Below are 72,089 nucleotides of genomic sequence, written 5' to 3'. Positions count from 1 at the left end.
GATCCTGATATTATCACTTAACAAAAATAGCAGGGCTTAGGGAAAGTTTGAGTGTCATGGTACCAAACTGTTAACACTCAGAACAATCTCCAATATTGAAAATATGACTAATCATAAACATGAGGGATGGAAAGAGAAGGATACTTAAAATGAAGCTAATCTACATGCAACATGTCAAATTATTTCATTACTAACTCACAATCTCTCTAGAATAAAAGATAAAACCATAACATCATAATGAAAATATTGTCCTATAAATTGGCATAATACACCACAATCTCTTCATAGAAAAAATGAGAACATACTAGCAAGATCCTAGAGATAGATCAAAATATTCATGTCATTTCGTGAGTGTATCTATAAAAGTTGAGTAGCAATAAAAACATTTAAAGATTTAGATTTATCTACTTGCTTCTAATAATGTTACGGATATGCATTGGACACTTATATCCTTTAATTACTTTCAAACTGAAGAGGTAGGTTTAAACATGTTCCATGACTAAAATCAATCTCAATACTACAATACTAGACTAGTATACGATATTCAACATTCATAATGACAGAAGTTTCAATTGTATTTAGCATCATTTAAAACTAAAAGGACTCGTATGAACACAATCAAATCACAATTAACATGAAAGTAATGTGAAATAGTCTAAAAATATACTATCCCATAATTATATTTAAAGTAAATACTCTTCTAGTTAAAATTAATAGCCTTTTGTGAACAACTAAAAAACAACCTCTAAAACAAGAGAAACCTCCTCCTCTTGAAGAACTATTTCTAACAAAAAGATTACCCAAACTAGAAATATCTCCTTGCACTTGATGGATCACCACTTAGAAAAATCATTAGAGATGGATGATTTTTAATGTCCACGAGGCTAAACATAGCCTAACCTTGACAAGCCATTCAAGGAGCCTTCATCAAAATGTTTTGACATTGACAACCTTGACCCTCTGACACGTGTCTAGATGCAATCAAAATTGGTACCCATAACGGTTTTGCATCTCTTGAGGTCCAACTAACTTCGTCAAAATATGTTTGGGACACATGAAAGCATGATGGAGTTTTTAGCAAGAGAAATTTCCTACTTCTTCTCCAAAACTCCATGGAGATGACAGGTCTAGCACTTGGAAGCCCACAACCAAAAAAGCAAAGACAATGGCTAAAGGTAAACTAAAATGTAATGTCACATGTATATCTCTAGCATACCATGCCAACACCATCGTACATGTTGTCTTTTCAGTAGTGCATTGAATTTCATGTCAATCTCAATCTTTTCAATAGGTTATTTGTAAATAATATTTCTATTTTTATTATTTTCAAATTTTCAATTTTTATGTAACTATGAAGTTAAATTTATTTTGTTCACTATTTTTTATCTCATTTATATATTTAATGTTTACATATTGTGAAAGTTTATTTTAATTTAAAATAACACTTCCAATTTTAACTTCAAATACTTTATCTTGAAATCACTTTTAAAAGGGTTTAGAATTTTGATTCTACTTTTTCACATTATGAACATGCAATTCTATTGTACTATAATATAATATAATTATATTGCATAATTTAAAAAAATAAAAATTGGTCAACTAAATTTTAGAAATTTTTTTTTATAATAAAAATGATTTTTGATTGAAACTATACACTTTAAATTACTTCTTAGAAGTATCATTAAAAATCTCAAAATATTTTTTTTTAGTGAACTTTAGATTTTAGATTTGATAATTTTTTAAAAAAATATTTCATTCTTATAATAAATAAATAAAAAACAGAAAGTAGAAACTAATAATAAGATTGATTAGAAATTTAAAAAGTGCACTAATGTATTCTTAAAACTTTAAAAAATAATATTATTACATTAGAATATTAATAATTAGATTGATGTCTTATTTTGAATATTCTAATATAATATTTTTAACAATATTTTATTATTCTAGTGTAATATTTTTAACAATGTTTTATTAATTTAATGTAACATTTTTTCCCTCAAAGTTTTAAACATATTAGTGTACTTTTTAAATTTCCAATTAATCCTATTATATGTTGTACTTGTATTTTTTGTGATTTTTTATAAGAATGAAATGTAAAAAGTATCAAATTTGAAATCTAAAATTCACTAAATAATAATTTTGAATTTTTAATGATGCTTATAATTTAAAGAAATATAACTCAAAAGATTTAAATTGTGATAAAGTAATATACAAGTATGATAGTTTCAATCAAAAACTAATTTTATTAAAAAAAATTATATTTCCAAAATTTACTTGACATAATGTGAAAACTATATCTTTTAATAGTGATTTTAATATAAATGAAGTTAAAATTGAAAATGTTGTTTTCAATTAAAATAAAATTTCAAAATAATAAACATTAAATATATTTAAATGAAATTAAAAATAGTTGACAAAATAAATCTAACTTCATACTTACATTAAAAATAAAAAATAGAAATATTATTTACAAATAAATGTGAAAATGCTACTCATACTCTCAGCACATGCACCGAATTTAATGCATTGCTGAAAAGAGAACACGTATGACAGTGTTAGCATGGTATGTTAGAGATATACATGTGACATGCGACATTACATTTTAGATTACCTTTTAGCCATTGTCGAAAGGAAAGGGCCCTATGATAAAATAACTTTGCCATGTGGAATAAAACTTTGACCCATACACAAATACAAAAAGAGTACTTTGAAAATGCAAGGTGGTTTGTATAGAAATATACAAAGATCGTGGTTCTACTTTGTTGTTGATATTGCAATGGAAGTATTTAATTATGTTTTAGATTAAGGTAAAAACAAGTTTTGAAGGGACCCAAAACCCTTTACAAAAAGCTATAGATAAAAAAAAAGTACCACCAGATTTTACAAGGACCTAAAACCTAGAGTTTTAAACAAAGAAACCATGTTTTACAGGGACCTAAAACCAAAATTTTAAACCAAATAAAAGCGACCAGGTTTTACAAGGACATGGAACCTAAATTTTTAAACAAGGTAGAAAACAAAAAGAAAAACCAATAAAACCACACAGACTAGCAACTAGCACACCAACACCCACAACCAACACCTACAATAGCTCTTTGATGATATTTGCCACCTCTTTACCTACTTCTACAGTACCCTAGATAATTTCAACCGAAGCTAAAGTAGGAGCCTGAAGAGCCTCAATGACCTTTTTCCTCATGCTCTACCTGGTTCTCTTACTAGGTCCTCTTGGACTCCCCATCCTAACATTACCTAGAGACATTATCTCTTCTTGACTAAACTAGTTGCTGCTACACACAGACTAGAAGTGACCTATTTCATTCTTTGCTCACTTTCCTTAATTAAGTAATGGAGCTCCTGCTCATATTCCTTGAGCTTTTCAAGGATGTTTCCAATTTGTAGTTTCATCTGAGCTCTCATGGTATGTTCATAGTCTAGCTCTTTCTTCCATGAAGGGAAGCCTCTGCTTTAAGCTTAGCAGTGTGAAGAAAGTATAATTTCACTTCATGAGACACCCTCTTGACAAGGTCGAACTTGAGTACTTATAACAAAGAAAATATACATCAAAAATAATTATTTCTTTTTTTGTTCACTAGCTATACATGTCATCTATAAAATATTTTCAAATTAGAACAAAAAAAGATGATTTGCACATACTTGTTTGACGGGAACTACATTCTATATTTTTTACAGTTAAAAAAGGGACTTCAAAATAAAATAAAATGAATAAATTCTTAGTCAAAAAAATTATAAAAATCATAGGCATGAAATTCATAAAATTCTACACATTTCATCAGTTTACATCATCTTCTTATTTTAAACACAAATACCAATTTTTTTGTCATTAATGTTGAACTGTCACATTCTGATATCACGTTTCTTTATAAAAGGTGACACAGGTTTGTGCTTTTACCCCCGGGCTGTCATCTACAACAACCCTAATCTCAGAATCAATGCAGTAGTAACTGTAGTGATCTGGATATCAATATTGATATCCTGCTTCTCTATCCTCTCCTCTTTTTCCTCTTTACTCGGGTTGTTGTCCTTAGTAGCAAGGTCTTTACCCTCATTTTCCTTACCAGTATCCTCCTTCATTTTCTCCTCACTGTGATTCCTCTTTGGTTCGGAAGAGTGAACACTCTATTTCTCTTCATCCCCCCCAAGGCTTCCAACCCAACATTAGAGTCATAAATTCTATCCTTTCTACCCTCCACATTATCTTTACCAATTGACACCCCTTTGCTCCCAAAATATCCATCGAGGTTGGAGCTAAGGTCCCCCATTTTTGTTTTGTCATCATCCTTAGAATTCTTAGATTCTGTGATTTCCACCACATTTTTCGTATTCCTCTCCCATTTGAAAACCTTTTTTATACTCTTGCTATCACTAGTGCCCTCCTCACTTTTAACCTTAATTCTCTTAGAATGAGGATCATTGGTAGACACTTTCCTCTTCTTCTCCTAGAACCAAAGAGGGCTTTATGACCTTGCTTTTACAGAAATTTTCTATAAGTAATATTAAACCTTCATGAAGCACAGGATGAGAATCTTTCTTCCTATGAACATAGAGGCTTTGAAGTAGATAATACTTCAAATAAAATAGAAGGGGGATCCTATCTTTATAGCTAAAGTGATTTAGGAAAACAAAGTGAAATTTATGGACTCTCTTTTCCCTACCATCAAGAATAAAATACTCATGGATACATGACAAAACATCCCTCCAAATAACCTTAATTTGTTTCAGGTCATAGAAGTCATCATTTTTCTTCAATTTTATCTCTTCAGCTTCCATCTTCAGGAATTTCTTAAAAGCTGCATTCAAGATACTAGTCTCCTTATTGAATTTTATCCCTTCCATGGGAAGCCCCATAAGCTTAGAAATAAACCCTTCAGTAAAGTTCATTGTGACCCCATGCAAAGTGACCCTTTCTTCAAACCAATTTTTGAAGAAGATCTTAGTAATGTGTGGCTTATACCCATGGAGTCTCTCAATGTAAGTCATAACTTTCCCCTTCTACAGAATCTCCCACATAGAAACATTTGCCTTCCACTCCCTACAATTTCTTGGTGCATGCTCTCTTGGTTCCCCTCCCATCTTGAGTTCTTCTTTTCCCCTACAATTCACCTAAGAAATGAAAAGTAGAGAAAAGAGTAAAGTTTTTATGATTACTGAGGAGCTTTTAACCTTACATACGTGTCAAATACAAATCATAATAGCACCAAAGTACTTCCTAGGGAAACTCATACTATCCTCCATAAACCCACTCAATAAATTTCCAATCTTAGGAAATCTTTCCTTCTCTAGCATGTTTCTTGTAATAATTATCTATCACCATCAGCTCCATTTCCTTGTATAGGTCAGCTTGCTAGCTCGACTTTCTTTCTCTATAGACAGCTTGGTTGGCAATCCAATCAGCAACTAAATTACCCTCCTGAAATATATGAGAAATAAAACATTATCAAATTTATTTATAAGATTTTTAATTTCCAATATACTTCCTTTAATAATCCAAGTAACTGGGCTATTATTGTTAATCATATTAATAATGTTGAGCGAATCTCCTTCCAACCGAAGATTTCGATAACCAGAATCCACTACCATCCTCATAGTATAAAAAGTAGTTGTAGCCTCTGCTTTATGGCTAGTAGATATCCCTATAGGAATAGCAATAGCATCAACAATTGTACTAGTATGGTCCCTTAAAAAACCTCCACAACCTACATTACCAAGTTTTCCTTTTGTAGCACCATCAAAATTACCTTTAATCTTTCCTATAGGTGGAGAATCTCATTTAACATTCAATCTCTCATCATCAATTTTGGCTATATAGCCTTTAGTCTTCATAAGATTATTAATTTGGATTTCACCACTCAATTTTCTATGAGATTTGAAGTTTTCCTTGATTGCTCTGATAATATTGTGACCGAGAACCCACTTGTGAATTTCTTTGTCTCTAAAGATTCTATTATTTCTTTCTTTCTAGATTCCCCACCAGGGATGGGGTAGAGAGATTTTCCAAAGAAAACTAATATCAACATCCTTTGAAGGATAGGTCCAACTCTAGAAACATTGATCAATATTATTATGATGAACCCAATCTAAGTTCCAATAGAGTAGGATATAACTCCAAACTTTTTGATCGAAGCTGCAATTTAAGAATAGGTGATTCCTATCTTTATATTCCATTTTGCATAGACAACATTTGTTGACCACATAAACCCCTCTTTTTTTTCAGATTGTCCAAAGTTAAGATTTTGTTTTGAAGCAAGATCTAGAAAAAATATTAATTTTAGGAGTAAGACCTTTAATCCAAGCTTTAGCCCATAAAGGTCTATTTCCCTTTTCCATAAATCTAAAAAATAGAAGAAACTTTAAAACAACCTCTTGGTTCAATCCCCCAAACCATTTTATCTTCAATATGAGGATAAAGGCTAAAGGTATTCAATATTAACTGGATACTGGCAAAAACCATATTACTTTCATTAGGATTTAACCATTCACTATTAATCTTATAGTTCTCCACTAAAATACCAAAACTTTGTTTACAACTATCAACAAGAGTTGTATCCTCAAAATCCTCAATCAAAGGATGATCTAGAAGCCACACATCATCCTAAAACCTAATCTAATGCCCATTTCCCACTTTCCAAATGCATCCCTTGATTAAAACATTTTTAGGTTCTTGAACAACACCCCAAATAGAAGAAGAAGGTTGGACATTAGGACAAGATAGAAAATCAGACAAAGTAGGAGCAGCAAAAAGATATTTATGTTTCCAAATAGAACTCCACCCCTTATTTTCATGATAAACTCTCCAACCCTTCTTAGCAAGTAAATCTTTATTCATACTCCTAACAGACTTGATACCCAACCCACCATCCAATTTAGGCTTACAAATTTTGTCCCAAGCAATTAAAACCATTCTCCTCTTCTCCTTAGATCTAGACCTAAGGAAAGTCCTTTGGATTTTATCAATAGTATCAACATATTTTGTTGGAATCCTAAAGAGACTCAAAGCATAAGTAGTGGTACATTGGAGGCAAGCTTTAAAACGAGTGACTTTACCAACTTGACTCAACAAATTACCTTTCCATCCTACCAATTTCTTTTTGATTTTCTTAACAAGATCCTCCTAAAAAGAATATGAAGGATTAGGTCCCAAAGGGAGACCTAGGTAAATACAAGGAAAAGAACCTATAAAAAAATCAAGGATATTAGGAATCTTACCCTATCTAGAAAGAAGAGTGTTAATAAAATATAAAGAACTCTCATTCCAATTAATCAATTGACCAGAAACAGAAGAATAGAGATAAGGGCCTTTTTGAGATTCCTCGCCTCCCTACCTATACTTTACCTAAAACAATAGTATCATCCACAAATTGCTCATGAGAAAAAATAAGAGGATGAGAAGAAGGTCTCAAGCCTTTAATTTCCCCTATAGAAACCAATTTCCCAATATATCTGCCTAGATAGTTAGCCATTATAGTGAAGAAGATTGGCAATAAAGGATCTCCGTGTCTTAACCCTGTTGTCGATTTAAAGAAAGCAGTGGAATACTCATTAACTAGAACAACAACCATAGTAGTAGAGATCATCTACATAATAAGCTTAATGACATTGAAACTAAAGCCAAAAGATAATAAGATCTTATGGAGAAAGGACCATTCTACTCTATCATAGGGCTTAGCAATTTCAACTTTCATAATAAACCCATGATTATTAGAGAAAGACAAAGAGTGGATATTATCATGCACATAAATAATAGAGTTAAGGATTTGCCTACCAGGAATAAAACCATTCTATTGCTTGGATATAAGGGAACGAAGCATATTCAACAATCTCAAAGTTAGGACTTTAGAAATGATTTTATAAATTGAATTGCAAAGACTAATAGGCCTAAACTGATCCTGGAATCAACACCAATCTTCATTGGAATTAGATAAAGGAAATTAGAATTAATTTCCTCCAACATCCTTTTAGCCCCAAAGAATTCTTTAACAACATCACACACATCTTTACCAACCAATTTCTACTCTTTCTAGAAAAAAAGAAAAAAAAAACATAGGAAAACCATTTGGCCTTGGTGACTTGTCCCCTCCTTACAAGCAAATAGCTTTATAAATTTCCTCTTCCTTAGGAATAGTACACAACATTCTATTCTAATCTTTTGAAACCAATGAAGGAATAAAATCCAACAACTTAGCCTGATTACTCAAATCAATTCCAAGTTCTAAGGACATCAAAGAAGAAAAATGGGAAACCATTTCCTCTGAAATTTCCTTTTCACTAGTTAACTTAGTTCGTCCTTTATTAAGACTAGAAATTTGAGTTTTGGCTCTATGTCTCAAAGTTCACAAATGATTTTTTTTGTATTTGTGTCACCTTCATCTAGCCATATAGATCTAGATCTCTGCCTCCAATAAATCTCTTCTTTGGTAACAATGTCATGATACTCCTCTATCTTCTCATTTTTTCCATCACCAAATCCAAAGAGTACCCTTCCAGCTATATTCTATCTTGGATAGCTTGTAGATCCTCTTTAATTTTTTATTTACTATAAAAAAAATGTTCCCAAAAAATCTTTTGTTCCATACTTTAACTATCTTTTAACATTTCTGAGTTTAGTAGGCACTCAAAATAAAGTCGTTCCTTCAATATTTATGTTCCACCATTCAGCCAACCAATCCTCAAATTGTGGATGTTGCATCCACATTTTCTCAAACCTAAATAGAAATTTCTTTCTATTTTGAATAGCCTTTGCTCTAAATATCAACAGAAAATGATATGAACCTATCTTCTGGATAACCTTAAGATTACACACAAAATATTTTGTCCAATCTAGTGATATTAGAACTCTATCTAGGTGAGCTTGGATATAGTCATTACCAACCCTTTTGTTACTCCATGTGAAATAAATCCCAAGAAAATCTAAATCCATTAATCCTTCCTTGTTTATAAAATCCAATCTTCAATCCAATACACTAGCATTTCCCCCTTTTTTTCATGCTCATAAAATAGAACATTGAAATCCCCCAAAAAATCCATCTACCATAATAGTCATTACTCTTAATGTTAGATAAAGTAGCCCAAAACCTTTTTCTAGCATTCTTGTTATTAGGTGCATACACATTCACATTATACCATTCATTGTGTAGGGAAATACTCTTTATCTTAACCACCATAAAATATTTATTGGCATTTAGTAGTGTACCTGAAAATAAGGATTACTTCCACAATATCATCATTTCTCATGAGGCTCCTTCAGAGCTACTAGCCATAATACAGTAATTATTAAAAGATTTAAGCTTTTCAGCTTTCTCTTTATCCATTTTGGTTTCCTGAAGCACTAGAATATCTGGTTTGTGCTCTCTAACAAAATTTCAAACAATATCTAACTTATCAATACTATTCGTCCCTCTAATATTCCAAGTAATAATATTCATCATAACTTTTTAGGGGTAAAATCAAGAATAGTTACTTGTTTCCCATCAGCAATATTCTATAAGCTTTCATTTTCTCTGGTTTTCTTAGACTTTTTCCTTCCAGGTTTCTCTGGAGTTCCAACATTTGGTTTAAATTTTGGAAAGCAAATTTCTAGTTTACTACTTCGAGTCTCAACTCCTTTAGATAAAGTGTTAGCTTTCTTCTCTATTTTCTTTCTTTGACTTTGTTTATGTTTGGATTCTTTCTTATCTAAAATCAAATCCATACGTTTGGATTCAAGGATATTATCAATGGATATAATCTATTGACAAAGGGGAGACAATTGAATATGAGATTCAACAACTTGTATATTCTCTAATGTCAGTATACTACTTCTTTCCTCAAGAGTTTCTCCTTCCTCTATCTCTTCTAATTCTTATATATCTTCGTATTCTAGCTCTTTTTTTTCAAAAATAACCATTTGATTCATTGGGTCCACATCCTTCTCTTTTTCCTGCAAACTTGAAGTCTCCTCTACTTCCACCTACATTCCAATATCTTGATTATCTAGGATATCTTTACCTTCAACACCTTGTCAAGCATAGCTTTAGGTTTCCATAACCTTTTTTGGATCTTAGTTTCTTTCATTTTTTCCCACATAGACCAACTTTGGTTGATTTGTGATTTTCAAACGACAATTTTTTGCCCAGTGGCCCTTTTTTTACAGAAAAAACAAGCATTTGGAAGATCTTCAAAGACTATCTCTTGCATCCTTTTACCAAGTTTAAATTTAATTCCACCATTTGGGGAAGGTTCTTCAAATGAGCGACTTTCACATAGATTCTGGCACATTAAAGTTTTGATCTTGAAGTCATCACATTGTCAATAGCTATGAGTTCACCAAACGATCCAGCTATCCCCTTGAAGATTTCTTCATGCCAAAATGCAAGGGGTAAACTAGGTAGTTTAACCCAAAATGGAGTAGTTAAGAAGAAGGCATTAAATAGATCCATATTGGGCTCCCTTTTTTTAATCGTTAGAGTACTATTACCAAACGAACAAGGTCCATTGCAAACCACCATATTTAAATCTTCCTTATAGGTAAAAATAAAGGAAAAGAAACTATTCATCATAAGTGCAATGTCTACTTGACCGCAGAGTGCCCATTTCCTTTTGATCATATTTCTCAATGCATCAATATCAAGAGTAGCCCCAAGAAATTTTCCAACTAGGGTAAAATCCATTATCGAGATCAAAAAATCAATAATCAAATCTGGAATAAAGATTTGAAACTCACCTTTTGCTCAGTAGGATTTTGATGTAACCAGAGGAAAAGAAGATTTTCCTCCAGGTCTTCTCCCAAACAAAGAAGACCACTTGCATTGAGTTACTTCCAACTTCTCTTTCTTCTATTCCTCTGCACTATAAACATTTGCATTCTCATCCACATTCTTCAAGAAATTCCTTTCTTGCAGTGGGTCCCTTTTGTGAATGTGACAGTCAGGCAAAGGAATAGAAAGAACATCCTTGACCCCACTTTTTATGGAATAGGAACTCGATAATTTGTCTTTGTCTTCGATGGATCCATCACAAACTATGTCCGACCCTAAAATTCTTGCCGAGATCCTCGCTATTTGACTCCCTGCCCTTCCACAATCAATCCTTGGCACTAAGTTTCTATCTAACACATTCCTGCCTACCAAAGCTCTGACCATTTCTAAAAAAAAAGTATGGTAGTATATGTTAGATCCATACATAATCTTCATTTAGATGGTATCTTTCATGATGCTATCTACTTAGTGAGAGCTATTGTAGTGACATGGATTCATTATTGATGATGGATGTTCTTAATGTTTTTGGATATCTTGGAGGAGCTCTTGGATCTTGTTTCTATAAAAGATTTCTTTCACATTTATAATTTCAAGATTATTAAATATGGTTATCTTAGTATCATTTGAGATTGACATATGAGTTAGCCATGGAGGACTTGACAATCTTTGGTTGAAGTGTTGGCTTATGACTTGCTGGTTTCGAAAAATGATTCTTATAAATCATAAGATAATTTTGTATTATTCAATAATTTTCTCTACATTACTATTTGGAATGTTAGACATGCTCCTCGGAGCATGATTCTACTCAATGGTGTATACAATCTTCTCATGAGGAGATGTGAGATTATGTTATTAGTGATTTTTGATTATGCGATTGGAGATTTGATTGTGGTTTTTTTGGTTCTCTTGATAATGGTTACATGTTGACCATTTTATTTGGTTTTCACTAGTGAAATTATTTGTTCAACATCGCAATCTTGCTAATCATCTGTGAGAAAAAAAAACCTATCACAAATGAAGATCAATAAACATAAATTCACACAACAAATTGAAAAATGTGTTGATCCACAAAAGATTATAATAAATGAGCACAAGAAATCCTTATAATAGGAAGGATGAATGCAACCCTAGACTAAACATTAGAGGGAATTAGAAAAGAGTTTTACAAGTGTCGACATCATAATGAATGACAACATGTGCTTAATAAAGTTTAAGCTAGTGAAAGATTAAAGCACCTAAGTTTATATTAAATGAATAAAGTAATGAAAAACCTAATTATATAAATTGTTAGATAATGTCCAAATTACTCCTTCACTCCTATTAATTTAGGGGCAATCTAAAGATATCACAATGAATGCATAATGCGAAAAATTAATGTGTTTGAGTAGGAAGGCCAAATTGTGAATTTCTCATAACCCACTTACATATCAATTGCACAATAAATTCACAGAAAAAAGCTCTATCTAATTTATAACAATTAATACTCTGAGTTAATTAACTAAAACTAAATAGTGAAAGATCAGATGTTGATCAGGAGGTGGCCAAGATAATTAAGGATTTGGGAAAACACAAGAAGAAAAGTATTGGGAAAGGTTCGATGGGTAAAAGTTTCAAGTCTGAGGTTAATTCAGCTAAGGATTATAATGAAGAGGATGAGGGGATGGATACTAAAGAGGAAACTCTTGTGAAAAAGGAGGGTACTAGCAAGGTTTAGGCTCGTAGGAAGGTGGAAAGCCTGTCAAAGAGGAGAAGGGGAATTGAAAGTGAAGCCGGTCGGGATTTTGGCAAGGGTTAGGAGACAACTCCCATCGCCTAGGATGTCAGGAATGAGGATTATGGCAAGGAGAAAACTACTATATCTTTCAGCTCCAAGGGAAGGAAAATGATCTGTAGGAACTTTGAGTCTCGGACCATGAAGATGGGAATTGTTAGAGAGACTATTCAACCTAAGGTCTTAGAGGGAGATGATGGTAAAATCCATTTGGAGGAACTGATTATTCCATAATTGGTGGTTCTTAGCAAAAATGCTAGCAAGGTGGGGATGAATCTCCTCAACAATGCCCACAACAATATGGTCAATAACTTCTAGCCAATCAAGTGGATTTTCCATGAAACTGAAGAGCTAAAGAACAAGGTTATGAAGCTAGAAGGTAAGGAAGGAGATGATGGGTCTGATAGAATTAATATTCTAGAAACCAAGGTTACTGAGATGGATAAGAGATTGGACAAGATGGAGTGCACGCTTCATAGTTTAGCTAACTAGAGCCTTAATATTATCAAAGGATTAAATGATAATATCAAAAAAATGTAAGAGATGATGGAAGTTGGTACAAATGGGAAAGTTGACATAGTCAATGAGAAAAATAGGGCTACTGAAGTAGATGTTGACCCCTTGGCTGAAAGCCTGAGCTATAAAGTGAGGTCAAACAAGAGGAAGAGGGACAGGGAGGATACTCTAGAGGAAAATTAGTTGATGACTGAAGCAATAGAGACCATGGAAAAGTTGGAGCTCAAGACAGCTAAGCTAGTCAAAGATACGGTGCCTTAATTTGTTCTCTTGGCTTTTCTATTTTTTATGCCTGGTTTTTTAGTTTAGTTGGGTTTGCCTGCTCCTTTAGAGGCTATTTTGTCTTAGGACTAGTTTGCGGCCTTCCTTGGCCTATTTTTTATTGTTGTTCTTCTTTATGTCTTGAACTTTATTTCAGTATTGTTTTGTTTACTATGGGATTTTAGGAACTCGTTACAACCTATTTTACTTAATCAAAAAGTAAATGGCGGAAGAAAAATAATAGAAGCCAAACAAAATTAGACAATAACACAAATATACTCAAGAAATGTCATGTCCCCTTTCTAGAGACACAATTCCTACAATAGATTTGCCTATCATTGACTCTCGTAGGCAAATGATTTTGGAGAGAGAGTCATATCATTGCCGGATGATTGCATTTTTCCCTTGGAGAGTATAATTAATCCTACATCCACTAAATGGGGCCTACATGTTCTAATGTTGAATTGATATTGCACTTTTAATTTTATAAAGTTATTTATTTAATTTTATAATAAAGTGCATTATAATAAGATATTACAAAAGACGTTTCTGGAAGCTTCTAGTGACTTCTCAAAAAGGTGAATAAATAGAGGACAGGAGGCACCCATTTGGGACAAGAGGATTTTGTGGATTCAACTACTTATCATATTGGAGCAATTTGTGGTCTTCGGTCTGCAAATTTCCATTAGGTCTTTGGGAACGAAAACTCCCTTGGATCTGCATAACTGAGGAAGTGAGGTATCTTTTGAAGGGTTGCTCATTGGAGATGGTATTCAACCATTTCATGAAGGAAAAATCTGAGAAGTTGTGAGAATTTGAGTTCTTGCAAGGGTTCAGAGTTCATCATCTTTATAGGATCAATTGGTCAAGTTCAGGAGAAATATGTGCATTTTCGGATGAGTTTGTGATCAGGTCTGAATTCATATTTTGTTCATAACTATTCACAACGTAGGAGTCTGAATTTTTGCTCAGGGAAGGGTTATATAATACCCTAAGGCGTCTTAGATTATACCAAATAAGGCACCCAATACACAACCAATTATTTGTTGATCAGGGTCGTACATGTTAGAGCCGTACTAGGCACAGGACACAAAATTGCTTCCATTGAACAAACTGTCTAGAAATTGCCTTCGATATTTTTGGGAGTCATTTAATGTACACTAGGCGATTCATCATATATCAGTTTGGGAACTGTTTGGAGGGCTGAGATATTATATATTAAAATCGTACCAGAGTCGTACAGGTACGACAGTACTGCCACCATTCAGGAATTTACACCAGCAGGGTCACAGACCAGTAGGAAAAGGAAAGCCCTGCGTCCAAGTTTGAAGGCCTATGAATCAGAAATAGAGAGGCTGTGTGGGAATTTTCAGGCCCTACGGTAATTGTATGGAGGTCCATGTTGCTCTTAAATGACAGACGTCTAGACACAAGAGGCAGCAAGTAGGATTGTGAGGGGCAGATACATACAACTGATCCTATCCTGGCCACTAAAGGAATTATCAGAAATTGAAGCATGGCATGTTGGAGTGGGTAGCAGCTGTTGGCGAATCTTCTTCAAATCTCAGGTTCTTGATATTGATTTATTGTTTTAGGATTAAGATCAGAACTGTGTATGCTCAAATGTTGTTACCTATAATTGCAATATTACAAAAATTTCTATTTGCACTAGAGTTTGTACGGATCAATCTCTGAATACTCATAACAGTAAAATTTTCCTAAATATTGTTGGTAACTATTGCTCATCTATTTACTTGGTGAATTGTTTCAAATATTATATCTTCATACATTTATGGTTGCATGCTAAGTGTTTGACGGATTGCCAAAAGTCACTTTGGATAACCTTTATAGTAAGGGTCATCTCAAGAAACCCCAACTTGGGGAAATACTTGCAACGATTGGATCTTCTATTTAGCCTAACAACAAGATTTCCCTTCCAGAATACAATAGATTTTGCTATTGCAATATTACATATATAGAGCCCAACTACTTTACTTAGCTTGCGAGAAAATAATGCTTTCTTTCTTTCTTAGGCTTTAAATCATATATAAAATCACTTCATGTTTTTGTCAAACTCACAAACTTAGAAATATTCTTTTAAAGAATAAAAACAAAGATGCTGCTAAATATCCAACTCAAGTTGCTTTAAAGCAACTTCTCTCCACCTTTCGAGCTTAACAACAAAAAACTAACACTCCTTAGTGAGGAAGTATTTCTACACAACACCCAACTTATCTTTGAAGAATACATACTTATTCTTCACCAAAGCTTTGTTAGTATGTCTATCATCTGTTAGCCAATAAGAAAGTACTAGAGCTTTTCGATTCAATTCTCCAGTTAATTTCTAATGAAGAAAACCTGCAACTGCACCTTCTATCCATCTTCAAGAGCAATAACAGAATACAAGATTGTCATAGCAGTTATACAAAAATAACTTCAGCCTCACAATCATCTGTTCGCCAAGAAAACAACTCTCATTGAATGTGCACACACAAAATTGTGCTAAAAACTGCATTGGGAAGACTTTGAAAAAATCACAACTGAAACTAGCAATTTCTATCCACAAGAATAATTGCCTCGGCTTCCCTTGTTGAAATTTTCTTTCTCCCTTCTGCCCCATTTTTTCTTGGACATCTCTTCCTTTCTCCTTATATTTCCAAGAAATTTCTTCCTTTTGATATCTAGGGAACTCTCTTCTCCTCAACATATCAAGGAAATCTCTTCCTCTCAAAATATTGAGGAAATATCTTCGTTCAAAAAATTTCTTCCTCAATATCTCCATGCAACACATTCCTTCTCATTGGATCGACAACATGCAAACCCTGTGCCAGAGAATGATTGTTGTAGCCACCTTGCAACCTACCTTTTCTCAATCACTAGTTGCTATAGCCATAAAAGAAATTACGGACAATTTTTTTGTTTGTAATTTGTGTCATAGATCTTGGCTTTGTATTAAGAGTTCATAGCTCTGATACCATGTTAATTTCTTAAAACCTAGTTATAGATCAATTGCACAATTAATTGACAGAATGAAGCTTTATCTGATTTATAACATTTAATACTCTAGGTTAATTTAACTCGAACTAAATAGCGGAAGCAAAATAACAGAAGCCAAACACAATTAGACAATCACACATAATATTGAGGAAACCCCAACTCGGGGAAAAACCTGCAACTATTGGATTTTCTATTCAACCTAACAACAAACTTTCCCTTCCAGAATACAATAGAGTTTGCTACTGCAATCTTCCATATATAGAGCCCAACTGCTTTACTTAGCTTGCATTAAAATAATGTTTTCTTGGTTTATTAGGCTTTAAATCATATATAAAATCACTTCCTATTTTTCTCAAACCCACAAACTTAGAAATATTATTTTAAAGAATAAAAACAAAGCTGTTGCTAAATATCCAACTCAAGTTGCTTTAAAACAACTTCTCTCCACCTTTCAAGCTAAATTAAACAATAAAAAACTAACACAAATGAGGTATCCATGTACAAAGCAATGGAAACTCTCTTTACTAAAGAAAAAGAGAAAAACCCTATCGAATAAAACCCATCTCAAAAAGAGAGAAAAATACATAAAAAGGTACATATAACTAAGCATGAAGGACTTTGGATATGGTCTCCCAAGTATTTAGTTGAGCACATCAATACAATAAATAGCCCCTCCAAAACTGTGCTCCAAACTTGATTTCTGGGAGTAAGAACTTTATTATGAGACCTCTCATCTCTGCCATCCCCACAAAGCTAGCCATTTCTCCTTAATTTTCCAAGATTTCCATGAAACAACATGCTCTGATGAGATCTAAGGCATCCAATACTTGATTATAATAACATTTCTTCTTAAGATGATTTCTCCTTGAAGTTGGTTAGGACATTTGTAGTTACCATCTTCATGAAAATATGAAAATTTGTTGAGCAATGAGATCACGGGTCCTCAACATCATTATAATAAGACATTGCTTGGATATTATTGTATGAGTCCACATTGGTGAGATTTTTGGTTTCTCTTATTTGGATCAAGATGTTAATAGGAATCTTGATATTGTTCTTGTAAGTCATTTACATTAGTTTTCTAGTTTGAAAAAGAGGGCTTTTTATTCCCATTCTACCTCTCTATTAAGACAATTATTGAAGCTTAGTTTCTAACTTGTCTTACCTTTGTTTTTTGACTATGGACTTTTTCCAAAACTAACTTTCGATGTTGTGCTAAAGATAAAAATATTAAATATTTTTATTGTTCTCTTGTATTTTTTGATTTTCATCTCCTCCTATTGAACATGTTTTATTTATATTTTTGATTGCTTTGCAATTATATCTAAACAATCCATTAATTTAATTCATCTTATAAAAACATTTTCCAAAATTTTTACACTCTCTATATATAGCAGCAGATAGACGCAGTGCTCATTAAATGTTGTCATCATTGGAGATTAGATCACAGGGCAGCAACAAATGCCACGGAACTCCCCTTTCCTCAATCGAAGACATTCAAAGGCGCCTAATTCCGCCAAGTCCTACTCAAAATACAAATAATAATAACAATGCCCCGTAAGTAAACTTTTTGCTCTATCGTTTACCCTCAATAACATGAAAATCTACTAACATTCTTGGAGCTTGATCATATTTTAGAATTCAGTCCACGGGAATATCTGCTGAAAAATATCTGGTATGCAATTATGTTTCCTTTAATATTTGAGATGCAACACGTAAAATTTCAGGGATAAATTTAGAATTTAAATAAATTTCGGTAAATTTACTTAAATCTCTTTCTCATTCGGTATATAGAAGCGGCTGTCTCTGAATGCCTGGTATATAATCGATTTCAGCAACAAATTAAGTAAAATCTCACCAAACTTGTTTTGGTTGTAAAATATCCAAGAATTGAATGACGAAACGCGCCAAATTTTGGTCTACATTTCAAACTTGTTAACATTGCACCAAATTCGGGTTTAAAATGATATGCTTCAGTTCAACCAGTAATAACGTCTTATGTTCTGAAAGCTGCTTTGAGATATGTATTCCAAATTCTATAAATTTAGTTACAAATTACAGAAAATGTTAAGCTTTGGAAAAAGTAAATCCGAAGCACTCAATGATGCATTACTAAAATTCTTAAGTGAAATTTAAAGGTCAGAAAAACATTTTAGAAAATCCGTCTGAAGTGTTGCGTATCGTAATTTGAGTAGCAGGTCTGCATTATTTACAGCAATTCTGCAGCGCTAGAGCTTTTACCAAATAGTCGTCTGAAGATTTCTTTAAATTGATAAATATAGCAAAATTATATCAAGGTACAGTAAACTTGAAGCTCGGGGAAGTTGCGATAAATTTATTTTAAAAGAACGATCAATGTGCTTGTGTGTGATTTTTTTCTTCATTTTTGTTAATTTCAAACTCATTCTTTCAAAAAAAAAAGTTTTGGCAGTTATCTCTGTTTTTATTGTTCGAACTTATATTTCTTTTGAGCAATTGAAGGCAGCAAGGACACAGCACCTATTGCGTTTCTTAAACGTTTGAAACTATTCTAGAAATTGTTAAGACAATCATTTCAAACAAAACAGAGTTAGTAGCTTTTCTTTTTTACAAAACTCGGTAACTTGTACCAAATTTTTTTACCAAGACTTACTAAATTGCGATTCTCAGCGGTAAGAATGTATGATTACGATTGATTTTCAGCTTATTTCGATTCAATTTCCGGAATCTTTACGCTGAGTTCTTCATCTTGGATACTTTTGACGCTTATTGAGGTGATTCACGAGCATCTTGTGGAATTTCTGAGCTACGTTCATTTATTTCGCTGCCGCGACGCTTTTGAAGTTTGAATACATTTTATAACCGTTGAAATTTGAGTCCATGCCATCGTTGCCGCCCACCTACCTCCAGCCACAATGGAAAAGGAATCAGCGGGAGATTTTGAGCAGGATGGAGCTTGGAAATAAGAAAGGAAAAGGAATCAGGGGCCAAGCATTAATGGGATAGGAATCCACCCTTCTCCCCACTCTTCCCTTACCCGCCCCCCACCGATAAAAGAAGTCCAATTCTGAAAAGGCTGCATGAGCAGAAAAGGAGGCTGTCCATCCCATACTTAATTTGTGTTTTGATCTCCTCGGTAGTTCTGAAAGTGGGAAGACAATTTGTGCTTTCTGTCATTTGTGTAATTTTATGTATACAAGACTTCATTTTCAGTTCATAAGAAAGACGGATTGTTCATTCTGAAGCTACTCTTTTCACTTGTTGATCACCATTGACCTGGGTTGATTTTCCTGTATAACGTTTGCCTGCAAAACTAGTTATCCTGTTCTGTGCTTAGTTCGTAGCTCGAGTGGACTGTTGTAGGTCTCTACAGTTGTATGTATGCGCAACTGTACTTCCGTTTTAACTTACAGCAACAGGAAAGCTGAGTGGGAGTCCGCTGATGTTGGGCTTAGTGATTGCACAAGTCCATGCTGATCTTCTTTTAGGCTGCGTGAGTTGCTTTCAATAATGCAGCCTCTCATCATCAAGCTGAGAGTGTAACGAGTGAAACTGACTAGTTTTGGCACTATTCCATCTGTATGTGATGCCATCAGCTTTGTATCAGAGTATAGGGTACCACTAGGGGAAAGAGAGTACTAGACTTTGGCTTAGGGTTGGAATTTATTAAACAAGTAGTTATTTTGAGTGTGTCTCCCCATAGCAAAAATGTTGCAGCAAGAAGGTCGCAGATGTGGAATAAAGTGAAATTTAGGATAGCATGATATAATCTTGAAGGAGAATAATAATGGCAGAGGTTGATCTAGTTAATTTGTTGCAAGTATAATAGATGAGGTAGTAGAGGTGATCAGGGGAGTGAAACAACGTTAGATGCCCTAGAGACAGAAAATAAGGATAAAAATTCATGAAAGAGCTAATAGTAAAAGTTAAGAGGAAGGAGTTGATGCAATGGGACAAGGTGGTGAAAACCTAGATGTGGGAGAGACAAAAAGGATAAGAGCTATCTCCAACATTGGGAAATGAATGAAAACTAAATTACCAAGCTTCTTGAAAAGTTTGGAATTTGATGGGTTGATAGATTGGCTAACAGGAATGGAGAAATATTTTGAGTATGATGCGGTGAAAGACCCTAGAAGAGTGAAGGTTTCCTAAACAAAGCTGGAAGGATATGTAGCACTTGGTGGAAGGAGGTACATGTTGAGAAAAAGTAGAATTGGGAGAATAAAATACCCAATGGGATAGGACGGTGAACAGGATGATGACTAAGTTTCTGCTAGGTGACTGCCAATTAGAGCACAAGGAATTGCAGAACCTGTGGCAAAGAGAACTGGTGTGAAGGCCTATATAGAATGTTTTTACAAGATTTGAGCTATGCTCTGGGTTGCTGGGCTAACCTGCTGATTCCTCTTGGTTATCAAAAAACAGATTTCCTTTAGGTCATCATAATGAATTAGACCATGAAAAGGTAACTGAATACATCAGCATGATAAAGTTTTGGACAGTTGAAGAGGCTTACCAATATGTTCTGAAGGCCAAAGAAAATATAGCTAGGAGCAATCAAAGGTAGAGCTGGATTCGGTAAAGGTAGAGGGCAATTGGCAAAGAAAATATAGCTGTCCTAAAGAAGCCGACCCTGTATAGAGCCAGAAACTAAGTTGCTAGATTCACACCTAGACTCCTCCAAGTCAGGTTCAATTCTGCACAAAAATTCTGGTCCTCGTCAAATTTGTTGCTAATTCTGCCAGTCACCAAAATTCGCTGTGAATTCTGACAGAAGGATGTGGGAGGAATTTGCAGTAAATATTGAGCGATTGGTTTTCAGCAGATGAATCTGAGCTGAATTTGCTCCAAAAACTTCTTTTTTGACCTTCTTTATTTATTTTTTCTAATTTGGTCTATTCAACCCTCCAATCCTGAATGTGACTGCTAAGAAGGCCAAAAAGGTTGTTTTATATGGCAGTTGTGTATGAAAAAGGAAACTTGTTGCCTTTATTGCCCAACTTTCTTGTTTGGTTGCCATTGCTGAAGGAGTGTTGACAGGTGATGGTTGCATGCTCTAAGCTTGTTTGTGAGCTATTACTATGTGGTTGTGGGTGTGGACAATTCCTCAAGGACATTGATATGGTGGTGTAGTTTGACAGTTTGTTCATGTCATTTGGACTAAAACGCTAATATCTATGGTGGTCTGGTTTGTTATGTTGCTTTAATATTAGCATAGTGGTGTATTAACTTATATGCTGCTGCATATACATACATACATACATGCATACATGCATGCATACATGCATGCATACATACATACATACATACATATATATTGTATAGACGAACCCAAGAAAAATTGGAACCCAACCCCAAAAAAACATTTAACAAATTTGAAACCCTATCTCAAACCCAAATTCAAACTGACAACTTAGGCCAGAAATGATTGAACTACAAGAAAACCTTATCTTATGAGAGGTAGAGGTAGACTTCGAAGAATCCAAGGTAAGGTTTTTTAGGGATTTTTTTACAGGCAGACAGTCAAAATACCAATTTTATGAATGTCCACAACATAGTCCAGAAGAATCAAATGTAATGTTCAAACAATTGGGGTTGAAAAGTGCAGCTTACAACAACTTCCTGTAAGGTGCCATAGCCATGGTGTTGCTTTAGAATGTGACAGCTTGATGAGAAAGCAATCCATGATGAGAGAAGTCGTCGTGTCTCTTGCCCAACTCCAATTCCCCTAGTGCCAAGGGCTCATCTCATCATCTCTCTCCCTCTTGATGAGAAAGCAATCCATGATGGGAGAGAAAACACCTACTCTTTGGAGAGGAATAGCTGAATGCACACTCTCACATTATTGACATCTAAAGAAAAATAAGTGGACAGTCTAATGATACTACTAGGAGCGGGAAAATAGTGATATACCTTTGGAAGTGAAGTGCCTGGGAGAATTTGAAGACATTGTAACCAAGGAGTTGCCAAAATGAAAAAAGTGCCATCTCTGAGAATTGTTGTTGGTAAAATTATAAAACAGCCGACGGGTAGATTAGCATGTAGTCGGTAATTGTTATGTAGCCGATGGAACCCTTCGGGAAGGTTCTTCAGAATGGTATATGTACAACTTTGGATCATCATTGTAATCATCATGGGAAGCACTATGTAATCTCTTCAGCATATATGTGAATAATAAAAGGAGTACTGCTGTGTTACATGTTCTTGTCTCTTGTCTGTATGCATTAAACTATTTACCCCATATATGCAACTTACCAAGTCCAGACATAGTAAGGATTGACAGATTGGGAGCTCTTTCTTGATTCTATGGGTGGTGGGGCATGGCCGTTCTTAGTTGGTGGAGCGATTTGTCTGGTTAATTCCGTTAACAAATGAGACCTCAGCCCACTAACTAGCTACGTGGAGGTTCCCCTTCGCGACCAGCTTCTTAGAGGGACTATGGCCTCCTAGGCCATGGAAGTTTGAGGCAATAATAGGTCTGTGATCCCCTTAGATGTTCTAGGCTGCACGCGCGCTACACTGATGCAACCAATGAGTTTCTCTCCTTGGCACGAAAGGTTTGGGAAATCTTGCCAAATTGCATCCTAATGGGGATAGACCATTGCAATTATTGATCTTCAATGAGGAATTCCTAGTAAGCATGAGTCATCAGCTTGCATTGACTACGTCCCTGCCCTTTGTACACACCGCCCATCGCTCCTACCAATTGAATGATCCAGTGAAGTGTTCGGATCGCGGCGACGATGGTGGTTCCTGTCGGCGACATCGTGAGAAGTTCATTGAACCTTATCATTTAGAGGAAGGAGAAGTCGTAACAAGGTTACCGTATGGGGTAAATAGTTTAATGCGTACAAACAAGAGACAAGAACATCTAACACAGCAGTACTCCTTTTATTTTTCACATATATGCCAAAGAGATTACATAGTGCTTCCCATGATGATTACAATGATGATCCAAAGTTGTACATATACCATTCCGAAGAACCTTCCCGAAGGGGCCCGTCGGCTACATAATGATTACCGACTACATGCTAATCTACCTGTCGGCTGTTTTATAATTTTACCAACAACAAGAATCATCCATCATCACATTTATTTAGTCTCAGGAGTGAGTTTACAAAATAGGGTTGCTTATAGATTGACCCCTGCAGAAAATAGAGGCAAACAAACAAGTACAGGAGGTACTGAAAATATGTCTGATTAGAGAAAGCCTATGCTTATGTGCGGTCTCAGTTGTGTTAGCACAAAATGAGGACTGAATGAAGGATGTGCAATAATCCACCTACCATCAGCAAAATTATTATCAGTTTTGGTTTCTTTTTCCTAGAATGGATGATTTCATGGGCTTGGGAATGCTATGTATTTTGGTAAAATTGATTTAAAAGGAAAATACCATTAAATTAGGGTAAGAGAGGGTGATGAATGGAAAACCACTTTTCAAAAAAAAAGAGGAATTTGCAAATGCACCTAGCATATTTATTTAGTTAATGAATGAACTGTTGGGATCATTCTTGGGAAAATTTGTAATTGTTTATCTTGGCGATAATATGAATTTCAGCAACAAGGAAGAACATTTGTTGCATTTTAGGCAAGTTTTGCTAAAGCCTAAGGATAAATTGCTGAATAACTGAAAACAATGTAGTTTTGTAAAGGAGATGATCTATCTAGGGCTTGTTATCTCACCAAGGAAGCTATAAGTAGATCCAAAAAGCTGTGAGCCATAGTGGAATGGCCTTCTCTAGGATTGCACTTGGGGTCTGATGTTTCCATGTTCTAGTTAGCTTCTACTGTAGGTTTATTTATAATTTCAGTAGGGTTTGTGCACCCATTGTCAAAACTATGTGGTAAAGTAGAAAAGAGTTCAAGTCATAAAAGAAATGGATAAGAGCTTTGAGTTGTTAAAGAAGAAAGACACCAAAGAATAAATGGTAGCCTTGCAAAATTGTAGAGAATAATTGATTAGTGGGACAGCCATAGAAATGGTTCTCAGCCAAGAGAACAGACCCACAGTTTATTGCAGCTTAAAGCTCAATGATTCCAAGAGTATGTGTTCTATTTATGATCAAAGTGTTTTCTGCTATAATGCAGGCACTAAAGAAATCGTGACACATATTATTTCCTCTCTAAGGAATTTGTTCTCTACATAGACTACCATGCTCTGCAACTTATTAATAGCCAAACTAGACTAAATCAATAGCATATGAAATTGGTTGGGTTTCTAGTCCTACAAGGTTATATGTTATACTTTGGTTCTGAAACATCATAGTGAGATTTCAAACTAAGTTGTAGATACTTTAAGGAAGCAGCATTATTGATAGAGATAAGGGATGGCGTAGTTGGTGTTGATGCCATGAAGGAGCCATACAAGGATGATTCAAAATTTTAAGATAAGTGGGCAGCTTGAACCAAGCATCCTAGCAAGGAATCTAGATAGAACACCGTGGGTGGATTCATTCATTAAAGATGAACTCTTATTTAAGGACCATAGCTATGCGTACCTTAATGGCTGATGAGAGAGAACCTAATAAGAGAGAAACTTTGTGGCAGATTGTGTAATGTCCCCAATTTCATAAGTTTCTTAATTAGGTTAATTAACTAATTGGTCCAAAAACTTAAATATCATAAGGATTTCTCTAATTAATTAATTAAATCATTCAGTAGAAAGGGGACCCAAATTAATAATATAGTGCTGGCCTATTGTAAATCTCTAGACACATCTTGGAGGCCTTTATAAGGAGATGGTTAGGCATCGTAAATCATCATGGAATGTATTTGACTCTTCTTGTGTTTCTAGAATTGAAGGCTAATGGTAGTTTGCATGGAGTTTCAAAGTTGCAAGATCCTCCCTATTCTGCATTTGTAGTTTTGGTGGGAGTAACTCCTCACCCTAGTCTGTCCTTGGAGATATCGCTCCAGAAATTTCACTTTGTGCTTCATCACCGGAGCTATCTCTATTGTGTGGAAATACATTTATAGTATCTAGTTCTTGTCTATTCAATGTTGTTGGTGTATACTCTATGTTGATGATCCTATTTTGTAATAATCTAATAACAGAGGGATTATCTATGATTGAAGTGGAACATTACTATCCAAAGCCAAAGGGTGCCAAGTGTAGTTGATTGAGGGTTGAAGGTGTTGAAGGTAATTTTCCCTTGGGTGCTTCCTTGGATACTTCCTTTGGTTATTATCCCTTGGGTTCTTCACTTAGGTACTTGCCCTCAGGTGCTTCCTTAGAGTACTTCCCTTAGGTATTTTTCCTCAAGTTCTTTCTCTCGAGTTCTTTCCCTTAGGTACTTGTCTCGAGTATTTGCTCTCATGTGCTTCCCTCAGGTATTTTCCCTCGATTACTTCCCTTAGGTGTTTTCCTCGGGTGCTTTCCCTCAATCACTTCCCTCGGGTAATTTGCCCTCGAGTATAGTGGTACATGATGTGTACTGGAAAATCCAGGTACTGTGCAATTAGGTCCATTACAGTGGTAGTAGAGTCAAATTCCTGTTAGAAATGGATTGGCTTGAGTCGCTGAAAAAAAAAAAAAAAAGGATTGGATTGATGGCGGATGAAAGACAAACATGTCCCTCAAGGACTACATAGACCCGAGGTTGAGGTTCTCATCCTCCAATGGTAATAGGACCTATAATATAAATCTTAGTCAGGTGAGAAACAATGAGGTAATTAGCGATGTGAGCCGTACTAATAAATTCATGCCTACATTGCAACCGCAAGATAATTCAGACAAGAACGAGTCAGCAATTGTCCCTTCAATTATAACACATCCAAATTTTCAAAAGGGTGAAGATTGCACAAATTTTGTTGAGCTAGCACCCGATGATCAACTTGATGGAAATGTAGGCTCTATTGATGACGCTTTAAATGATCATGTTGTACTAGTGGTTGATCAACTTCATGAAGATGCTATCAATGATCTCTTGTAGGAACAACTACAGTTTGTTGATTATGGAGTTTATTTGTTGGTGGAGCATGAGGCATGCATGATTCTAGGTGGTTTTTATACCATAATAATACTTTGTTTGTTAAGGTGTAGAATAATAAAATAGTTGTTTCCAAATGGTGTCTGTTAGCATCAATTGGTGGTCTTAACAAATTGTAATGGAAGGAAGCAAACTATAATCATGATTGTGGAAGGTGATGGAACCTCAAATTTTTGCAAAATTAAGGCCTCCATTTATATACTATCTTTTCACTCAATTTTACCAGCATATGTTGACAAAAGCTGGAGTCTGAAATCTCTTAGTGTGAATTTTATGATGCACTCTCGAGTAGATCTTGGAATATTTGGGTATCATCCAAAAGCGGCACAACCACAGAGTTATTATCCAAGGCCCTATCATTCGCCCATGATAGGTTTTATAAGGTCAGAAATGATTGATGGAATGGTAGTGTCATACAGATAGCTTTCAAACAGATCTCAAATTGGAGATATGCCACAGTATTTGTCAGAGGATCCTAAATTAGTAAAGCTGGAAGTTACCAATCAAATTTGTCATAGGACAAAACAAATTCCAAGAGTCTTATGCTTGTGAATGGCTATTGCGAATAGCAAGCAGCGGTAAAACAAAGTGAAAGATGCATATATTCTACCTATTATTATTTATTCAGAAATTATATGGAAAATCAAAGGAGGGTTTATGCACAACCTAGTATATAACGAAAGTTGGACACTATAATGATGTGCAAGAAAAGAATACATTTCAGTTACCTATGCATGATATTGGAATCACTGATGCAGATGGTCCTACACTCTGCTCGTCTCAGAAATTTCAAGATCCTGAATGCAATCAAAATAATAATATGCTGATTGTAGCATTCTGGTCAGTAACTATGTTGAGCCTGGGACCTTGCAGGATGGTATTAATTCTTATATGGTAAAACGTTAGTGCATAGATGAAGTGTTGTATATATCACAAGATTGAAATGTTACGAATGTTGAAGGCATTGTTCTCTATTGGCATCATACATGGGGATTTGAGGCCTGACAACTTACTTATTCGCCACAATAGTGATGAATTCTACAAAGAATGTAATCCAACAATGATGATAGGGTGCAGTAATGTTGATAGTGTTTCCAGGGACTCATCTGCAGCATGCGAAGAAATGCAATTAAGCAAGGATTTTGTATAGAAGTTGGTTTGTCAGCTAGAAAATGTGAAAATGCAAGACATGACTCACCAAGTATATCTGCAAGCAACAGTTGGCACAGTATAAAGGATTGCGGATTGATTCAGTCTCCTATTATCACCATTTGAGAAAAGATGTTGGAGACTTAATATAAATTGTCCTTGATAAATTATATAGGATTGTCAACATGCCAGAGTGGAGCAATCATCGTCATGAGAGATAATGAACAGACGTTTGAAATCTGGTGAATATACTGGAAAGAAATTCAATGCTATTTGTCACTTTTTGGCTATCAAGTTCGAGGAGCTTTATCATCGAATTTTAACTGCAACTGTGCATATGCCCTTGGTCATATTTCTTATCATCTCATAGGGGCAGGTTTGAAATGGTTACATGGCACACTAATCGTTCCATGAACCCTCTTGACTGTACAGGAGCCTCCCAAGAAAGGATTCCGTATTATCTGTTACTAACCTATGTTTGATAATAAGTATCTAACGTTATTGAGGTTTGATTGCAGGTACGAAATATGTTTCAGGCGTTGAATCAAATGCGATGAGAAGCAGCGGATTTCCTTAAAATGGAAGCCAAACACCTATGGATTTGGTCTCTCAGCGGAGAGAATGCCAGCTAAGAAGATTGAAGATATCTGAAACAGTGAAAGAAGAACCGTAATAAATCAGGAGATACTGAGGAGCGGGAGATTTTTGGGAACCACAGTGAACACAAGTTTTGGGAATAAAGACTGAACCGAGAGTGGTGATGTTGAAGGATATTTAAGCATAAAAAATGTGAGCCGTTTGACCATTCACGGCAAATGATGAAGTGTTTCTCTTTTCTGAGATCACCTTCAGCGGAGAGAGATGAAAACGTAATCACCAGCGCTTGGAACAGGTTTTCCAACTTTAGCAAGTATTGGTCATGGGAGTGACTCATCTATGGCTAATCAATCACTATGCAAAGGTGTGAATATCAGGATTATTATTGCATGGATGAGTCACTGCTTGAGGAACCCATTTTGTATGCTTAGTCATACAGTTATATAATTGATAGGAAGTTATTAAAAATCATATTCACTTATTTATTTATGTTAGTAATTGGGATTAGGTGCGGTGAAAGGATATGTCCATTCTTCACGCACCTTTTGGTGTTTTATAAATAGGAGATATAAGAATTAAAAGGGGGAGGAGATATTGATATTCATTCTTATTTTTAAATTTTTTTTATCTATCCTATGCACAATGATATGTTATATTATTTATTTGGCGGAGAAATGAGCAATTGAACAAAGCTTCTGGGTTTTGAATTATCGAGCAAATTTATATCCGAGTCCAAGATTGAAATTTGCAGTAGATTGATCATCCGTGAGGAGTGTCTCTACGTATAATTTTTATTTCTGGCACAGTCTGTAAGAAGTATTCATTTAATTTATTTGCATTAGAGTTTTAATTTTTTATTTAGTTATGTCCTTTATAAACGTTTTTTATTATTTTCTATAAATATTCTAATATTTGGATAAGTGGATTGGGTCGTTATTGCATTTTAAATTAGATGAACTTAAATATTGTGAAATACTTTATTGTTTCCGTATTTATGTCTTATTTGTCTCCACAGGAGTTAAGGTGCATTTTAGACTAATTTAAATTGCATTCATATAATTGATCCGTCGTGTCTGAATTATTAAATTTATTTATAGTTTAATATATTGAACTTTATAAAGTTGTACGTTTCAACTTATAATGTTGACTCCGATTGCCCGTTTAATTAGGCACTGGTCTTTAACTCCTGATTCATAATCCATATGCTGGCAATTGTTTCATTTCTTTCCATTGAAGAATTAATATATTCATTCATTGCAATCATCTATAATAATCACTTTTATTTAAAAACATTCGTACAATTATTTACTTTTATTTTTTCGTAATTTGTAAATCCTTCTATAATTCTTGCCATTTTGAAAGCTTTCATTGCATTCGCGTTCTAGTTGATCTGTTTTATGTGTCTTGGATCTAAGTGTTTCGTCCAAGGCCAAGTACACCCACCTCGGTTTTGCAGAGTCAGAAGTGCAGGGAACTCGGACTGTGTTGTTCAGTTCCGTCATGTTGGCCTTAACTGGTTGGATATCCCAGCGTCGAGCAGGCAAGGCTCGTAGGATTCCAATCTGCGGTTTTGGGAACCAACAGAAGGAAACTATAATGTTATGAAAAGCCATATCATTCTATCATATCTCCTTGTATGCTGTACTTTTTTGTCGATTCTCTTTGGTTAATATTGTATGTTGAATGGTTATAATTGTTGGAGTAATAGGACTGCTGCAAGTGTAATTGCATTGCCATGTGTTTGGTATATGTTTTTCAAATGCAACTATCAATATTTATATGGAGAATGAGCTGTGAATAGACATGTCTCTTCAGGGACATGTTTATTCATGATATTAATCATTATAATTTTATACATACATATATGTACATATACATATATATATACAAATTATATATTATCTCTTTCTCTAATATATAAATAATAATAAAATATATATGTATATATATATATATATATATATTTATGCACATCTCATATATATATATATATATATATATATATACACACACACATATACATATCTTCGCTAGAGTTTATTAGACTGAAGTTAGAAAACATTAACACAACCTCTTAGCTAGGGAGGATAAACACATAACCATATAATACCTCAATGTAATATAAGAAAATTGAATGTCAACTCATTTGACATTATGGTGTCAACTCATTTGACATTTGAATATCAACTCATTTGACATTTGATTTCTTGTATGTCGACTCATTCAAAATTTGTATGTCAACTCATTTGACATTTGAATGTCAACTCATTTGACATTCACTAAGTTCCTTTGAGTAATAGGCTCCTGAATGTCAAGCTGCAAGATATTCACCAAGTAATGTGAGTAATGGCCTCCTGAAGTCAACTTATTTGACATTCACCAAGTACTTTGTGTAATGGACTCCTAAACATCAATTTGCATACCATTCACCATGTATTCAAAGTGTTTATAAGGTATGTGCATTCACATTCTCATAATGCGTACCATATAAACATCCGCAATGCAAAGTATAATCTATCATGATCAGTATAGACATTATAAGATATCCATCATAATAGATTAAGTTATTGAAATATCATCGCCTTTCAATAACATCTGCAAATACAAGTGATAATCATTTGGAAGTCGTCACTTCCTAATGATATACATAGGGAGGCCCATATAGTTCTTAAGAACATTCAGGAATCACAATCTTCTTGACTGCTACAATTTATTGATTACTAGAGAATCCATCTTCAACATGGTCTACTCCCTTTTAATCAATATGTTTGAGATCACTGAAGGTTGAAGGAACCATCTCCTCTATATTCTACCTCTCTTTTAAGGTTGCATCTATTGAAATTTCAAGCTCCTTTTGAATTTGAATCTCCCTTTGAATTTTAAATCAATCTTCCTTTTCATACAATAATATTGTCAGACGAAAAGATCAAGGCACATCATTCTTATAATAATAATAATGATAATACCTTTAATAATTATTCTCAATAAGATGGATTATTCAATTTGTATACGATTCATTTCATTATATATATAGCTATAACATGTCATACTATAGTTATTCAAATAAAACATCTTGTATTCAAATAATAACATGTCATGCTACAAAAGTATAATAACTTATATTCAAATAATGCATAAACATTATATCACACCTTAACTCAATCCATGTTTCATGAACCACTGCATAATACTTCTTAGACTTCACCTTGGGTTTATCCGCTGCAATTGTGATGCCACCTTTTCAGTTGGCTGTTCTTAGTAGTCATTATTGGAATGTTTTGTATATATATGATTTTACTTCCCATTTGATTCCAAATCAGATGATTACAGACTGGATTGAGCATCCAACTCCTATTTTCTCCTCTATTTATTCATGGCGATTTGTTCCAAACACAAGTAAGGTATAAATTTATTTCAAGATCAAATCAAAGCGTCTACCTGTAGTACACATTTTCCTTTTGACATTTGTGCTTATAGAATATTCGACTTCTTATTTAATACTTCCGTTTTATTTCCTTTTGATACCATTTGATGGTGGTCATGTATCTATTATGCGAATGGGATTATTGCCTTAAAGATGGAGAAAATGGTAAATTTTGTTTCCCTCTATAGTTCATACCTTCTTCACTTTATCTTTAAAAACCCACTTTGCAGTTTTCTCCTAAAGCTTTACAGAGTCTCATCCTCCTAAGGCTTTGATTTATTCCATTCATCATCTTAATATATTTTTCCTCTACATTTGCAGCCAGCTCTGATACCATGTTGGAGTGACAAGATCGTTGCAAATGTAATTGCATTGCCATGTGTTCAGTATATGTTTTTCAAATGCAACTATCAATATTTATATGGAGAATGAGCTATGAATAGACATGTCTCTTTAGGGACATGTTTAATCATGATATTAATCATTATAATTATAATTATAATTATATATAAATGATATATTATCTCTTTCTCTAATATATAAATAATAATAAATATATATGTATATTTATGTACATCTCATATATATTAAATATATATACACATATCTTTGCTAGAGTTTATCAAACTGAAGCTACAAAATATTAATAATAATTGCATTATATTGGCAATACATCTCAAATTAGGCATCTAACATTTTGGTGTCATTACCTAAGTCCAAATGTGGAGGTCTGAAGAAGTGGGATAGGTAGGATGGTGACACAACGGGTCATCTCTTGGACCAACAAGTCTTGGTAATTGATAGTGATGTCAAGGATGTATAGAAGTGACCTGAGAAGACTACTTGACATACAATTTGGTTCGCACATAGGATGTGTCAGTCCATTAGTACATGCAGTGAGGGGCTTGAGAGAGAAATGTCTCCATTGGCATTGTATGTGCCAAATTAATGGTGAATGGTTTAGTGTATGATATTCTGGATAGCCTTCTAAGGTTGTTGGCTTGCACATTTGTGGAAGTCTAAGAACAATGTGAGGCAAGGGAAACATAACAACGCAACAAGGAAATACTGTAATTGTACAAAGAAAGGAACCCAAGGGAGAAAGAATCACACAACACAAGTTGGCACTACACTCCTCGCAAACAAAATTAATGCCCTTGCTGCCAAATAAAGTCAAAAGGCACATGAGGAAGGAAGCATAATTTGAGATGCAGAGATTTTAGTAAGGTCTTTGCAGACCCAACAACAAGCTGAGAGATGACAATGGATACAACAACTTATGGGAAGATCTTCTAGCCCTGTCAACAATCAGAGTACCATGAGTACGTACACTGATGGGGAGTCTCTACCAAGCATTCCCTATGTGCTGCAAGCATGCAACATAGATAGTTGAGAGAGAAATTCTATGTAGGCAAAAATAGAGCCATTGGAGCACTCCAAGGATGTATAAAAGAAAAGGATCTAGAGGGAGAGGTAGCTGATATGTTTCAAAGTACCCTACAGGGCATTAGGGATCTTACTATATCGGAAGAAACATGGATAGGGAGAACAAAACTATAAGAATTTGGCTTAGCCCAGAATTCACCCAAGACCAAAGAACTCAAACACAAGCACAACAGTAGACCAACGGAGAGAGAGTATGATCAGAATGACGATATATTCATTCAATATGCCATATATGCCATATTAAGAGTACACTAGGAGTGCCTATATATAAAGGCCTCAGGAGAGCTTCTAGAATGCATAGAAGTCAGCATCACGATAAGTCATACAACCAGGCACGTGTCCATTAGATATGGGTTATCCTCCATTAAGCACGGAATTAAGTGTGATGACGTGAGGATAAGCCTACAATGGTGTAGCACGCAAATTAGTGGTGTAGACAGCATGTCCTAAATTAGGAGTGCGAATAACTATGTTGTCAACATGACAACTCAGTGAGTGATGCAAACTCCAGTGTTGTAGACACCATGTGCATAATTAGAGTTGCGCACTTCTATGAGAGTACACAAACTCCTAAGTGTCTCACCTAAATAAATAATAAAATAATGCAAAATAATTAAATAATACATTCACCTAAGTAAACTTAACTGTAAATAGTGAATACTTATTTACACCAATAAAAACCCAAAACTCTCAGGAGTATTGAAATCATCAAGGCGGGTGCGACTGCAAAGGGAGAAGAGAAGATGACTCGTGCATGTCGAGAAGTACAAAGGAAGTACAAGGATGCGGAGGAGTTACTGACCCACCCAAGTCTAATAACACACAAGTTGCCCATAGTGGGGGAAAAATAATGAATAAACTAGACAAAAAAAAGCTATCCAAATTCAATAGCAATGGACCTGAGGACCCATCCTGCCATTGTAAAATGTACGTGACCATCTAGGAGGCAAGGGGATAAGACGACGAGGATTACTAGCTGAAATCTTTCCCAAGCACCTTAGCAAGTATGCAATTGACTGGTATAGAGACCTCCCAATATTTGAGAGAATGATTTGAAAAACCTAAAGCAAGCCTTTGAAACAAAATTCAGGCTGCTCCGTGATGACGATGAGGTGGTAGAAAAAATATACAATGCCTGATAAGGGAAGAATGAAATAGCTCAAACCTACCATTGTAGGCTAAAGAACTGATTGGTAAATTGGAAAACCAACCAGCCGATGGGGTGAAGAAGAGATGGTTTATAGGACTAACACCCTTCATCTAGAAGAAAATGAAGGTACTATCTCCATCCTTGTACAAGGAGGTGTGTAATCTGGCAATGGACATTGAAAGTGAAATAAAACATCAAGAGGGAAGAAGAGGGTTAGTAATAATGATGACGGGGGTGATGATGAGGGAAATCCTAGATGATCCAAGAATTCCAAAAGATGCCATGCGGATGATGAAGAAAATGAGAGCAGAGATGGAGACAAAGGAGAGTAAAGAAGTATAGTTTACTGAGTGCAAAATTGAAAGGCACACTAGGGCCAATTGTCCCAAGTAATCTTTTTGTGACCTCTTCCAAGTATTGGGACACTTCATTAAGGAGTGCATGTACAACCTAAAGGTGAGGAACAACCAAGTGCTCTTTACATAGGGGGAATAGGCAACCCCACCAACCTCACCACCAAGACCCCCAAACTCTAATGCCTCACTTGGGGGCTACCACAACAATTAAAAAGGCAACAATGAAAACATAAACACTTCAAAAAGTTGCATCCAGTATGATGCAAAGGGATGACTAATGATACAATACCCCAGGTGTAGTGAATGAGGTCACTTTGTTTAGGACTGTTAGAGTGAGCAAGGAGGTGGAAGTATTCTGAAATGGTGTGGTCCTGAAAACCATGAAGATTTTGATTTTCCTAACGTGTAATGTCCCCATTTTTAGCAGGTTCTTGCATTTGGCCAAGTCAGTTCACCATAGCGACCCTCGTGAGCTGACAGGGCATTTTGGGGGTCTTAGTTGTAGATTTACTATTTTTAGTAAGTCTATTTTTAGTAGTTTCTATTTTTGGCAGTGCAATGGGTGGCTTGGTAGTTGGTTGTCACCTACAGTTGATTAGGTTAATAATTGCATGAGCTCTTACTTATTTATTAATCATTAAGTTGGATTATTATAATAATGTTTATATTATAATAATAATGACTTTAAGAGATATTTCTAAAAAGCGTATTGGAAAGTTTCTAGTGTTGAGTTCTTTTGGGAAACTTCCGCAATTTCTGAAGTGGAGTTTTAAGGAAACCTTGGCCAACGAAAGCTTATAAATGAGAGCTCACTTCATTGGGAAAGACATGCTTGGAAAATATATTTGCTTTTTGTGCCTTTGTGGCTTTTTTCTGATTTCTAACTCGGGAGCCCTTGCTGAAGTATAAGGGTCTCGTCTGAGAAGTTCTTGGCAATTGTGCTGAAGTATACAATTGGCCAACATTCTCCTACTGTATTCCTGTAGCTAAGGAGAACGATCTTGATTATTATATCTTCTTGATCATCTGACTAAGGCTTTGAGAAATTCTAAGAATTCTGAGTTTGGTGTTTGCAAATTATGGTGAGATATATAATTTGCCTTCCTCTTCTATTGTGATTTTTGTGACTAAGAAGAGCTGCATATTGGTGCTTGCATTGGAATTTGGTGGACATATCAATTGAGAATTTTCATTTCAATTCTGAGATTGTCCTGGGAGGTGCGATTTGTGTAATCAGAGAATTCAGCAATCACACTAGCCATATGGAGTTTAAAGGCTGAGAATTTCAGTAAGGAATCTAGGTGCCAATATCTTTGTGTTTGCGGGTTTGCTGATAGAAGTAACCATCAATTTTGTGCCCTGCAATATTGATTTCTATTCCTGTGTTCTTCCCTTCTTGGCCATGGCTGGTCTATATACCTGCAATTTCCTTATTAGAGGGTGCACATTCATTGATTAGGGTCAGCATTCTATTAGCAGGGGCAAGAGTTGTAAAGGTGATGGTCGGCGGTTGGAAATTGTGAAGACCAATTCATTCTCGGGGTCAACGTATTGGAGGACTAGTTGAGAACACCTACATTGTGTGTGACAAATAAAAATCAGGTTCTAGTAATTATTAATTAGTTCCAGAATTTTATGCAATCAATTTGCTTTCAATGGCAACAATAAATTGCAAGTGGGTGCATATATCTTAGATTCTTAACATATGAGTGGCAATTGTTTCAAAATAAAGGGAAAAGAGATTCAATATTGTCTATTTAGTGAAAATTCAGTATTATTATTGAGAATTTCAGCATTTCCAATTCTGATAAAATTTAAACACATACTTTGATAACCGAATTGCTGACCAACTGTTTGACAAAATGTCAAACTCCTGATTTGTCAAGGTAATTGATGTGTTATGGTTTAATTGTTGATTGTAACCGGCTAGGGGTTTTTACAGTGGTATTAGAGCGGTTTCCTGCCATCCCGTGGAGTAGGAAAGTTATTTCATTTTCAAATCTATTGGCCGAGTGACTAGCACTTTGATTTCTCTAGCTATGGACAAACATAGGACTGACAGTTTTAGAAGTTGGTGGAGTAACGAGGAAGTTAGCGTAAAAATGAATTCTTTGTAGGAGAGTATGGAGAGGGCAGCGAGGTATATGTTTTCCGCCTTTAGAAGACCAACATTGAGGTTGCAGGGAAGGAAGCTTGAGTTTTCCTCGATAGGTGTCTATGATGTAGATGTACCTATATTTAGTATGACACTTGGAAGTCTTATCCGTAGTGTTGATGATGGACTTGTTTCATAGGGACATGTGGATGTGTTGGTGCCCGTAATGGATAGCAGCACTGAGCTTCAAGAGGTTGAGGCTCCCAAAGTAGTCACTATGATTAGTTTAGAGGCAGTTGATGATGTAGTTGTCACTGACTTTTTAGACTCACCGGAGGAGGGAGTAGTTATTGGTGACTTATATGTTAGCTACTGTAGTGTTGCTCCAGTACAGGAGGTAGTTGCTTCCTTAGGTGGGACCGAGGCATGTATGGAGTCACCCAACTATGATGTTGGTGATATAGGTGTTACAATGAAGTCAGGAGATGTGGATGCAAATGGTATGGATACATCTGATGATATACTTAATGATGCTATGAGTTGCACCGTATGATATCCCTTATCAAATATTGGGTGATGACTTCTAGGAGGTTTTGGATAAGTCCCAGGATCGATGTTTACACGATCCTATGATTGAGGTGGAAGCTGAGACATGTGAGGAGATTGATATTGTGAGGGCTTCCATTTCTTTGGATGAGGAGTTGGTTGAGGTACCTGGTAGCTGTATCTCGGATGTGGAGTTGTGCGAGGATGATGGCACACGTATGAGTGATCTTGTGGTGAGAAGTGTTGGTTCAGTTTCCTATCATAGTGTAGTTAGTGAGAAAGAGAGATTGCATAGGAGTCAGGGGTTACAGAGGCATCATGTGACCAGTCAGCTGAAGGTTAGTGATAGTGACATTTCTTCAATTCTTGGGCACTATGATGTTGTCCGTCAGATGCTAGTTACATCTAGTTGGGGTGCTCCTATCTCTGATAATCGTAGTGATATTACTCTTTCTCTAGTAGAGGTTCATGTGCTTCGAGAGGCTGTCAAGACCTTGAAGCATAATTACTCGCAGCTAGTTGTTGACCAGGATGACCTTCTAGAGTGGGGTAGCACCTATCATGAGACATTGTTAGAGAAAGAGGAGGTGGTGGAGCTCACCCAAGAGCTTGGGGTGATTGTGGACTCTCTTCAGTGTACTTAGTGGGCTCTTCAAGAGTCATCGTCATGATTGGATGAGGTGACTGTGGAGTTGGAGCATGTTCAGACCTCACCAGCCCCAAATCCAGTTCAGTTGCCTATTGTGGTTGGTGGTGAGTTTGCTTCTATGGTTGGGGATGATGGATGTGATGATGTGGCCAACACATCCGTCCAAGATATGGGTGCAGTAGGTACGGATGAGGTGAGTATCAGTAGAGTTGGGCTCTCATGCTGATTTGCTTCCTTTTGCTAGAAGCGAATCTATTCCTTCATCTCATACAGTTGATAGCATTGGATAGTTGGCAGTGCCACATTTTCAGAGGGATCAACTATGGGTTGCGGGGGAGTAGGTTGATGCTTCCACATATAAATTCTATTGTATTGAGCCATTCATGGAGTATTTTCTTGAGAGCTCGGATTTGCAGGAGGATATATACAGGGATTCTGAGGGTAGTCTCATTCGGGGCTCTCATGCTATACGATGTTTACTAGGGAAGATTGTAGAGACCTTGGCTACAATGCTTGTTTACCGCATAGGTTAATTGAGTAACGCACACGGACAATGAACACGAACAGAAACAACAGTACTCCTTTTATTCGCATATGCCAAGAGATTCCATACAGAGCATTCGATAAGATAAGATAAGATGATTTACAACGATCCCAGACAGGGTATAAATACTTTCCGCTGAACCTTCTCGAAGGGGTTTGTCGGCTGCATAACAATCCTAATCTATCTGTCGGCTACAAATCTTTACCGACGACATGAACACGTCAGCTACAAAATCTTTACCGATGACACCACCCTGTCAGCTACACAATATTTACAGAGATTAATTGATTGGATTGCCCACGATCCTAGTTGACCAATAGTTCAACGTTAGAGATTGGAGCCATCTTCTGATTCCTAGATTGATACTGATTAACCCTTGACAGAGATTGGGAGTTTTTATCGACATTACGCTGTGAGGAGTGCTCATCTCTTTTAGTTTGGCCCATAGGTAGAGGATTTGGTTTCACTTTGGTGTAGGTTGGCTCCAGTTTCATACCATCCTTTATAGATAGGATTGATAGCTACAAATTTGACCCCGTGCAGTCTCTACACACCCAGGACACTTTGGCAGAGGTTGGAGTTGGTGGTAGTGTTTGAGGTACCAATGGTTGTTACCATCTCCACAATGCAGTTGGGTGTGAGTATCAGTTTGATGAGGACTCAGGCATTGACAGAGTTGGTATTTTAGTTGCGTTGAGTTTCGATGGGTTGTTGCCTTCATCAGCACCTCGGGTTAGTTTTTAAATGATTCTGATGTTGATGTTGATTATTTGGGTGTTGGTGCTATAGGAGTTGCTTGTACACAGTAGGGATGGTACGCAGTTCTACCTTTGGGATATAAGTGTATTATGTGTTCATTTTGCTCCAGGATTGCTTGGGACAAGCAATCTTAGGGAGGGAAAGCAATCTTGGGGAGGGAGGACTGTAATGTTCCCATTTTTTGCAGGTTCCTACAATTGGCCAATTTAGTTCACCATAGCGACTCTCGTGAGCTGATAGGGAATTTTGGGGGTCTCAGTTGTGGATTTACTATTTTTAAGTCTATTTTTAGTAGTTTCTATTTTTGGCAGTGCAGTGGGTGGCTTGGCAATTGGTCGTCACCTGCGGTTAATCAGGTTGATAATTGCATGAGCTCTTATTTATTTATTAATCATTAAGTTGCATTATTATAATTATGTTTAAATTATTATAATAATGACTTTAAGAGATATTTCTAAAAAGCATATTGAAAAGTTTCTAGTGTTGAGTTCTTTTGGGAAACTTCGACAATTTCTGAAGTGGAGTTTTAAGGAAACTTTGGCCAAAAAAAGCTTATAAATGAGAGCTCATTTCATTGGGAAAGACACTTGGAAAATATATTTGCTTTTTGTGCCTTTGTGGCGTTTTCTAATTTCTGACTTCGGAGCTCTTGCTGAAGTATAAGGGTCTCATCCGAAAAGTTCTTGGCGATTGTGCTAAAGCATACAATTGGCCAACATTCTCCTATTGTATTCCTATAGCTAAGGAGAATGATCTTTATTATTATATCTTCTTGATCATCTGGCTGAGGCTTTGAGAAATTCTGAGAATTTTGTGTTTGGTGTTTGCAAATTATGGTGAGATATATAATTTGCCTTCCTCTTCTACTGTGATTTCTCTGATAAGAAGAGCTGCATATTGGTGCTTGCATTGCAATTTGGTGGACATATCAATTGCAAATTTCCATTTCAATTCTGAGATTGTCCTGGGAGGTGTAATTTGTGTAATCAGAGAATTCAACAATCACACTAGCCACGTGGAGTTTAAAGGCTGAGAATTTCAGGAAGGAATTTGGGTGCCAATATCTTTGTGTCTACGGGTTCACTGATAGAAATTACCATCAATTTTTTGCCCTACAATATTGATTACTATTCCTACGTTCTTCCCTTCTTCGTTGTGGCTGGTCTATATACCTGCGATTTCCTTATTAGAGGGTGCACGTTCATTGATCAGGGTCGGCATTCAATTAGCAGGGGTGGGAGTTGTAAAGGTGATGGTTGGCGGTTGGAATTGTGAAGACCAATTCATTCTCAGGGTCAACATATTGGAAGACTAGCTGAGAACACCTACATTGTTTGTGACAAATAAAAATCAAGTTCTAGTAATTATTAATTAGTTGCAGAATTTTATGTAATTAATTTGTTTTCAATGGCAGCAATAAATTGCGAGTGGGTGCATATATCTTAACATATGAGTGGCAATTGTTTCAAAATAAAGGGAAGAAGTAATTCGATATTGTCTATTCAGTCAAAATTCAGTATTATTATTGAAAACTTCAGTATTTGCAGTTGTGATAAAATTTAAACACATACTTTGATAACTGAATTGCTAACCAACTATTTGACAAAATGTGGAACTCCTGATTTCTCAAGGTAATTGATGTGTTAAGGTTTAATTGTTGAACTAAACCGACTAGAGGTTTTACATAAGGGGAAGATCGTAAACATGATAGAAGTAACATACCTTGAAGAGGAAGTCCTTGAAATCATGAGACTCCAGGTTAAGAAAGCTACATAGCCTGATCCGTGTATAGAGAAGGAAAGACTGAAGGAAGCCATGGTTGAGATGGAGTTTGGAATTAAGAATGGAGGTAGCGCATTGCTAGTACCCCGATACTATTGACACAAGAAACCAACATCATATGAGAGATGTCATAGACAACCATCCCAGTATGAGTGGAAGACCTAGCGGAGACACTACTAAATTGAAGAAGGCAATTGCTAACATTGGTGATAAACAGGGTAGTTAGGAGGTTGGCGAGCAGAGGTTAGAAGAAATATGAAAATGAACCTAGAAAAGATACTTCTGCAAGTGGCGCCACAAAACCTATATTGTTGGCAGTAAGTGTGGGACCCCAATAGTAGTGGAAATGGAAATTATGGGTAATAACCTCACCAACACAATTCTGGATGGATGCTCTAGAGTAAATGTGCTTCCAGAGGGAAACACGGAAGGATCTTGGCAAACCCATGCTTTGGCAACCAACCTTCCACTTGGTAGGCACAGACCAACATGGTATATAACCAATTGGGTCACTCATGACCTAGAAAGTAATTATTGGGACCTAACAATTCTTCTTAGACTTCGTGGTCACCTCTTTAGAGAAGAAAGGTTGTGATGCCCCCCTCGGGAGAGGATGACTTGGCACATCAAAGGCAAACCAAAATTAGAAGAATACTATCTCCATCAAGAGTAAAGGGAGGAAATATGTCATTGACCCCCCGAAATGAAGCAGTGAACCATAAATTGGCATCAAATTCCGAATCTGATGAGACACTGAGGAAGAAGGGATGGAGCCCAATGACGAAGGAGTATTGAGGCTGGGGAATTGCTCAACAGATGAAGCCAGTTCCCTCAATGGGTTATTCCATTGGTAAATGGAGGATTACAACTTTTTTTTAGCTTAATTGTTACATGTTGGAAATCTTGGAAGTTGGGGAAACGAAGGACACTTACTCATGCGAGTACAACCAGTACAAGGAAGGAGTGAGAAGGGTGGATGACATTCCTACCCATTGGTTCAAAATGCACACAGAAATCAAATACGAAGAACCAAGTGTAGAAAATAAATTCAAAGACGACAAACCATAAAAGATGGCAAGGAAAATAAAGAAAGGGTACTTTAAAATTTTCAAAGGAAATATGCAAAATTCGAATAGGAAGGGCCAAGGATCAGACAAGAAAAGGAAACTACAATGTATGAGGACTTCGAAAAATAAAATATTTAAAAATAATTATACAGCTTAAAGTTGAGGTCAAAATAAAAAGAACAAGTAGAAAAAATAGAGAGGAAACAAGTCCTAATTGAGTAGCTAATGAAGAAAGGAATAATAAAGGAATACAGACCATACTGGTAGACTGTATTGGTGGAATAAAAATTGACTGGTGGACCATACAGACTGTACAAATTGTAGTGGTGAAATATAGGCCATACTAGTGGGCCATACAAACCACACTGGTAGAACTTACAAACCATAGGGAGGATTGTCCGTACAAGTTGTACGACTGTTGGGAGTCACATGGAAGTTGAGAGTGGAAGTGGCTTGGTAGTTGGTAGTCACATATCTGTTTGCAATGGCAATGACTTGGTAGTTGGTAGTCCCATGGTAGTTGCCAGTGGCAGTGACTTGGCAGTTGGTAGTCCCATGGCAGTGACTTGGTATTTGGTAGTCCCATGGTAGTGACTTTGTATTTGGCAGTCATATGGCAGTTTGCAGTGACTTGGTATTTGGTAGTCACATGGTAGTTGGTAGTGGACAACCACATGGCAGTTGGTAGTAGCAGTCACATGAAAATTAAAAATGGTAGTCAAGTGACAATTAGAAATGGTAGTCACGAGGTAGTTGGTTGGGCAGCCACATGGCACCTGGTAGTGGCATGGCAATTAGTAGTTACACTCACATTGTAGCAGGGAGTAAGATGGCATTTTTTAGAGACATGTATGCGGTACGAAAGATGGTTGACTATGGAGTCAGTAGTAGAGATGGTAGTAGAGTTGGCAATGGAGTTGGCAGTATAGTTGGAAGTATAGTTGGTAGTACCATTCCAATTAGCAATACCTTGGTAGTTGGCAACACTATAGTAGTTGGCAGTATAGTTGGTAGTACCGTGACACTTGGTATTGCCATGGAAATTGGTAGTACCTTGGCAGTTAGCATTACTATAGCAGTTAGCAGTATAGTTGGAAGTACCATGGAAGTTGGCAACACTATGGCAGTTGGCAGCACCATGGCACTTGGTAAGTTGGTAATACCTTGGAAGTTGGCAACATTATGACAATTGGCAATACAATGGCAGTTGGCAATGGGGAGATGGCAATTGGCAATTGGCAATTGGCATTGAGATGGTAGGGATGTTAGGAAGTGATCGTGAAGGGGGAGATATGGACAAATGACGACAAATTTCTATCAAAATTCTAGATGAAGGTGCAAGATATACTACCACCCTCTCCCACCTTGATGATGGGACACAAGGATGAGGAGGCTATCCAAACCCAACCAAAGACTATGGAGATTAAGGGTTGGTGTTGGTATATGGAGGAATAACAGGAAGTGGGAACCATTAGTGGAGAAAGTCCCATCCCTCCATTCACAGTTTTAGCACATAGATTCTTGGTAGATTTGTAGGCTACAACAACTGCCACACAAGACTTGGATGACTCAAAAGTTTGATGTGGAGTATATGCTCGTTGTCTAGAAGGAGACTATCCTACAAACTAGAGGGAAAGAGTTGGAGAAGTCAACATAGATGGAGGAGTAGAAGTTGGGGACTTTTGAGAAGGATCTCATGAACGCTTTGAGGTTGTCGAAGGCTGCACACGAGAAGTAGATAGAAGTTGATAGAGACTTGAAGATTTTGCATCACCAACTTGCACATCCCACCACTTTCTTGACTCGAGGGATGTCTTCTCATCCTGTCCTAATAGAGTTTTTGATGTTTTGTTTTCTATCATCTAGGAGACAACTTCTTTTTTGGGGGGGTGGGGGGGTGATGTAGGCTGCTATTATGCCACAATAATACTTTGTTAGTTAAGGTGTAGAGTAATTAAATAATTGTTTCCAAACGGTGTTAGTTAGCGTTAGTTGGTGGACTTAATCAATTGTCAATTCTATTTGTATCCGCAAGGGAAGGAAGTAAACTATCATTGTGATTGTGGAGGGAAACTATGTTTTTATGAAAAACCCATATTATTCTCTCATATCTCTTTGTATGTTGCACTCTCTTGGTTAATTTTCTTTGGTTAACACTATATATTGAATGGTTATCATTGCATTATATTGGCAATACATCTTACATTAGGCACCTAAAAAGATTACAATCTCTCCTTGTGAGGGGCGTCCTCCTGGAAACTACAAGATCTACCTGAGTTATGAGATTCCAAAAGAGATTCATAGCATGCAAGCTTCAAATTTGAGCATTGATGTGTTTGATGATTGGCTTCAGTGGGATCCTGACTCCAGGCATGCTAACGTGTATATCACAGTGACACAGTGGAAACTTGTTGGAGATTTTCTGGTGGTGTTCATAATAATGGTGCAACATCAAGATTTTAATGGATACTGGCACCAACATTCATGTTTGGTTTGGGAATGTGGAGCTTTGCAGCCAGTAAACTATTTGATGATGGATTGCTTAAGGGCAAGCAATCTTTGCGCCATGAGGATTTGTAATGTCCCAAATTTTTCAGAAGTGTCTTAATTAGGTTAACTAATTAAATGGTCCATAAATTTAAATAGCACAAACACTTATTTAATTAATTAATTTATTAAATAAAAAAGGGAACCCAAATTAATAAAATAAAAACTTACAAAAACAATCTCGACCTGCTGTAAATCTCTAGACACTTCTTGGAGGTCTTTATAAGGACATGGTTGGGCATTGTAAATCGTCATGGAATGTATTTGACTCTTCTTGTGTTTCTAGAAGCTGAAGGCTAAAGGTAGTTTGTATGCAATTTCAGAGGTGCAAGACCCTCCCCATTCTATATTTGTAGTTTCGACTTGAGTAACTCCTCACCCAAGTCTTCCATTGGAGATATGGCTTTAGATATTTCACTTTGTACTTCATTGTCAGATCTATCTCTACTGTGTGGCAATATAATTATAAATATATAGTTCTTGGCTATTCAATGTTGTTGGTGTAACTGTGTATCGATGATTCATTCCTATATTTTAATAATCTTATGACAGCATAATTATCTACAATTGGATTAGAACATTACCGTCCAAAGATAAAGGGTGTCAAGTGCAGTTGATTGAGGGTTGAAGGTGTTGAAGGTACTTTTCCCTTGGGTGCTTCCCTTGGGTTCTTCCCTCGATTAATCTCCCTTGGGTACTTTCCTCTAGGTGCTTCCCTCAAATACTTCCTTTGAGTTCTTCCCTTAGGTATTTTACCTCAAGTTCTTTCCCTTGAGTGCTTCCCTTGGGTATTTTCCCTCGAGTGTCTTCTCTCGGATGTCGGCCTTAGGTATTTCCCTTTGATATTTTCCATCGGGTACTTCCCTTAGGTGTTTCCCTTAGGTTCTTCCTTCAGATATTCCCTCGGGTACTTTGCCCTCAAGTACAATGGTATGTGACGTGTTGTGAAAAATTCAGGTATTGTGCAATTAGGTCCATTATAAATTGGTTTGCCATTTTGGACCTAGAAAGACTTTAGCACAACTCAAAGAGATTATTGGCCAAAGGAGGGATTCAAGATTGGGACTATATCATCTATTACCATATTGGAGAGATTGTGAGATGACATTAGCATGGATTTTCCTTTTAAGTTACCAAGGACATAGTGAAATAAGGACTTATTCTTTGTGGTTGTTGATAGATTTTTGAAAATAGTCCATTTGTAGCTTGCAAAAAGACAAATGATGGTACACATGTTGAAAATTAATCCTCATATAGGTTGTGATATTGCTATCAGGATTCAACTATGTAGTTTTTGAGTCAAACTCATTGACCCATATTTCATGAGCAGTGGTTTACATAAACCCATCTCTCATGAAAATGAATGGAATGCTTAGCACACATTGGATCTAGGTGATGCTCATAGAGGTGAAGTACTAGGACTTCCAAGGAGGTCACCCATCCTAGTACTATAGCTTGAGTGCACTTAACTACAAAGTTTTCTCCATGGTTAAACCCACTCTCCTTGCAACTACTGGAGGTCAATTTTGGTGACCTCTTGGGAAGTCTTGATGCTTCACCTCTGTGAGCATCACCTAGATCCAAAGTATGCTAAGCGTTCCATTAGTTGTCATGAGAGATGGGTTTGTGTAAACCACTACTCATGAAATATGGGTCAATGGGTTTGATTCAAAAACTATACAGTTGAATCCTGATAGGAATATCGCAATTTGACTTGCTGTGGAAAATATCTCCTACTTTTCACATATGTTGGTAGGCCGCTAGACTACATGGTTTACCAAAAAGTAAGTTTGAGGGACGTTTAAGGAGAACTTGTTTGAAGATATGAGGTATGCATTTAAAAATCAATTCTGTATATCGCCTTCAATTGGATGGTAGATCAAAGTTGTAAATTATAGCTTCAGAAATTCGTCAAGTGCTTAATTGGTGACAAACCTATACAATAGGATTTGGCGTTGCCACAAGCAGGATTTGCCTATAATGACTTTGTAAATAGGAGCATGAGTAAGACTCCATTCCAAGATGAGTACAGCCTAAGTGGTGTTTCAGTATTTAAGGTGACTTGGAAACACCCAGGGTCATAAGTGCTGAAAGCAAAGAGATTGTATGCAAGATTTTCATCAACAAATAAAGGAAGGAGTAGCCAACAGTATAAACAGAGCGTGAATTCAGAAAGGACAAAGGACTTTCGAAGTGGGAGATATGGTATTTGCACATCTATGGAAGGAGCGTTTCTAAGTCAGATGAACAAGAAGCTAAGAAGAGGAAAATTGGATCTTTTACAATTATGCAGAGATTTTCATCAAATGCCTTTGAGTTGGATTTACCTACAGGCTTCGACATCCCTATCCTTACCTTTTATAATTTCTATGCTTTGTACACTTACTATGAGGGAAAGACATTGCAGCAGCAAGAGAAAGAGGAAACACCGCTTAAAAGATGGGAGAACAATAGAGATTAAAAGTATTCTAGGTTCCAGAGCAAGCAGGAAAGTTAGAGGCAGAGAATACAATTAATATTTTCATATTTATAAGAAAGGCTAGCAGAGGATACTACTTAGTTGAGATCAGTAGAGATTGAGTAGTCTGGGTTCAACTTGCGGCAACAAGTAGTTTTGGTAATGAACAAGCAGACAAAATATTTTTAAATGGGTAATTAGATTGAAGAGCATCCTTTGGAATTCTTGACGTATGCTGATTTATTCCCCTACCTGTGACTATTTTGAAATTTAAGAGCTGTATGTTAAGTCATTTGAATTTAAATCTCTACAACTGTTTGTTTCAGAGGGCAGCCCAGCTACCTCCAGCCGCATTAATGGGTAGGAGATTTTGAGCTGGATGGAGTTTGAAACTAGGGGCCAAGGATTATTGAAGAGTTATTTGGGGTGCCCATACCTTTTAGGTGGATTTTGAATGAGATCTAGAGAGATACAGGTGGAGAAGAAGCCACAAGGAAAAGGGTTAGGACGAAAACAAAAGGTTCAGTTTTGAGGTGGTGGGAGATACCAGAAAGAGGAACAGGCAGAGACAAAGGACGAGCAGAAAGGAACAAAGAGAGTCAAGGAGTTAGAACTGTAAGTCTGCATGAGTCAGAGAAGGAAGGCTGCCAATCCCATAGTTGATCTGTGTTTTGATCTTCTGTGCATGGCTGTCAACTAAAAGAAAATGGGAGTGGTCTTTTATTTAATTCTATATAATGTATGTAAACAAGACTTCATTCTTAGTTATTGAGAAGGAATGATCACTTATTCTGAGCTGCTCTTTTTCATGTGTTGATGCCTGTTTGACTTGAATTGATTTTCTCTCTCTGCAAAGTTGGGTACCCTGTTCTGTGCTTCAGTGGTTGCTCAAGGGGACTGTTAGAAGCCTATACATATGTATGTATGTGTGTGCACATTTTCATTTTAACCTTTTGCAACATAAAATCGAAGTGGGGGGGTGGGTCCATTGAGGTTGGCATAAGGACTGCACAACTCCCTGTGAGCAGAGATATTTGACTTTCTCTTTGAGCTGTGTGAATTGCTTTCAACAATGACCTCCCATCACTAAACTGTGATTCTAAAATGTGTATTTGACTTGTCATGGTGCTGCTTTGTGTGTGTGGGGCACCATCAGAAGGCTTTCACAAAATTCTTTTTATAAGAGTGATTCATTTTCTCAAAATTGGCCTATGTTTCTATTTGGCGCAGTAAGTACCTATTATGTAAGTTTTTTCCCAAATTCTCAGAATAGTGTATTCAAATTGTCCCAAATTATTAAAAATTATAGTAAAAATTAATCCATGTTTCTGCAAATCGCAAAATATATGCTGATCCTCAACTCAATTTCGGCCCAAAATTTGTCTAGAATCTCATCTAATTTTGTATATTTTTTATTAGATGTCCTAAGGCACGGAGCTCTGAACAAAGGATATTCCTTTGGTCAGGTTTTTTATTAAATGTCCTATGGAATAGAGGTCTGGACAAAGGATATGTCTGTGGTCAGATTAAATTAATTACCAACTTGTGACTGATCTTGTATATTTAATATGTATCATATCTCCAGGGAATATAAATAAGGTTTATCATTTAAGTTCATTTCCTCCCACAGTGTAATTTTATAATGTTGATCAATTAAAATGTTTTGTAAGTAAAAATTGAAATGACAGATCTTGTTTTTATATATAAGTTTTTTTCAGATTGAGAATATGCGCTCCAAGTCCACAATTGGCAAGGATCAAGAGGGGACTCAATGACATTGATTCTGAAGAAGTTAAAACAACAGTACTTCTTGAAGATTATTTGGATTCTTCTCTGTTATCAATAGCAGTCTCAAAATATGCAGCAAGTGAGTCTATTTTGGGGAAAAGTAAAATTGTTCAGTCCTTTGAATGGCCAATTGATCAGCTTGAGCCAATGAATTCTATCAAGATAGTTGGTATGATCCTTTAACTTGTCTTATAGATTTTCTTGGATGTTTTATGGATTAAAGATGCCGGGTCTTATTAAGAACTTCTTTATCTGCCTTTATGTATTGGTTCAACTTCCTATATTTTTGGGCTTTCCTTGGTAATTCATCAGCAGGGTAAAGTGGTATCTGATAAGCAGGGAGATACAGAAGCTGTTTAACTACAAAATTAGCTACAAATGAAGCACTCACTAATCAATTATCACAGGCTTTCAAATATTTGTTTTCCTTGTTTAGATTTAGAAGCTTAATAAAGTGATACATGCCTTCTAAGAAGAGTGGAAAGAGTAAGAATTGTTGGGGACACATTATTACACAAAACTCCCCATAAACCTAATTACACAAAACAATTACATAATTACATAATGAGAGCTGGCTACAACAGGTAGACTCATTAGCTATCAATGTACAAATGAAGAACAATTAATACCAGTACCTTCTTGAAATTACACAAACTTATCTCTGGCCAAAGGTTTGGGAAAGTTCTCTGCAAGTTGTTCATTGGTTGGTGTGTAATCTAGTCCAATTCCCTGATGGAGGACATGCTCATGAATGAAGCAATGATTCACTTCAATATCCTTTGTGCAAGCATGAAACACTAGATTATTGGGTCCCTTCTACACACCTTGGTTATCACAGTACACAATCATGGGACTAGTTGTAGCGTCCTACCCCAGTTGGCTACCATTTTTCAGCTCTGAAGTGTAGTTGACCAGCATTATGTCAAAGAGTTTGATGGCACGCTGTGCTCTGAGTTCTGTGATTTGATTAAAATTTCAAAGTGTATGCAAGTGTATTTTACAAGCAGTAAATTCAATATTCATAATTTCCCATTTAATAAATATTTCATAGTTAAGAAAAATTACATTCTGACCTCAATTTTTGATAGTATGAACAGAGAAGAGTCAATTTCCATATATTGTACAACAAAAATCTTGTGCATCAAAATAGACAGTAAGCTCTAAAATTCTGACCTGTATGATAACAAGGTTGATTGACATTCATTTGAAGCCTCAGTAATAAAGATGCTAAGATTCGTTGATTTTTGACAGTCAACATCCTCACCAAACTAGGTCTCAATCTCCAGCAGTGATGCATCCTAGAATAATGTGGTATCAAATCCCAAACTCAAGGAAAGATTCACTTTATAAAGACATTATCTCAAAGAAATAAATCACTCATCCCAGAGCCAAATACACTAAGTTTGACATTCCTGTAAGATACAGAGTTGATATCATAGATGTCGCACCAGTTCAAACATCAAATTTGACATCCAACATATGAAGTCATTTACCACACAATCCAAAGCCAGAAATTAACATCTTTGTGCCAAGGAAAATTAATATCCATCTCTCAATGACTCATGCCATGGACAATTAGCTATGAACATAAATCTCGATTGGCTGGAGAATGCAACATCTTCTTAATGACTCCAATTGACTTTTCCAATACTGATGTAGGAGCATCCATGGTTAATGGTAATCAACATCAACCAAAAAGGAAGTATTTTAATTTTAATTTTCTTAATATTTAGTAAACTATGTAGCTGGAGAATTATTTGTAACATTTAGGCCAAAATATTCTACTTCACCACATTTGGACCTTGGACCTTGGATTCAGGTCTGCATCCGTTTTGGGTCCAAATTCGTGAGTGTATTCGCCCCGATCTGGGAAGGGTCTGTCTTTTACCCTGTGAGTTTGGATGGATCCGCAGGGCCATGGATATGCTAGGATTCTAGGGCAAAATACAAACCTTGCTCGGATCCCACGCGGACCCAGAAGGATCTGGATCCAACACGGATCCACGAGGTTCCATGGGAAAAAAGTACATAAAGTGGGTCCAACCTTCATTAAAAATGAGTTTTATAATATTTGTTTCCTCCTAACCATAAAACAACCCTTTTATTCAACCTTCAAATACATTTTTCTCACATTTGCTTTCTCTTTGTTGCAAGTTTGAAGTGAAGTGCTTGGATTCAAAGGAGATCAATTGTTGAGCTGCAAATACCTTGCAAGAAGTGATTAAGGTATGCATTTCAACCATTTTCTTTAGTTCTTTCATAGATTATTAATTTATTTGTAGTTTTTCAAAACTTATAATTTTTTTCAAGTTTTTGTAAAGTGTTGAAGCATGGTGTTTTTTCAATTTTTTTTCTTAGTTTGCAACAATCATATAATGAGTAGTCAAGGCTCAGTGGGTGTGTGACGTAGGCAAAAAGGATGAATAACTAGGGCCAAAGGCTCACCCAACTATCCAAACCACCCTACAAGAGTTAACACAATGGAAGAAAACACAGAACAACAACCAAAGGAGGAAGAAGAATGAAATACTTTTATTGATTCATCAAAATATCTTCATACATGCCTAGCTGTAAGGCCTTCTGGGTTACGACCAATTACAAATACATTCACATTTAAAGATCCAACTGCAAATTCACACTCTCGGTTGTGCTCTCTAATCTTCTTCCCAAAAACTTACCTAACTCTAAGCCTAAACATTCTATATATACTTGCCAAAATGGCTTACAGATTATTCTAGAACATTACATAAGAGGAAGGCCGACCCAACAACGGTCTAGATGCATCCCAAGAAAATATCTTAACATAAATGTCGCTAACAAAATAAATCCCGCAAGTCAGCTTGCAGAAATCATGTCCAAATGCTGACACTCGACATACATTGGGTAACTTAGTGAATGAAGAGTTACTTGGTGTACAGTGGGTAACTTGGCGAATGAAGAGTCACTTGGCGTACACTGGGTAACTCGACGAATGAAGAGTCACTTGGCGTACACTAGGTAACTTGGCAAATGAAGAGTCACTTGGCGTACATTGGGTAACTCGGCGAATGAAGAGTCACTTGGTGTACACTGGGTAACTTGGCGAATGAAGAGTCACTTGGCATACACTGGGTAACTTGGCGAATGAAGTCACTTGGCATACATTGGAGCTCCAGTAACTCGGCATCCACATGCAAAATGAACAAAAATGAGCAGGATAATAAGGCAACCCAGGATGCTCCTACATCAGTGTGGAGGGATCACAAAAATTCAAAATTAATAAGCAATCTCCTTTATGGAGACAACAAGAATTATACAATGTCTTGGGGGTGGGGCATACATATGGAACTGTAATTATTGCCATGTGCAATGTAGAAGCTCCTATTCCTAAGTGAAACTACATTTCCTTGGTCTTGGGGGTTAAGGAATTAACATGTGTGAGGGCAGTGGGGCAGATATGAAGGGATTGCTAGCTGCACAAATAGTAACTTAGCAAAAGAGAAAAAAGATGCAGATAAAGAACTTGCAAAAGGAAAAAAAAGTTCTTATAGAAAACAAAAATGTAAACCAACACTACCACCCAATCAACCAAGCATTAGAACACATCCTTTCTTTCCTATACCATCTTCAGATAATTAAGTTGTAGAACAAACTCCACTCACTACTTGTGAGAGAGGCCAATTAGATAGGTAGATGGTGTAGGAAATAAATGCAGCACCTTCTTGTTACCAAGGCCTTGGCTATGAAAAGGTGTGCACCACCTAATTACATGATGAGAGAAAAAATCTTGAGGCCCAAATTATACCAATAAAAGATTCTTGGGCTCATATGTGTGTGTCTATTGTTTTGGATGGATGGAAAGATTGTAAAAACCAACCATTAATCAATTTTATTGTTGTATGCCCCAAGGGGAAAATTGTTCTTGAAGGCGGTTGACTGTGAAGGGCAAGTCAAAGATGCAATTTTTTTTTTCCCGCTTTCTCATTGATGCCATAGAGTCAGTGGGTGCTGATAATGTTGTCCAAGTTATCATGGACAATGCAAAAGTATGCAGGGCTGCAGGGTTATTGATAAAGTCTAGAAATGATCATATCTTTTGGACACTGTGCATAGTCCACTCTCTCACTTTGTTGATGAAAGCAATTGGCATTGAGATAGACTAGGTTAAACAGATATATGAGGAAAGTCAAAAGACTCAAATGTTTGTGACAAATCACCACATGTCACAAGTGATTTTTAGGATTTTCTCAAACTTAGACTTATTGAAGATAAATTTGTAAATTTAAAATTTAATTTATATATTATTTGGATTACATAATATTTTTTTTTGTGTTGTTTATATTAGCACATTTTAGATGTGTTACAAACTTATGTTTAACATGTTCTTAGGTGGCCCAAACTCGCTTTGCCTCTCACACAATCATCTTGAGATGACTTGTGAGGGTAAAGGATGCATTGGCACAGATGCTCATTAGCCCCCAATGGGCATTTGGAAGACTTCCTATACAGCAAGGGCCCAAAAAGTGAAAGTGATGATACTAGATGATGATTGGTGGGGTCGTGTAAATTATGTGCTAGAATTCACCAATCCAGTCATGTCATTATGCTTCTCTTTGCGGACACTGATGAGACATGCCTTGGGGATATTTACGATTCCACAGACAACATATTGGACAAGATTAAAATGGTAAGTTAGACATTCCTCTACCATTGTTTATTCGAGAGGTATATAGATTCTAAAATTTAAATTGACATAATCATTAATGATACTCATATCCCAGGTCATACAAAGAAGGGATAATGATCCTTAGGACACCTTTTACAAAAAAGGTGGAAAAAATTGTTTATCATCAATGTAACAAGACGACCACCCTACTTGCATATTCTCTATCCCTCAGGTATTGTAGTGCTTATCAAATTTTGTGCTCTTGATATTTGATAACGTTCAATTGTATTACGTTATCCCCTAGGTACTATAGTGCAAAAGTACTTCCAAGTAGAGAGACACCATTTAAAGATGCAGAGGTTGCAAATGGCTATATGAGGGCATTAGCTAAAATCTTCCAAGATCCATAAATTGGAGTAAATGTGAGGAATGAATTTGCTGTCTTCATCTCAAGAAATTACCACCACCTTATTGCTATAGTGGACCAAAGAAGGATGGATTCCATTAGATAGCAGTACCTTCATGGGAAAGACTATATGCGCCTCCAACCTCTTGCTATAAAGATCCTAGCCCAAGTAAGTTTGTAAAGTTTAACATGTTTTTTGAAATCATATTCGCCTCAAATTTTGGATTTCTTTTCCTTTTTATCTCCACAATTCTAACGAAGAGTATTAATAAGAATTGAAAAGACCTCACCAAAGTTGTGCTTCATGAGGGGTCGATTCTACTCATCTTAAAGAATTGTCAATATAACAAGGTGGAGTCTTTGCTTGGACCCAAAAAGGAAAAGATTACAAGTGATGAACCTCAAGGTGACAGTTTGAAGAAGAGTAAATCCTCTCAAGAAAAATCTAAGGAGGATTTTGAAATTGGGGTCTTTGATAGTGATGATAATGTCACAGAGAATGATGAGGAAGACTCAATGGGTTATTCTACTCAGGGAAAAGCTAGGAGCAAAACTAAAGAGAAGAAAGAGGGTAAAGAGAAAACTGAGGAAGTTTCAACCAAAAAAGAGGCCATTGAGGATATGGACACACAGGATTTGGGAGATGAGGAGACCAAAACTATGGAGAAGAATGATTAGAGTGGGCCTAAAGAAGAGGTGGTTCCTATCCTTAAAAAATTCAGTACTGAGAAAGAAATTGACAAGGATATGGATGTTGTTGATGAAGAGCTGAATAAGATTGATGAAGATAAAGGATTGGAGATTGAAAAGAAACAAGGAGAGGATAATGTTGAGATTATTTAGGACAATATTAACATTGTGGATAAGCAAAAAGGAGAGGAAAATAATGAGGCTAATCAGGAAAACCCTAACCTTGTGGACTACAAGGATTTTTCTTCCCACCCTTAGTAGGATAATGATGATCCCTTCCCTGGTGCTATTACCCCCAACATTGAAGTTGATAATTAGAAGGAGCCTTCTATTCAGCTGGATTCAAACAACCTCAAGAATGACAAAAACAACACGTTGGGAGTTCTTCAAATTGCCAAAGCAAGATATATCTATTCATTCTGAATAGATAAATGGATGATTAATGAGATCAAAGGGTTTTATGAAAAGATTAAGAGGACTGAGGACAAGGTGGAAAATGATTTCAATAGTGTTGAATCGAAGAGTACTGAACCTCTGGACAAAAACAAAGATGTTGCTAAAGATGATCACGAGAAGATTAATATTGATAATAAAGTCAAAGAAATTGTGAATGTCGGAATGTAGCATTTAGTAGATCGAATGGAGCAAAATGAGACCTTACTCAGGACTATTCTCCTCCATAATCATGAGGGCCTCAAGGCTTCGATGAGTAATCTTAAAAGTTTATATGCCATGATGGAAAATATGAATAGTAAGATTAAGATCATCAATGTGGATCACGAAGGGGATTCTGTTGCCGGTCAAAGTGTTGGACCCGGGAAAAGAACAAGAGCTAGCTTTAAGAAGAAAGCTATAAAAGAAAAAAGGAGCTAGATATTAAGGAGCTAAATGACATCAAGATGGAATTTCAGAGGATGGATGAGCTCAAGATGGAAACTGCAGAGACCTTGAAGAAAATGGTCTAGGTTTTTGTTCTCTATTTTGTTCTATTTTGATGATCGATTCTGCTGGTTTTTAGTGCTTGTTATGCAGTCTCTTGTCTCTTTTGGTGACTTTGTTTTGGTTCTATTCTGTTTTGGTCTTGTTTGTCTTTTATGCCTATTGAAAATCTTTATGTAATGCTAGTGTAAATAGTTTCGGGGTCCCTTCAAAACCTGTTTTTGAATTAATTGAAAACTTCCTTGAATTTATTTTGGTTGTTGTATTCTTTTAATTTCTCTCTAGGTTGCAAGCTCTTCTGATGATGTAGATATGGCACTTGCATCTCATCAAGACCCCTCCGATGCGGATTTTCTAGAAAATCCATTTGATGTTTGAAATTGAAAACTTTAGTCATGACTCTTTTATGAGTGAATAATGTTACAAACTTTAAAGTCTAATTATCTATACTATATTTTTATTTTTCATAATTTCATTATGTAATTCAGTAATTCAATGTGAATGTATTGGCTTTCTTTATAATTGTGGAAATAGATCAATGATCAACTATACTAGATTAATAGATTCATACTATGAAATGATTTAGTTTTATAATTATGTATATTTCTCTTATTTTTAGTAAATATGATACACACACACATGAATCCTTACATATCATATTGGGGAATTTGATTTCACAAATCCACGGACCCAATTCTCGTGCCCGAATCCGAATCAGGAAATTAGAAAATATTCATTTATTAATTTGTCACCTATTAATGTTGCAACATTTCTGATGTGGGACTTTGAAATTCAAAAATACCCATCTTGGTGTGGGTTTCTGAGAATTATTGCTTTATGACAACTCATTAGATGCTCCTTATTTGTGGCAATTGAGAATCTGCATGCCCAAGTTGTGTTGAACATCCTTTTACAATTTAAGGCCCTATTTGTGAGGAGTGAGTCTAATTGGAACTTTATTTTTATTTTTATCAATTTCTTGCAGAAAAAAATGTCCAAACAGCTCTTGACCAAATGCAAATTAGCACCCAGCAGTCATGGCATGATTCATTGGGAATTTGTAACCAATTCAAAGTGAAAACAAGTTACAGAAATTCACCATTTCAACAACTAGTGATCAAACCCTTGAGAACTCATAACTTCATAAAAAACAATGCATTAAGAGATGATTCAATCCTTTCTGAGCATTGTATTTATAATATTTTAAGGAAAAGCTTCTTCATGACGCCAATCAGCTAAGGCTTATTGCTTACACCTTTCACTTAAGAGACTTCCTCATCAAACTTTTCAAAGTTATAATTTTGAATTTGGAAGCATATTCAACTTTTAAATATAATAACTCCTTTACGACCCAAAGGCTAGAGTCTTCTTGTGCACACTTCTCACTAAAGAGCCTTCTTCAACACATCATTCAATTAGAACAATAATCTCATAAAGTTATTTAATTAAGTCAAACTTAGTAAACAACCTCCATCATGCATCTTATATGAAATACTGAGATAGTATGAACTCTAGGCAATACTACTGAGCACTGCTAAAGGTAGAAACCACTCTCCTAACTTACTATAAATAGTAATTTGAACAGAGACCCTCAAATTCAAGTGTCAGTTCATGAGGTTTGCAATGATGAGCTAACATATCCATCCTCTTAAAACTTGCTAAATTGAGGACATCACAGTCCTCCCTCGCCAAGATTGCTTGTCCTCAAGCAATCACAATCCTGTAGAACAATGAACTTCAACCTCCACCAAGATCCTATGGAAAAATGCACTTGATGTCCCTCTCACCACTAAATAATCCTTGTAAGTACAATACCATCTATGTGAACAACATAGTCTGCAAAACTACACTTAGCACCAGTGCTGGTGATGTAGAAATCGGAACATCACAAGGAAGCAACTCAATAAGGAGTCTAGATTTGCCCCATTTCTCTATGCCCACTAAGCTAGCATGCCCAACATCAGACTTAGGCACAAACAAACTGTGCACTCAGTAAATATCCTATACATGGGGATCAAATGTGAAACACTATGCACTCCTCACTATATAAACCTCAGTGAACTCCTCAGTAAGAGGTGTCTGGAAACCTGTAGGGATTGACTGATGTCTTGGTGTATCAGTAGAATCCCAAATATCATCCTCAGTCATCACCTGAGGGAGACCAAATGAGGGAGACCAAAATCAACCTCAAATAGTGAATTGTCATATGACAGAGTGACATCCATATCGAATAGGGGATTCCTCACAAAGTTAACTACACCCACATGCTGATTTGAACTAACTGTGAACTACAGGAGACATGACGTGCAACCCACTCCACCTGAACTGTATCATGCCTTTGTAAATACCCACTATCTACTGCACAAAGAGACACAGTATGTAGAATTCCCTTTGGGATACCCCGTAACACATAACTCTTGCCTTGGTACTCAAATTTCTTTCTATTGAGTGCAAACTAAGGATTTATGACACAAGGTAACTAGCCCATGGCAACACTGCTTGTCAGCTATTTGATCTAAATGCAAGGTAGAAAAATTAATTGTCTCATCCTTAACATGGACTTAAGAGCCAAGTAATTATCTAGCCTTTAAATCCAAGCTCTACCTCTAGATTTATCACTACCATCATAGTCAGCTGGAGTCACCTTAACCAAGGCCTGTTGTAAGTCCCTTTGTACTTCTGCTCCTGTCTACTCCACTCTACCACCTCCCCTCTTCTTCCTTCGGTTCAAATAATCACTCAGGGATAAATGTTTCTTAATCTTCCAGGAACATTATCATATTTGGCATAAAAATATCTCACCTCGTCCACCAATGAAAATTGAGCATCCTTACCAACTTAAGCCTCCTCCCTACATGTGAAAGTAGGTCGTGGGTCCTAGGAATGGGTCTAAGCACTGTTGCAACCGTGTCTGTGTTGTTACTTTGGTGCTTATAGACTGTCTCTCCAATATGTATGGTATCACCTTGAGTATTTTTTGAACTGCTTACTGCATGTTTTGGTTGAACTCAGCAAGAATTTGAGACATCTTGTCCAACATTTCATCAAAATCTCTTTCCACTTGAGTGTTCTGATTGAATGAACTAACCGTCCCTATCTCTATCTACCATGTCTCTAGGTGGACTATGATGAGAAGACCCTATGGTACTGTCATTGGTATTAACCAAACCCTCTTGCGCTATTTGATCAACTGAGAAAGCATCTATCGCCTCTGCTGGTTGGGCTTTATGCTGTTTTCCTTCTCTCTTGTGTAGTGGCTTTTTCCCTACTACTCATGTGTGCTCAGTTCCAAGTGTTGATAGCAAGGGCTGGCAGAAAAATGGGCTCTGATACCACCGTAAGAACACCCCTATATTTCTTATTTTGAAATGTTTATAATCAATAGATCAACATGACATTGCAAAATAAGAGCTCTTCACTGATATGAATTATCATTTGATTCTGTTCAATTTTCATTTCAGCGTGCTTAACAATTTTCAAGGAGATTTGCCATTTTTAATGTAGCGTAACAAAATATATTATCAAACTATCAACCAAACACATAAAAATACCTCAATAAGAGAAGCCTTACAGAGTTATTCAGATGTTTTGTAGCAGGTCAAAGTAGTGGGCAATCAATAGCAGGTGCTGGAAATGAAACTTCATTTCCATTTGCTAACCTTATCTGAAAAGACAAGGTCAAAGAGCTCTTCCAACACAAGATGGGTTCTCAATGGCCTCTCAGAACTTGGTAATAGGCATAACCAGAAAATGACAATCATGCCAAATGTAAAGAAACACATTAGAACTTCAGTGGAAGCTAATTGAAGCATTTAAGTGCAGAGGTGATAACAAGATAAATTGACTCTAAATTTTTTGGGTCACCAAACCTGCGAACTAACTCTTGTCCACTCTTCTCCACTTGAAGGTATCCCCTTGGGTAAGATTACAACCTTTTAAGGCTCAAAAATCTACTCAGCAATTCAAAACAGACCCTAAGAACATGTAAAGCCTGCCTATGAGGTTGACCTTAGAAAAATCAGTATTTGAGAAGAGAAATCAGAAACCACATCTAACCTTCTTCCCTTGGTGAGTGAAATCCATAGAAATAATGCCCAAAACGTTTTTACCAAAACATTCAACCCTAGCATCCAAAAAAGAGGTTATGAACTATCCTGTTTAACTATACATCCTAACTGATATTGCATGGAAAAAACTACATTAAACTCCACCCAAATAATGCCACAAACCTAGTAAGAATCCTCCCAACTTGTGACTCCAATCTGCAATAAAAAAACCACAAATATTGTCATCCTTTTTGATACTTCAAATCCAAATTTCAACTAAAACCCTTAGTTTCCCATATAAAAACACTAGACCAGTAGGATGGGTTTTCCACCATTGAACTTGTAAGATTGAAGAGGGTTTTTGTTTTCAACAACTTTTGTAAGAATTCTTCTATTTATTCTCATATTGTCTCCTTAAGTGTGCAAACTCTAATTGAGAGAATGAGAGCAAAAACTCACCTTATAAAAACTTGGAGGGAAATAGGGAAATTTATAATTTGAAATATTTTATTTTTTTCAAAAAAAGAACTTTTAATATTTGTAAACAACTTAAGTCCCAAGTTTCGTTTTCCTAGGTGTTGATGTTTTGTAGCTTCAGTCGGATAAATACTGAGTCAAAACTAGTTAAGATATGTGTATATATATTTAGTATATATACTTAACTTGTACAAAATATACATATATAAACATTATTATTATTTAAATTTTAGAGAAATTATTATCATAATGACTCAAGAGATATTATGTATATACATATACATGTGTATACACACACACACACACATAATTATAATTAACATTATATTAATCACATAATAATGAATAGACATGTCTCTCTTTGACTCATCCTCAATATAAATGCAAGAGAGAGATTGCTGCCTTTGAAACACACATAAAAATACAGGTAGTGCTATTATATTTGTAGTGATCCTAAACTTAACATGACAGACTGCAAATTTAAGAAAGGATAGCAGAGATCAGATATGAAATATGGTTATTATATTCAAAAGGAACATTATATTTGATCCATCCAACAATTGGGAGAGAAGGGAATACAATAATAGACATATTAAAACTCCCATTGGAAATTACTAGGAAAATGAAGTACTGCAATCTATAGCGAGCAATTTGTATTCGTGGTTATCATAAGAGACTAAGAATGAATTTAATGTCCTATCTATGTTTACTCATTCTCATATTGGAGCTACAATGAACAAACCAGAGCATGGGCAGTTATAATCAAGCAGATAAAAAGGCTACGTATCAACTTTTCCCCTTATTTGGAGTGAACGAATTTCATGTCTCGAAGTGGCCAAGTCCAGGGGAGAAGTAGAAACATATATCCGAAGATATGGGTATGTTTTCGGTTTGCGGTGAATTGAAAAGGATCAACAAAGGATGGGATTGGTGTTTTAGGGATCCCCATAAGGGCTATGGCAGGGTCCAAGGTGGTTTTCCAGTTGTTGAGCTTTGAGATGCAGTTGGGTAGTTCTGCTGAGAACAATTCATATTGTTTTGTGATGCCTTCTTTTGGTGATAGTGATCTTAGGAATTTGGGTTCACTTTTTGTCTCAACTTTGTAGGCTTCTAATTTGAATGTACAGGTTGGCACTTCCTACAATTTGGCAGTTGAGGTGAATGTTGATTGGCTTCTTCCAAATGTTGTGTAGGCAAAGATTGCTTGCAATGAAATTTGTCTTATTGGAATTTTTTGAGCTTTTGTCCGAACATTGATGTTGTTTGAAGTTGGGTTTTAGATCAGTGAGTATTCAGTTATGTTTGGGTGGTTGCTTTGATGAACGGATTCCTTGTTCTCTTTAGAAATCCTTGGAGATAGCACAATGATTGTGTTCTATTGAAAGATGGTCTTTTACAGTTGATGTTACCAAGGAACAATTAATAGGGTCTTTTTTTAAAGCTTCTAAGGTTTTGATTACAATACTGGGATGAAGAGATCATATGAGGTATTGCCAATTCATTTCATCAGTTTTTATCTATTTGAGATGTCATGAAATCTATCAAGTGTTTGGCTTTTGTCAGATTTGTGACTATTCATATTGCTAAGCTGCTGCCAAGTGTATTAAACTTGTGTTCCAAACTTGGTGGGGAGCAGAGAATCCAATTTGAGTCCTACCTCCTAGGAGGTATGCATTGACTGACATAAAGTTAGGCATTTCTTCCATTCATTTGAGATATGATAAAGATGCAAATTTTATCTCCCACATTGGTAAGAATTCAGAATCTTGAAGGCAATCCAGAGATTAATGATGTTCTACTATGAGGAATGAAGGGAAGGTTTTGGACAATATAGTTGAGGTTCTTGTAGGGAATGTGCTCAGATATCCCTTTATGGACGAGGAAATGATATCTACTGCCTTTTGTCCTTTGGTTCAGCCTAGATCTTCAAAAAGGGTAGGATGGCCCATTTGTATCAGGCTTTGATTCCACTGATTCCACTCCAGAGTTCTCTGGTGATGTTTGGATTCAAACATTCATGATTGTAGAAATGCACGTCACTTTGCTGAGGTTTTGATTTTCTTGGGTGTTTTTCTGGTTGCATGGCTTTTTTCTTTGTTGGCTCTAGTATCTTCTTGTTGCCTCATCTTGCTATACAAGGTTTCAGGGTCCGTTCAAAACAAATTCCAATTTCTAGCTCCAATCAAAAGTATTTGACATATATTGTATAAAATATATTTTATTTCATTAATGATAGGAAATAAATGTTTCAGTGACTTCCTTAGAGTGAAAGAGGTTTTGGAACTAGTTTTTAATAATAAATATAGTGTTTTACTATTCTGTGTGGATGTGTTTTGAGTAAGATTTATACATTTTATTTTAAATTGTATTATAAATTCTTTTTATGTCCAAATTATTGTATTTAATTTTTCTTAATAGAACTTTTTTCTGTATTTGACTTTACTGCATGAAAGGTTTCATTCAAAATATGCTACTCCAGCGTAAAACTAGCCATTGTAGCTTCTTCAGAGGGATGAATTTTCTGTTATTAAATTTGATTAAACTTTAGGCTTTTACTACATTATCTCATTCTACAAAGTTACCAATAAGATGCCTATGCCCTTGGCTCCCTCCAACAACCTCTGTACTATAATTGAATGCTTAAGGTTTTAGATTTCTTTCTAGATGTTATGGGGTTGAAAAACTTGTCACTATTCATCACTTGCCTTTAATCATTACAATTCCATATCCCTTTGTATCTTAAACTGGTTATACTTTTCACTGTAATTGTTTTTAGTCAATACGTTGGTTAATATTATTAAAAATATATATTTAATTTTTATCTTCTTTCATTCATTAATCTTATTATTTTCCAAATTTTTCAGGCAGTGAATGGCAACGCTGTAGTGAATGGCAAAGCTACAGCAGTGAAAATAATGACACAGGACATAAATATTCAGAGAATTGTGATGTTAAACCCAATGATTTCCACACATTTGATCGGATGACAACGCTCTTTAAAATGTAGGGTCAAGGATTCTGAATTGCTTTGGTAGCCTTGTAAATATTTCAATCTTTCTATAAGACCATTAAAGAATCACATTTTATACTGCTCTGTTGTTTGTAGTGATCCATGAAGACTATTCTTGTATATAATAGCCTTCTCCAAAGTAGGCTAACTAAATTGGACTGCAACGTTCATTTATTGTTTTCTTAGAGCAATAGCATCATTGACCATGAACATAGAATAAGCCCATTCGACAACAGAACCATTCTGTGGCTTTATTTACTTTCCTTCATTTATAATGGCAATTTGGTGACGTCTTAATTTGGTCTTCCATATGGAACTGTTTCGTGCTTGTCCATGATGTATTTAAAGTTTTGATACGAGAATGTGAGTAAACCATTTATTTGGTGCACTATTTTATATGTTGTCTTTACTAATGATTTGTTCTGAAAATGTATTTATACTCGGACACAATGCGCGTGTTACCTTGAAAACCAGAGATTTTATTAATTATTGAAGTTGACAACAAATTTGACAAACTTTTATTTCTTTTGTGGAAAGTGAATAGGATAGGAAAGTTACACATGATCAGTCTAAAATGTTTTTTCACATAGGAAGATTCATTAAGGCACTGATAATTGATTTTACAATTGCATAGAAGATGATTTTTATAAAAGAGGGCTTGCCTAATACAGATGAAATGGCTTTGAACAAGTCCTTTCCAGGCATCTTAGTAAGACCATTCCATAGTATATTTGGCAATCATCATTACAGGGGTGGTGTTGTACTTCAGTCCATCACGTTCCTTATAGATTAATAAAGTTAAATTATGTATCTTTTTTTTCCCTGATTTCTTTTATAGAATTAGATTGAAAGAAAGAAAGGAAATTGGTATATATCCATATAATTTTCAGGAGAAAAAAATTATTCAAAACAAATATTCAGAATTTACTGTGAAAAGTAAAAACAAATCTGTTACAAGATATACCTTGGAGAAACCCTCACAAGGAAAAACTCTAACCTCAAAAGCACTGAAACAAGATTATAATACACTTGTAGAGTCTCCATGTAAGCTTTTGAAGCAACAAGCATCACAGTTGCATTCTTTCATATAAACAAACAAATGAGAATCATGTTTCCCCACATCCCAAAATAAGCTTCCACATATGCAACCTGAAGCAACCTATAAGAGATGCTTAATCATGTGCATCAAAATCATAGGTTTTTAAAATTATGACCCCAGAGTAAATATTTGGTACTAAGATTCTTCAAATATTATAGACCTTTTAATGACTCTAAGATTAAATGCTTATCACAATGCCTTATACAACATCCAAGTGTTCACAAGGATACCTATGCCATTTATTATCCAAATCTCTAAGGTTCATCATAATGTAATATCTATATTTTTATTACTAGCATTATTATTATTATGCAATGTACATCACATTTTTTTAATATCTGCCAATAAAGTGAAAACATAATCACTACCTAGTGGATCTCTTGCTACAAACATTCTCTACCAACTTTAAGCCTACAAATTCACAGATTTATATTGAGTGCTAGTCTCTTGTAGAATCATCGTGATAACAAATAAAGTAATTAGAGGCCACTTGTAAATATTGAAAGACCATCTTAACTACAACCTAATGATATCTTCTAGAATTAATCATTAATGACTAGGAAAAAATATTTTGTTGAGAATTGTATCCTCTTATATAGATCATAGCGTTCAACAAATACCAATAACCTTTGGTACGTTGGCATTGTCTTCTATCATAATGGTTAAGTTAGAAACTACTCTATATATCTTGATCTCCACTAAAATAGGAGTACTCCAAGTCTATTTTTACTATAGATTTAATGTGCTTATGATATATTTAAAAGAATATTCTCCAAGCAGAAGCTCTTTAAATCATTTCTAAGGCACATCAAAATGATCTAGATTTGAAAATACAATCAAACATCTGAAAAAACCTATTTTATTTAAAGACTGAGCTAGTTGTGATATTTGTCAAGTTTTGAACTAGTAATTGCACCTTGGTTGGGGTTTACACATGATTTCATAATCTTTTCTTTATTTGAAAAAGGGTTTTTGTTACACATTCTTCATTCTTAGCTTTCATTCTTGTTCATCCTCCAAGATTTGATATTGATTACCCAACTTAAAGATACATGTAAAATTTTCAATGTTAACTTACTAGTCTTTCAAATAGAGAACTTCCAAAGTTAGTTTTAGATATTGTTCTTGAGACCAACTGAAATGTCAAAAAACTAATAAAGTTATCTAAAGGACAAATAGATGAAAGATTGAAAAGGTTTCAAAACCTTTGTTAAAAGCTAATGTGGTTTTGAAAAACCTTTTTCACCCAAAAAATTAATAAGGAACCTTTGCTAAAAGCTAATGTGGTTTTGACAACCCCTTCTTCACTCTACAAAAAACAAAAAGCATGTAGAATCTACAAGGTTAAGATGTAGGTGAATAAAATCTTGGTGGGTCATGATTCAAAATTTGGTTGATTTTCTAACAAGGCTTTAAAAAGGTGGCTATTTAAAGCAAAGAACAAGAAGGGTTTGAAAACCAGTTCCAAGAGGAATTCTTGGAGCCTAATTTGCTTCTTACACTTTCTCAAATATACGATCGTTCAAAAGAGAGCTGAAGAAAACATTAAAAGAGTCATTGCTAACCCATGTACCATATCAAAACCAATACTAGAGATAAAATAATGCATCATTAACGCATGGTATAACTTGATACATTTAATTTTAGGGCGCAATTGGAGAAACTATTTTCACAAATGTTTGCACCCTTTCTTGATGTGTTACTCTTAGATAATTTTTTCAAACACCAATGCAACCTCCAAGTGTGGGACTTGCACATGTGAGGCTAAATCTCTGGAGAAGGTTGACTTCCTTTCCAATCCGCATGTAGTGTTGAACCAACCCAACACTTGGAACTACTTATAGCCTATTTTAACAACTTGTAGAGGAAAAGGGAAGAAGAAATACATAAATGTAAAAAGGGAGGTAATACACAATATTGACAATATGATCTCCTTTTCCCTATGATTGCACAAGATCTCAATAAGATTAGCCACAATACACAATTTCTTGTGTTTATTAACTACTAGAACAACATGAAAGAGCTCAATAAAACTTCGAAAGGAATCTAAATAATCACAAACAAAGGTATATCTAGCATGAAAATACAATCATAAAAATTAGGGAATGCATGAAACAAATCTAAATAAGAAGACAAGTAGATTTGTATAAGGTATTTGGACTTAGAAACATGTAGACAATAATACCAAAGTAAGGCAAGACAAGTTACAATTGCAGGAAAACCTATAATTTTGTAAAAGAAATAAAAAGAAAATCCTTCAAAATGATAAGAACTACCATTTTAAGAGATAACATAACTTTGATGAAACTTTGTGACTCAAACGGGTAAATGCACAAACCTATGCCACCTTTTATAAAGAAAAATGATCCTAGAATACAAACTATTCAACTTTAATGACATAAAATGGTATTTGTGTTTAGAATTTGAAGATGATGTACACTGACAAAATGTGGAAAATTTGATGAAGTTTATGCCTATAATTTTTTAAATTTTTAAAGTAAGAATTTATTCATTTAAAAAAAATTGATGTCGTTTTTTTTTTAAATTTGGAAAAATAAAGGGTGTAGTTCCTAATAAATAAGTATATGCAAATCATAATTTTTTGCTCTAATTCGAAAATATGTTATAGATGAAATGTACAACTAGGAAAGGAAAACTTATAATTTTGTAAAAGAAAAAGAAAGAAAATCCTTCAAAATGATAAGAACTACCATTTTAAGAGATAACATAACTTTGATGAAACTCTGTGGCTCAAACAGGTAAATGCACAAACCTATGCCAGCTTTTATAAAGAAAAAGGATCCTAGAATACAAACTATTCAACTGTAATGACATAAAATGGTATTTGTGTTTAGAATTTGAAGATGATGTACATTAACGAAATGTGCAAAATTTGATGAAGTTTAAGCTTATAATTTTTAAATTTTTTTAAGTAACAATTTTTTCATTTAAAAAAATTTGAAGTCTTTTTTTTAATTTAGAAAAATATAGGGTGTAGTTCCTGATAAATAAGTATATGCAAGTGATAAATTTTTGCTCTGATTCAAAAATATGTTATAGATGACATGTAAATGAAATAATAGTTTTTGATGTATATTTTCTTTGTTATAAGCACTCAAAGTCAACCTTATCAGAAACCAACAGTTTTTTTCACTCGTCAAAACTTCCCTAACAAATCTACACCATTTTGAAAAAAAAATACATATTCTTAAAGATTACTCTCTCCTCTAGAGCTAAATATAAATTTTAATTTAATTTTATGTGATTTACTATTTTTTTCCCTTTTTTGAGGTAGCATCTTTTCAAATGTTAAAATACCAATTTATAATATTTTAAAATTATAACATATTATATCTAATCAAAACACTATGAAATTTATATAATGATGAGATTGACTCCAAGATCTATAAAAGGGTACAAGTGTAGTTTTTTTTTAAAATTGAGTTTTGATAGAGAAATGGGATTTGACCAGAACAAGTTTAGAGGTCATAAAAGGTGACACAAATGTGTGCTATTACCTCCCTAAGCCGACCAAAGTCAAGATACACATATTTTTTGAGATAAAAAATAAAATAAAATAGATCATGCATGTACATTTGACCTAAGAAGTGCTTTAGAGGGGGAAATATATGACTATGCAGTAAAAGAAAGACCCCTACCTCACATGTATACACTGATTTTTCTTGTATAATGTAGAAATGACACTCAAGGTCACATAGAACAATAAATGGGCATGACATAGCTTGAGTTGATAAAATAAAAGCACTTATAGAATTGCTGGAACTAGAAAAGGCCATCGAATAGTTGCAATGATTAATGCTTAACCCTATTATTGATAAAAAAACCCTTTCCCATTGTAACAATATTGAAAGGATATTAGAAATTTACCCCAATAACACTAGTAGTGTGATTTCTATGATCAATTTTCATGATGGAGGTCACTCTAAAATAAACACTCTCACTAATGAGTATTATGTTTGTAATGATCCCTCTATTGGGTGAGCCTTCATAACTTTTCCCAATGTTGTTACATTTTCCTCATTGGAATGACATATATCATAGCTTAAATAGAGAAAGTTCACTTCGATGTGAAAGTCACCCTAATGAACTCTTCTTCCATCACCATAAACCTCATAGTCAAGTAGTTGGGGGCAAAATCAAACACAAAAGTTACTCACAAACACAATGTACTAAAGCTTGCAAAAAGTGTCAAATGCCCGACATCTTGTATAACCAGGTAGTTAGGGGCTAACCCAAACTCATGAACAAGTTTAAAGTTAAAAAAATACTTGAATCAATGAAAAAAAATGTAGTAAGTGAACGCAACATTTTGTTGAGATCACCAAGGTTGAATTTTTTTTGGACCCATCACCAATAGACCTAAGATAATCTGCAACTTCCCTTATACACATCCATACAAAATACTTTAAAGTTGAAAGCCATTAAAAAAATATCAATTCCAACTAATCCTACTTAATTTGAAGGTGCCAACATGCCAATGGTGGTAGAAAAAGTGAACATATCTAGTGAATGAAAGAGAATTATTATCTACTAAGCATATGATCAGTAGACTAGATAAATGTGTCTAGGCATGGAGTCGCCAAGGTCAAAACCTGAAAAATTTATCACAAAAGAGGGAAATATAGATAGGTTTAATCTCTATCGCAATATGAGACCAGTAACCTATGTAAACCAAGAAAAATGATAGAAACACTATCTCCAAGAGAGAATAGCCTGCACTCATGTTCTTCTTAGAAAGAAAATAAAACTTAACCTAATTTATACAAGGTTTTAACCTCCTTGAAGAGAAAGGCTTAAAACAAATCCCATTGACTAGAATAAGAAGTATTCCACTATCTAGCCTAGGTAACAAACATTTGTTTACCTCTTTATAATTGGTTATAACATAGGATCACTCTAGCTAGCATCAAATTTGGAGTGCCCACCTTGTTTAGCTCTATCTGCATCTTACTTGAGAACAAGGTCACCTTCTTTAAAGATCCTATCAATAGCCTTATTGTCAGAACTTCTCTTGATAAGGTTGTCATCAATTTATTATGTTATGAACTCTAATTGTCTTCAATTTTCCTTTCAATTATCCTTACGAGGTTCTTGTTAGAGGACTCAGCCAAACCATTTCCTTGTGGGTAATTATTGGAGGAATTCTTAAGGCATATAACATGCTCAACTTCCCATGAGTTGGCTTGAGCCCCCAAAAATGATTTGGTATTATCTAATATGATGGTAGAGGGGGTGCCAAAGTTGGTCACAATTCCATCAATAAAATGTACTACTAAAGCTTTAGTGACATCCTTAAAATGTACTAGCTCCATCCACTCAATGAATTATTTTGTGGATTCCAAAATCCATTTATGATCAACAAAGGAAGGTGGGTTTATTGGACCAAAAAAATCAAAACCCCATTGTGCAAAAGGTGGGTCTTCTTGAATGAGATAGAGAGAAAGAACATCCAATCTCTATTTACTTGAGAAGAAGGCTCATTTCTTACACTTCCTCACCCAATGGTGTGAAGCCTTAAATATAGTTGGTCAATAATAGTCACCCCTCATTATCTTTATTTTTGTGGTCCTTATAGAGAGATTTTATCTTGAATGACCATTATGAAATTCTTCTAGCAATTTATTGACCTAATCTGTATTAATGTATCTTAGCAAGACTCAATAAGAGATTATTCTAAAGAGCATACAAAAAGAATCATAACAAATTGATTGTAATATAAAATGTCTCCTTTGTGTACTATTAAGTCCTTGGGGATACCTTCCTTCTCTTAAGAAGGTGGTCATGTCATGTAACCAGCTATTCTAATTTTCATTATATGTTGGTTGTTCATTCTATAATATAAATAAATCCTTGACAAGTGTCTCAAATGATGAAGTCATCAGCTCATGTAGGTCATTTCATCTTACAAGCTTGATGATCTTGATGTCAATATCATATTTTATGACTTTAGCCAATAGATTTATCTCTCTTCTTGCTGATATCCTTATTCGAAAGGAAATCTTTTATACTTCCTTGTAGAGCTAATGGTTGGATTCTATTGTTAGAAAACAAATGTCTAAACCTTTTTAGAGCTTATACAATAATAATGAGTCATCTTTCTACATATTTTTACCTATTCTTATAGTCCTTCATTGAAGAAACAATGTATTTCTCTAATTTTTCCATGTTTAGTTGTATTAGAATAGTGGAAATACTTGATTCCCCTTCAATAGTATAGAGGATGAAATCCTTTTGAAAGTAAGGGTTGAAAGAGTGGGAGATGATGCAATATCTTTCTTGTTCTTCTCAAAGTTCCCTTTCCATTCCTTGGTCCAACTAAACATCATATTTTTCTTTAGCATGGCTATAAGAGGTTTAATAATAGTAGCAAGGTAAGGAATGGACCTTCTTGCAAAATTTATCCTACCAAGGAAACTTTGAATTTTTTTCTTGTGGCTAGGGATCAGTGGAAGAGAAAGGGTTTCCTCCACTCTTTTAGGATATATGGATAGATCATCTTGTGATACAATAGGACCCAATAGCTTTTCTTGATCACTAGAAATTACACGCTCATTTTAAAAACACACCAAACTCTTTACATTTGACAAACACTTTCTTTAGATGATCAAAGGGATCTACTACATGCTTTGAATAAACAATTATATCATCAAGGTATATTAGCAAAAACTTTGTTAGTACATCCTTAAAGGTCATTTCCATTTCCTTTTAGACTATAATATTTGCACTAATTAATCCAAATGACATTTTAAAATAGGCACAAGTGCCCCATTTAGTAGTATATGAAATTTTGTATTGCTCTGATTCTTGGAATAAAATATGATTATATAACCTTAATAACCATCTAAGAATTAAAACCTTTATGTGCCTATAACTTTGGATAATATTTGTTCCATTAGAGAGAGGATGGTGTTCCTTAAGAGAAGCCCTTTTAGAGTCCCCTAATTCTATACACAAGTTGATTTATCCATATTTCTTCCTAACATGAACACTATTAGAAATCCATGAGGAATGCTTAATAGGAATAATAATAATATTCTAACCTTTATGAGTTTGGACAACTCTTTTCTCATTAAGCTTCCAATTTTGGGGTTTATTGATCTCTTCTTTTACCTAACACACTTGCATCATGATTTAATTATATGGCATGTTCAGCGAAGATGGGGTCAAATCCTTTTAGATGTTTATAAGTTCAATAAATTAAATTATTAAATTCTTGATCTAATTTATGTTAGAATCTATGATTGTCACATGTTCATGATTAACCAAAATTAAAGATTACATGAAATAACTTAACAAATTACTTTTAAATGCATAATTGGAATAACATAACATAAACTATTTAATGAAAAGTAAAGAGATATAGAAAGTAGACGAAGACAAAAAAATAATTATGTCTTTGGGTCCTCCAAGTAGTGAGATTGATACTTGTTAATATTTTGAATAATGGTTATAATGGCCTCAATCTAGATAACAAACAATTACTTTGAGCTTCAAGTTATTCCTTGAACAAGATCAAAGTCTTCGAAGTTTGGAAAAGAACACTCAACTTTTCTACAACTCTTACAAAAAATCACTAAGTCATCTCTAGGTATTCACTCTTTTTAAAATAAGAATTACCAATTGTTTTTTAAAGCTATCTAATTTTCAATAAAGAATGAACTTGAACCTCCTAATGTTAAATTGGGTAAAATTATCTTAATTTTTACTTTTGGGAATGTATGATGTGGAGAAGAAGCTTCCATACTTGGTAGATCTATAAAAATTCTTGAAGTATAGATTTTCTCTTGTACTATCCCAAATGCATGGGTCTAGTGCAATGGTTAGAAGTGTTTGATCAATTGTGGGAGGTTGGTGGCTCGATCCACCATCTCACAATTTTCATTTTGGTATTATTTCATCAATAACTTTCTCCCTATTGTTTCAAGTGACCATTCATGGTAGAAAGTGAAAATAGGAATTGGGAGGCCATTGGGTCAACCCTCATAGATACGATTTTTTTGGTTGAAACAAACTTTTCACCAAAGATAGACCATATATGGCACACCTTCATCAAGTAATGTGACATATTATAGTTCACACTTAGATGACACGTAATGTTTGGATTGGTTTAATTGTGCACATTTCTAAATAAC

General features: G+C 35.3%; 1 protein-coding gene across 1 annotated transcript; it reads left to right on the top strand.

Moving 5' to 3' along the window:
- The first annotated feature begins 17,710 nt into the window (after positions 1-17,710).
- Positions 17,711-63,225, top strand: LOC149564482 (uncharacterized). Its single transcript, XM_089816854.1, has 3 exons — positions 17,711-17,856; positions 48,555-48,793; positions 62,692-63,225. The coding sequence occupies exons 1-3, from the start codon at positions 17,720-17,722 to the stop codon at positions 62,832-62,834; spliced, it is 519 nt and encodes a 172-aa protein (XP_089672980.1). The 5' UTR covers positions 17,711-17,719; the 3' UTR covers positions 62,835-63,225.
- Positions 63,226-72,089: the final 8,864 nt, after the last annotated feature.

Source organism: Cupressus sempervirens, chromosome 3 (assembly GCF_028749045.1).
Source record: "Cupressus sempervirens isolate cs-2001-9-10 chromosome 3, ASM2874904v1, whole genome shotgun sequence".
Classification (NCBI taxonomy): Eukaryota; Viridiplantae; Streptophyta; class Pinopsida; order Cupressales; family Cupressaceae; genus Cupressus; species Cupressus sempervirens.
The sequence above is the reverse complement of the archived record's forward strand: the minus strand, read 5'-3'. Positions and strand labels throughout refer to the sequence as shown.

What these genes read in the sequence shown, in the direction of transcription:
- LOC149564482 (XM_089816854.1), top strand. Translation starts at nt 17,720, where the DNA reads ATGTTGTCATCATTGGAGATTAGATCACAGGGCAGCAACAAATGCCAC. An exon ending in AATAATAATAACAATGCCCC is followed by an intron (nt 17,857 to 48,554) that starts GTAAGTAAACTT and finishes AGTTTTTTTCAG; the next exon opens with ATTGAGAATATGCGCTCCAA. An exon ending in GAATTCTATCAAGATAGTTG is followed by an intron (nt 48,794 to 62,691) that starts GTATGATCCTTT and finishes CAAATTTTTCAG; the next exon opens with GCAGTGAATGGCAACGCTGT.